At 50.5% G+C, this 71,184-nt stretch overlaps 1 protein-coding gene and 1 pseudogene across 1 annotated transcript; both read right to left on the bottom strand.

Annotated features, from left to right (window-relative positions):
* The window catches only part of LOC135882898 (flavin-containing monooxygenase 2-like), a 3,835-nt pseudogene extending 1,820 nt beyond the window's left edge, over positions 1–2,015 (bottom strand).
* A 26,477-nt stretch (positions 2,016–28,492) lies between these two features.
* On the bottom strand, positions 28,493–44,410 carry LOC135882895 (dimethylaniline monooxygenase [N-oxide-forming] 2-like). Its single transcript, XM_065409929.1, has 8 exons — positions 44,279–44,410; positions 39,866–40,054; positions 37,328–37,490; positions 35,485–35,627; positions 34,506–34,705; positions 32,293–32,648; positions 30,941–31,013; positions 28,493–28,841 (listed from the first exon to the last, which is right to left on the bottom strand). The coding sequence occupies exons 1-8, from the start codon at positions 44,408–44,410 to the stop codon at positions 28,493–28,495; spliced, it is 1,605 nt and encodes a 534-aa protein (XP_065266001.1).
* Positions 44,411–71,184: the final 26,774 nt, after the last annotated feature.

Below are 71,184 nucleotides of genomic sequence, written 5' to 3'. Positions count from 1 at the left end.
TCTGCAGTACAGAGGCAAAGCGAGACAAGAGGACGTCCTGCTATCCAATGGGAGTTGGACGGAACAGGTCAAGAAACAGGCCGATTCCCGGCAACCGCTTTTCTCTGAAGAGAGAGCAGGGTAAACGGCATCCAGCTATTGCCAGGGTCATGAATTCCAAACACAGAAGTCATCTGCAGGCATTCTTTAGTGCACTAGGCTGCTTGATGGTTGGGTGAAGAGGGCATCCTGAAGGAAGCAGTTTGCAGAAAGACTACCCGGGTTTGCTGGAAAAATCCTGCTGGGTACACAGGCTGTAGTGAAGGAGCTTTACTAAAGTGAAGCCTAAAGGATGATGATGTCAATCAGCATCCCTACTCTTACATTGCACTTGTCAGCCAGTAGATCTCAAAAGAGGCCAGGATCATCACCCCCCATTTTACAGATGGGGAAACTGAGGCACAGACTTGCTGAAGGTCACCCAGCAGGTCAATGGCAGAGCGGGGAATAGAACCTAACTCTTCTGAGGCTTAGGCCAGTGCTCTAGCCATCAGACAACAGTGCTTTGCAGAATGTACCCCCATTACGTGGGAAGCAACAGGCCCCCTTCCGGATATTTAGTTATGATTTTTTCCCACTCTCTGCCTTGTAATTTCCGATTCAGAAGGCCAAGTTACAGAGAGAGCACTGTACTTGGAGAGAGAGGTCTTCCACCTTCAGATTCACCTCTGCACGGCTCCACCAAAATATCCTTTGGCCAAAGATTAGGTTATAGGAAACTGAACAGGAACATATTGCAGAAATGGTCTGATACTCTGCACAGTCCATTATCTAGCCCTTCCCCAGTTGCACAGTGGGCCTGCTGGCCAGGCTAGTGGAAAATAGCTGTCTTGGGGCACCAAGCCATAGTTTCCATGGTTAAACCATTGATTCATCTTCTCATTCATCCAGCTGAACAGGGGGAAAGGGAGAGTATTCCTGATGACATCAGTCAGGTGGGTATTGTACATTGTCTCTATGGGGCATCCATGCTCAGAAATGTGGCTCATCACCCCTGAGCCCCTTGTGGTGCTGAGAAACACCTGAAAGCCAAGCCAGAATTCAGCTTCCAACAGTGAGTGTAATTCTCTCACCCAGATTCAGTGTGAAATTAAACCAAAGGAAGCAAACCTCTGTCATCTCCAAACACTCCTCTTGGAGGACAATGCTGCTCTTCGGATCTTTGATGATGCTGTTTGGAGACTTATGGATGAGACTGGCAAAGGAAGACACCACCTACTGGGCTGGCAACATCTGGTCTGAGCTCATGCTCTGCTTCCACCTGTTGCTGTCTCTGTTCAAAAGCTGCCCTCTGGTTATACTTTGATTGTATTCTTGGGTTTCAATTTTTAGAGTGAATTTGGAGTCCCCGGAGGGTTCTGGGATTGACAGCCCTGAAGACAGGCACAGCACAGGAAGAGCCTGTCCAAGTTTAACCCTCCCTGCTCTGCCACGGTATCTCAATCCTGAATGGAAGGGGAAGGGAAGACAGGAGACAACTGGATAACTGATTTTCTATGCCCATTTGGCTACGTTTCCACAGATTGCTACTACAGGGGGACATCTCTGGTGGTGGTTTATAGGATTCAGACATCTGAGAATTAAAATATGGACTGAGACCACCTGCTATGTCATATAGGTCTGCTGGCTGTTTGACGATGGCAACTCCTGATCCCGAATCTGGGCTGCAGTCAGAAAAACTATGGGAAAGACCCTGTTGGGTCATTAGTCCAAGCCTCAATAAAAGCTCTCCCAGTATAATGACGTTTTGGTGCTTGGTTTGGCAATAGATGAATGCATCAGAATATAAACGTTGCCTCTCTCCAGTAATTCATAAGCAATTTCAGGAATCGTACCTGCTCAGCTCTCTGACTTAGCTGTACAGCGATATCTGCTCCAGAGTTCCCCTGTCCAACCACAAGGACTTTCTTCCCCAGAAATCCTTCTGGGTTCTTGTATCCCTGGCTGTGAAGGTAGGTGCCTTTCAACTCGTTCATACCTGCAAGGAAAGTGGCAATCTCAGTTGGCTCACTTAATGAATTAGTGGCGATGCCTGGGCAGCACAAGAGAGCAAGTCATTGTCGCTGCATGAGAAACGGGCACTCTGGAAGGGAACAAAGTAAGCTCAGGAGGAATGGCAACACGTAGACATGCTGGGCTAACAGATGGAATACTGAGGCATTGTCATTCAGAGATCAATGGCCGAGTGACAATTTGGCCAGACTTTGGTGTCAAGCCCTGGTGAATCTAGGCATTCTGTAGCTACACAACCCGAGCTGTACAATATTAGCAGGTGCAAAGTATGCGCATGATACACGTTGTTAGTCAGTGGACTGGCAGTGAACTACTGCAGTGATGACAAGAGCTGGTGCTGGTTTGCAAGAAGTTTTGGCATTTCAAAAGGCTGCCCAGCATGCTGGGAAGCCAGCGGGGCTGGGAATAGGGAAGCATTGGAGTCTGGCACCAGAGGGGTCCATATGGTGGGACTACGCCAGAGCTGCTCACCCCAAGTGCAGCTCCATGGCAGTGAATCTGGAAGCCCTGACACTGACCCTTGGATTTCCAGGCTCAGAGCCCTGGTTAGAGTCAGGGCTTCTAGGCCCCTTGTTGTGAAGTTGGGAGCCCAGAAGTCCTGAGAGCCCAGGCTTGAGTCAGGTTTCCTAGGGCTTCCAAGACTGCCAGGCTCCACAGCCAGGGGTCGCCTGCCCTGGGGCAGTCTTCAGGGCAGGGCCCCCAGCAGCCTGCTAGGTGAGCTGGCAGGGACATGGACTAGGATTGCTCTCCTACACAAAAAGAATTGGAGTACTTGAGGCACCTTAGAGACTAACAAATTTATCTGAGCATAAGCTTTCGTGAGCTACAGCCCACTTCATCAGATGCATAGGATGGAACATATAGTAAGAAGATATTGTGACAGACCCAGACCAGTGGGGTACAGGAGTCTGGTAGAGGGCAAATATACTGGTCACTGGATGAGTAGTTTTCTGTTCCCTGAGTGACCAGAGAAGGGGCTGCACTAGAGTAATCAGGAACCTGCTAGAACCAGTTAAGGCAGGCAGGCTAATTAGGACACCTGGAGCCAATTAAGAAGAAGCTGCTAGAATCAATTAAGGCAGGCTAATCAAGGCACCTGGGTTTTAAAAGGAGATCACTTCAGTTTGTGGCGTGAATGTGAGGAGCTGGGAGCAAGAGGCGCAAGGAGCTGAGAGTGAGAGGGTGTGCTGCTGGAGGACTGAGGAGACCAAGCGTTATCAGACACCAGGAGGAAGGTCCTGTGGTGAGAATAAAGAAGGTGTTTGGAGGAGGCCATGGGGAAGTAGCCCAGGGAGTTGTAGCTGTCATGCAGATGTTACAGGAGGCACTATAGACAGCTGCAGTCCACAGGGCCCTGGGCTGGAACCCGGAGTAGAGGGCGGGCCCGGGTTCCCCCCAAACCTCCCAATTGACCTGGACTGTGGGTTCTTCCAGAGGGGAAGGTCTCTGGGCTGTTCCCCAACCCACATGGTGAATCTCTGTGGCAAGAAAATCCGCCAATAAGCGCAGGACCCACCAAGATAGAGGAGGAACTTTGTCACAATATATATACATACAGAGAACATGAAAAGGTGGAAGTTGCCATACCAACTCTAAGAAGCTAATTAATTAAGATGAGCTATTATCAGCAGGAGAAAAAAAACTTTTGTAGTGATAATCAAGATGGCCCATTCCAGACAGTTGACAAGAAGGTGTGAGGATTTCCCCATGTCAAGTATCCTCACACCTTCTTGTCAATCCTCACACCTTCTTCCCCATGTCAAGTATCCTCACACCAACTGTCTGGAATGGGCCATCTTGATTATCACTACATGATGTCCAGTGCAAACCACAACAGCATCAAAAGTGGCCAGCGCCTGCTTCCCAACAGTCTCAGTGACAACTTCCCATGGTCCAGTGGCAGAGAAATCCCGGCATTTTCTTACACTGGGGACCACAAAACCACAAAAAAAACCAAAAACAAAAACCACCCAAAAGAAAATTATGGATTAATCATATCTTTAAAACCAGAGGCCTAGATCTCTCATCTCTTAACCTTGAAGTGCTGTACATTCTTTAGGAGGTTCAAGTTAAAATAATCAGAACGCACACTGCTTTGCTCTTCTAAAGCCTCTTTTATCCAAGGAGGCCAGAGTACTTTACAACAATTAGTTAAGCCTGAAAAAGTTAAGCCTGTAAAATAGTATGACCATAATTTCACAGATGGGGAAACGGAGGTACAGAGCAATTGCAGCCCAGCCATTTAGAAACCCATGAATATTCTTCTGCAGATGAATTGCAATTGCAAAATATCTGATGCATGTGCAAGATGGGAATCTGCATTTATGTAAATTTTTGCATGTCATCCTGACTTGCATGCATGAACCAGGTGTTTTGTATATACAAACTTTAAATAAAAATGTTGGCCCAAGTAACTTGATCAATATTAGCCATTGGCAGACCGAGGGGTTCTGACGCTGCAGTGGCCTTGATTTTGTAGTCTGACTTGTTGACATAATGTTTTAACGTGCTGCATTTTCACAGCTACGTCCTGTGGTGCTGTAGCTAGAAACAGGTGAAATGTTTGGGGTAAAATGCCAGCCAGCCCAAACATAATCCAGGACTCAACCCAAACTGCACCTTAATTCAAGGCTTCATTGTCACAGGACGCCACATTTCTTAGTTGCAACCAGGTCTGAAGTGCCTCAATATTATGAGAAAAAGATTGTGCCTGCAGGATTTGTAACCCAGACTGGACCACAAACTTATCCTGTGCATGTAGGGGGGCAGAATGAAAACAACTGGGGCAAAACCTGAAGCCACAGTTTCTCAGTTAGCAGTGGCTGAACTGTAGGCATGGTGCAGAGGATGCCTTCAGAAGGTTTCTTCTTATTTTATCTTTGGATAAGGCATTACTAGTATGAGCTGGTATTTATAGACTCCTAGACTTTAAGGTCAGAAGCGACCATTATGATCATCTAGTCTGACCTCCTGCACAACACAGGCCACAGAATCTCACCCACCCACTCCTGTAACAAACCCCTAACCTATGTCTGAGTTACTGAAGTCCTCAAATCGTGGTTTAAAGACCTCAAGGTGCAGAGAATCCTCCAGCAAGTGACCCGTGCCCCACGCTGCAGAGGAAGGCGGAAAACCTCCAGGGCCTCTGCCAATCTGCCCTGGAGGAAAATTCCTTCCCGACCCCAAATATGGCAATCAGTTAAACCCTGAGCACGTGGGCAAGACTCACCAGCCAGCACCCAGGAAAGAATTCTCTGTAGTAACTCAGATTCCACCCCATCTAACATCCCATCACAGAGCACTGGGCATATTTACCTGCTAATAATCAAAGATCAATTAATTGCCAAAATTAGTCTATCCCATCATACCATCCCCTCCATAAACTTATCAAGTTTATCTTGAAGCTAGATATGTCTTTTACCCCCACTACTCCCCTTGGAAGGCTGTTCCAGAACTTCACTCCTCTAATGGTTAGAAATCTTCGTCTAATTTCAAGTCTAAACTTCCTAATGTCCAGTTTATATCCATTTGTTCTTGTGTCCACATTGGTACTAAGCTTAAATAATTCCTCTCCCTCCCTGATATTTATCCCTCTGATGTATTTATAAAGAGCAATCATATCTCCCCTCAGCCTTCTTTTGGTTAGGCTAAACAAGCCAAGCTCTTCGAGTCTCCTTTCATAAGACAGGTTTACCATTCCTCGGATCATCCTTGTAGCCCTTCTCTGTATTTCCTGGGCTGTAGCCTATAGGATTAACCTGCTTGCTTGCATATATATCTTTTCTTATAGTTTAAGTATTTGATTTATTGTAATAGGTTTATATTAAAGTAAGTTCGGCTGTAATGCAAGGGACCTACAGGCCATATCCTGTATGTTGAGCTAAGGCAAAGTTGGCTTACATATGTCTGAGACCTTTCACCCAGAGAGCAAGTCAACACCCACACATATGTCTGAGACCGTTCACCTAGATAGATAGATAATGGAAGAATGGCATAGGGAGTTTCCAAGTCTGTACCCACAGACTTCACAGGTACACCACAAGGAAAGAACCAAAATAACCGAAGAACAAAAATAACATGTGTGTATGATCTAATGTCATTAATATGTATGTACCTGTCATTAATACGTACAAACATACTATCCTATGGAGTAAGTGTACCTTAACATTTTTGTGGGTGAGGAATGAAGTTTGGGCATAGGAGGGAGGATTTCAGGCACTTGTGCCCTATAAAAGAGGTGACTCAGCTTTTTTGGCAAGGTATCTATCTACGACGACTACTTCTATTAGTAGGCAGTACTTGTTTTTATCAAACTTTCTAAGTTCCAAGGGGACTACCTAAGCTTGGTTTCCCTAAGCTTTTGTTCTTAGTTTTGTTTATGAGGTTTTAATTTTAAGTTTAAGTTAGTTAAGTAAACTCTAAGTTAGCTCTGTTAGCTCTTAGCACTAGCTTCTTCTAAGCATTGCACCTCTCACTCAAAAATTGAGGAACCTGAACCACGAGAGGCGAGGCTGGTCCTGTGTCTCTTACCACCAGGTTATCAAGGAAGGGTGTGAATATATTAACCAAAGCTTTGTAGCATATAATAACATAATACCACATGTATCTGTTGAATAGCAGTAATACAATTGTAACTTTGTAACTTAGATTATTTTACCATTTAATTACTACTTCATTTATCTTAATAAAAAGTCTTTAAGGCTATATCTGTCTGACAGCTTCCTGTCATACCCCCGAGGGTCCTTTGTAAATTCTGTGGAGCCTGATTCGGGGTAAGAACCTTATTATCTTCTAATCAGACAAATTGGCGAGCCTAAAACCCATATTATCCAAATTAATATTATTAACCTTATAAATCAGGCAACAGGGCTGATGGGGAATAGTATGAGTGGAATGGACCCCTTAGGATAACAATGAGATTTGCACTTGTTCCCTGCTAACAGCATAAGCCAAGGGCTCCATACACAAAGACACTTAGCTACCTAATTTAGGGTTGCCAACTTTCTGATTGCAGAAAACTGAATACCATTGCCCCGCCCCCTGTCCTGCCCCTTCTCAAAGGCCCTGCCCCCTCTCATTCCATCCCCCCTCCCTCCATCGCTTGCTCTCCCCCACCCTCATGTGTGAGGGAGCGGGGGCTCCAGCTTGGGGTGTGGACTCGGGGGTGTGGCCAGGGATGAGGTGTTTGGGGTGCAGGAGGGGACTATGGGCTGGGGCCAAGGGGTTCAGATGGGGGGGCTCGGGGCTGGGGCTGGGGCAGGGGGCTAGGGTGCTGGAGGGGTGAAGGCTCCGCCTGGGGGTGCGGGCTCTGGGGTGGGGCCAGAGATGAGGGGTTTGGGGTGTGCGAGGGGGCTGAGGCAGGGGGTTGGGGTGCGGGAGGGGGTGCAGGCTCTGGGAGGGAGTTTGGGTGTGGGAGGGGGCTCCAACCTGGGGCAGGGGGTTGTGGCGTGGGAGGGGGTGAGGGCTCCAGGAGGTGCTTACCTCAGGCGGCTCCCAGAAGCGGCAGCATGTTCCCGCTCCAGCTCCTAGGCGGAGGCGCAGCCAGGCAGCTCTGCGTGCTGCTCCATTCACAGGTATTGCCCCTGCAGTTCCCATTGTTCGCAGTTCCCTTCCCAGCCAATGAGAGCTGGGAGCTGGTGCTCGGGGCAGGGGCAGTGTGCAGAGCTCCCTGGCTGCCGCTGAGCCTAGGAGCCGGAGTGGGGACATGCTGCTGATTCCAGGAGCCGCACGGAGCCACAGCAGGCAGGGAGCCTGCCTTAGCTCTGCTGCGCCACCTGACAGACTTTTAGCAGCTCGGTCAGCGGTTCTGACCGGAGCTGCCAGGGTCTCTTTTTGACCAAGTGTTCTGGTTGAAAACCAGACACCTGGCAACCCTAACCTAACTGCCTCTTCAAGCACCTCTGTGCAACCTTCAGGTGCCACTGACATTCTCAAAACCCTGCTCAGATGCGGCCTACAATGCAACTGGGCATGTGCAAAGCCACCTATGAGGTGCTCAGAGCCTTTGCTTCTGCCTAAACCCCAGTGGGATTCTCATACTGGGCTTTTCCCCCACTTATCTCCCCAACAGGAGCAGCCTGGTAGGTGTTATCAGAGTATGACTAACCTCGGTGCATGCAAGCCCCCCCCCCCTCCCCCAATAGCCCATGGTTAAGGCAGTCATCTGGGACATGGGAGACTTAAATATTTATTAGAGCAGGGACATGAACTTGACCCTTCCACAACCCAGGTGGGTGCCCTGGCCTCCAGGCTAGAGGGTCAATCTCTTGCTGATAGCTCAGTGGTTTGAGCATTGGCCTGCTAAACCCAGGGTTGAGAGTTCAATCCTTGAGGGGGCCACTTAGGGATCTGGGGCAAAATCAGTACTTGGTCTTGCTAGTGAAGGCAGGGGGCTGGACTCGATGACCTTTCAAGGTCCCTTCCAGTTCTAGGAGATAGGATAATTTATTTCTATAAAGTGGATCAGCTCCAACAACTGAGATTGTGAGAGCACTCCCAGCCCCGAACACCCTATAGATTGATGGCCAGGGCATTCACGTGGAGCGCTGGGTTCAATCCCTGCTCCAAAATCGGGCAGAGCAGGGATTTGAATCTTGGTCTCCTGCATACAGGTGAGTGCCCTGACCACTGGGTTAGGAGCTATAATAGGGGCTAACTCCAGGAGGGGGTTCCCACCTGAGAACCCCAGCTGCAAATAGGCACCTCTCTCTGGCCCATCAGTCAGGGGCTGAAGGCGCAGATCAGTGGTAGCTAGCCATCTAAATACCTTTGTGAGTCTGGGCCCTAAACCCAACCCCTTTCCTCTGCATTTCACTCCTGGCTAGCTAAGGTGTCTGCCCAGCTTCGGCGGATCCCTTTCTCAGCTGTCTAACTCTCCATGTGCATTGCAGGGGAAGCCTGGGTGCCTGACTCATAGACTTTAAGGTCAGAAGGGACCACTATGATCATCTAGTCTGACCTCCCGCATGATGCAGGCCACAAAAGCTGACCCTCCCACTCCTGGAATAATTCTCTCCCTTGACTCAGCTGTTGAAGTCCCCAAATCGTGATTTAAAGACTTCAAGTCGCAGAGAATCCTCCAGCAAGCGACCCCTGCCCCATGCTGCGGAGGAAGGCGAAAAACCTCCAGGGCCTCTGCCAATCTACCCTGGAGGAAAATTCCTTCCCGACCCCAAATATGGCGATCAGCAGAACCCCGAGCATGCGGGCAAGATTCTCCAGCCAGACCCGCATTGACCATTGATACTAATTACCAGCGATGGCACGTTATTGACCTATTGACTAAAATCACGTTATCCCATCAAACCATCCCCTACATAAACTTATCAAGCTTAATCTTAAAGCCAGAGAGGTCTTTCGCCCCCACTGTTTCCCTCGGAAGGCTGTTCCAGAACTTCACCCCTCTGACGGTTAGAAACCGTCGTCTAATTTCAAGCCTAAACTTCCCAACGGCCAGTTTATATCCATTTGTTCTCATGTCCACATTAGTACTGAGCTGAAATAATTCCTCTCCCTCCCTGGTATTTATCCCTCTGATATATTTAAAGAGAGCAATCATATCCCCCCTCAGCCTTCTTTTGGTTAGGGTAAACAAACCGAGCTCCTCGAGTCTCCTTTCATACGACAGGTTTTCCATTCCTCGGATCATCCTAGTGGCCCTTCTCTGTACCCGTTCCAGTTTGAGTTCATCCTTTTTAAACATGGGAGACCAGAACTGCACATAGTACTCCAAATGAGGTCTCACCAGTGCCTTGTATAACGGAACCAGCACCTCCTTATCCCTACTAGATATACCTCGCCTAATGCATCCCAAGACCGCATTAGCTTTTTTCACGGCTATGTCACATTGCCGACTCATATCATCCTGCGATCAACCAGGACTCCGAGGTCCTTCTCCTCCTCCGTTACTTCCAACCAATGCGTCCCCAGCTTATAACTAAAATTCTTGTTAGTCATCCCTAAATGCATCACCTTACACTTCTCACTATTAAATTTCATCCTATTACTATTACTCCAGTTTACAAGGTCATCCAACTCTCCCTGCAGGATATCCCGATCCTTCTCCGAATTGGCAATACCTCCCAACTTTGTGTCATCCGCAAACTTTATCAGCCCACTTCTACATTCGGTTCCGAGGTCAGTAATAAATAGATTAAATAAAATCGGACCCAAAACCGAACCTTGAGGAACTCCACTGCTAACCTCCCTCCAACCTGACAGTTCACCTTTCAGTACGACCCGCTGCAGTCTCCCCTTTAACCAGTTCTTTATCCACCTCTGGATTTTCATATCGATCCCCATCTTTTCCAATTTAACCAATAATTCCTCATGCGGTACCGTATCAAACGCTTTACTGAAATCGAGGTATATTAGATCCACCGCATTTCCTTTATCTAAAAAATCTGTTACTTTCTCAAAGAAGGAGATCAGGTTGGTTTGGCACGATCTGCCTTTCGTAAAACCATGTTGTAATTTGTCCCAATTGCCATTGACCTCAAGGTCCTTAACTACTTTCTCCTTCAAAATTTTTTCCAAGACCTTGCATATTACAGATGTTAAACTAACAGGCCTGTAGTTACCCGGGTCACTTTTTCCCCCCTTCTTGAAAATAGGAACCACATTAGCTATTCTCCAGTCCAACGGTACCACCCCCGAGTTTACAGATTCATTAAAAATTATCGCTAACGGGCTTGCAATTTCTCGCGCCAGTTCCTTTAATATTCTCGGATGAAGATCATCCGGTCCGCCCGATTTAGTCCCGTTAAGCTGTTCGAGTTTGGCTTCTACCTCGGATACGGTAATGTCAACCCCCCCCCTCTATTCCCATCCGTCACGCTGCCACTATTCCTAAATCCTTCATTAGCCTCATTAAAGACGATGCAAAATATTCGTTTAGATATTGTGCCATGCCTAGATTATCCTTAATCTCCACTCCATCTACAGTCTTCAATGGTCCCACTTCTTCTTTCTTTGTTTTCTTCCTATTTATATGGCTATAAAACCTCTTACTATTGGTTTTAATTCCCCTCGCAAGGTCCAACTCTACATGGCTTTTGGCCTGTCTCACTCCATCTCTACATGCTCTGACCTCCATCAGGTAGGTTTCTTTGCTGATCCCTCCCCTCTTCCACTCCTTGTACGCTTTCTGTTTTTTCTTAATCACCCCTCTGAGACGCTCGCTCATCCAGCTCGGTCTAAATCTCCTGCCTACGAACCGTTTTCCCTTTCTCGGGATACAGGCCTCCGACAGCTCCTGCAACTTCAACTTGAAATAATCCCAGGCGCCATCCGCCTTTAGATCCATAAATATGTTAGTCCAATCCACTTCCCTAACTAGTCGCCTTAATTTATTAAAGTTAGCCCTTTTAAAATCGTAAACCCTAGTCTCCGATTTAATTCTGTTAATCCTTCCATTTAGTTTAAACCGAATAGCTCATGATCACTCGAGCCAAGGTTTTCCCCTACAACCATTTCCTCAACAAGGTCCTCACTACTCACCAAAACCAAATCTAAAATGGCATCCCCCCTCGTTGGTTCAGCAACTACTTGATGAAGGAATTCATCAGCTAGCATGTCTAGGAAAATCTGAGCCCTATTATTGTTACTAGCATTTGTTCCCCAATCTATATCCGTGAAGTTAAAGTCTCCCATGATTACACAGTTCCTATTAGTATTTACTTCCCTAAAAACATTAAATAGTTCTCTGTCCATATCCAGGGTAGATCCCGGCGGTCTATAGCACACCCCAAGCACTATCCCAGGGGAGGCTCTAGTAGTTTTTTTACCCAATGTGAGTATTGCCCAGACAGACTCTGTCTTATTCATTCCATCACTTATTATTTCTTTACAGTTTACCTCATTATTGACATACAATGCTACTCCCCCACCTTTATCTTTGTTCCGGTCGTTCCTAAACAGCACATACCCTTCCATACCTGTACTCCAGTCATGACTACCGTTCCACCACGTTTCGGTTATTCCTACGATATCTGGTTTCATTTCTCGGACCAGGAGCTCCAATTCCTCCATTTTGTTACCTAGGCTTCTCGCATTGGTGTATAAACATCTTAATTTATGCCGTTTAGCCTCTCTCGCATTAGTTATCCAATTTGGCATGGACACCGTACTGCCAGTATGACCTATTAGTCTAGTATCCACCCCCCCCCCTCCTCCTTATGTCCAATCTCTTCCCCCTGGCTATATCTGTTCTTATCTCGTCACCCTCCTTCTCAATGCTGTAATCTGGCGTGGAGATTAACTGGACATCTCCCAACCGTCTCCCCCAAATTCCTAGTTTAAAGCTCTTTTGATAAGATGAGCCAGCCTCCCTCCCAGAAGTCTATTTCCTTCCCTACTTAGGTGAAGTCCATCCCGTGAGAACAGTTGTCTGTCCCCGAAAGCCTCCCAGTGGCCATACATCCCAAAGCCCTCCTTATAGCACCACTCCCGTAGCCAACTATTTATCATCACAATCCTGTCAGCCCTTTGCTGCCCTTCTCTAGGAACAGGCAGAATCCCACTGAAGATGATCTGAGCCTCGATCTCCTTAAGCGTCTTCCCCAGCCTGGCATAATCTCCCTTGATTCTCTCCAGCGAGAACCTAGCCGTGTCATTCGTTCCTACGTGAAGGATGATCAAGGGGTTCTTACCTGCTCCTTTTAGGATCCTTTTCAACCGCAGGTCCACATCCCGTATCTTAGTGCCCAGTAGACAGCACACCCTTCTGTTCTCTGGGTCCGCCCTGGTCACAGGTCTGTCTAACCTCAGTAAGGAGTCCCCAATCACATAAACCTGCCTTTGCCTGGTGACAGTGCGATCTACTAATCTATCCCCTGTTCCCTCTAGTCGCAACCCCTGTCCATTCCTATTTTCCCTTATAATCCCCCTTATGCCATCCTGTATCCTCCCGGGGCCCAGATTTGGTGCTGTCTCCATCAACTCCTTTTCAGGAACATAACTACAACATTAAGTGAGGAGTTACTGTACTGTAGTGCAATCTCTTTATCATGAAAGTTGAACGTACAAATGTAGAATTATGTACAAAAAAATAACTGCATTCAAAAATAAAACAATATAAAACTTTAAAGCCTACAAATCCACTCAACCCTACTTCAGCCAATCGCTCAGACAAACAAGTTTGGCTAAAATTTGCAGGAGATAATGCTGCCCGCTTTTTGTTTACATCACCTGAAAGTGAGAACAGGTGTTCGCATGGCACTTGTGTAGCCGGCGTTGCAATGTATTTACGTGTCAGATATGCTAAACATTCGTATGCCCCTTCATGCTTTGGCCACCATTCCAGAGGACATGCTTCCATGCTGATGACACTCATTAAAAAAATAATGTGTTAATTAAATTTGTGACTGAACTCCTTGGGGGAGAATTGTATGTCCCCTGCTCTGTTGTACCCGCATTCTGCCATATATTTCATGTTATAGTAGACTTCAATGATGACCCAGCACACTTTGTTCATTTTAAGAACACTTTCACGGCAGATTTCACAAAATGCAAAGACGGTACCAATGTGAAATTTCTAAAGATAGCTACAGCACTTGACCCAAGGTTTAAGAATCTGAAGTTCCTTCCAAAATCTGAGAGGGATGAGATGTGGAGCATGCTTTCAGATATCTTAAAAGAGCAACACTACGATGCGGAAACTACAGAACCCAAACCACCAAAAAAGAAAATCAACCTTCTGCTGGTAGCATCTGACTCGGATGATGAAAATGAACATGTGTCAGTCTGCACTGCTTTGGAACTTTATCGAGCAGAACCTGTTATCAGCATGAACGTATGTCCTCTGGAATGGTGGTCAAAGCATGAAGGGACATATGAATCTTTAGTGCATCTGGCACGTAAATATCTTGCGACGCTGGCTGCAACAGTGCTATGCAAACGCTTGCTCTGACTTTCAGGTGACATTGTGAACAAGAAGCAGGCAGCATTATCTCCTGCAAATGTAAACAAATTTGTTTATCTGAGCGATTGGCTGAAGTAGGACTGAGTGGACTTGTAGGCTCTAAAGTTTTACATTGTTTTATTTTTGAATGCAGTTTGTTTTTGTACATAATTCTACATTTGTAAGTTTAACTTTCATGATAAAGAGTTTGCACTACAGTACTTGTATTAGGTGAATTGAAAAATATGATTTCTTGTTTTTTACAGTGCAAATATTTGTAATAAAAATAAATATATAGTGAACACTGTACACTTTGTATTGTGTTACAATTGAAATCAGTATATTTGAAAATGTAGAAAATATCCAAAAATATTTAAATAAATGGTATTCTATTATTGTTTAACAGCGCCATTAATTGAGATTAATTTTTTTAATTGCGTGATTAATCATGATTATTTTTTTTAATCGCTTGACAGTCCCAACATAAACTAACTATTTCCCTGTCACACTGTTTAAATCTGTAAACAGACTTAATCTGTATAGTAAATGAACCAATGAATTCACACTGCTGTGGCCCTTTTGGGTAATGCTGATCACTAATTTGGCTCTGTACCTCTGAGGTCTGAGCATCACTGGTTTAGCTAGTTTCCACCTCTCTTATTCACTATAAACATATTCACAACAGTTAGTTGTTTCAGCAATTACTGCTGACCAAGTCCAAAGAAATTACTTGTTCAGGCATGTCTTGACTTGGGCCTGTTCATGTCAGCTGAGCCCACTTGGGAAACCTGGCTTCTACCCCTGGCTCTGCCACTGAGCCTCTTGTGTGATCTTGGGCAAGTTCCTGCGCTGGTCTGTGCCTCGGTTTCCCCATGTGTAAAATGGAGACGGTTCTCACCCGCCTTTGCAGCCCACTTTGAGATGCAGGATTGAAAAGTCCTATGTAAGAGCTTAGTATTATGGACTGTTGAATGTTCATCTGAAATGATGTCTGAAGTGTGCTATTCAGTGAGACTCTATTGCAGGGTCTGGGGAGCCTGCACAGGGACCATAGGAGCCCTGTGTGCCAAGGAGCACTGCCCTGTAGGAACTTGCTGCATAGCCCCAGGATCTGGAATGGAGGCACAAAAGGATTCGGGGTGAGACTCATGCGGCTCCCTGTGGAAGAGCAGCAGGGGATAGTGCAGCATCAGGGCTGCAGTAGCAACCTGTAGGTAGTTCCACTGTTGCTATTCCTCCTGGGAAGGAGTTATCTACTTCTCCCCAAACCAGTTACTCTGCTTAATCCTGTAGCCACCTCTTGCAGCCCAGGGGAGCATCTATAAACGGTAGTGTTTAACATGCTGCACCATATCACAGTCAGTGCAATCTGCGCAACATGCACAGGTGTCTGAAGGGTTAAAGGAAACCTGTTCTACTCATTCTGTGTCAAAACCACTGTTGGACAGACTAACCATGCATGGCTCTTCCCCTTAGGCCACAAGCTCCCCATTCCACGTGAAGGCAGCCAGTGTGAAATGCACACCCAAAGAGAAATGTGTGGCAAAATGAAAAAGCTAGGAGAACGCAGCAATAATGGCCCAAGCAAAGGGAAGCAGGTCATTCGATGCTCATGTTTATAGATGCTGCTGGTTTAAACTAGCTGCAGTGATTAAAATCAGACCCCCACCCCACCCCAGAGGCTTATCTTTGCAGCTGGGGTGCTTTCCAAGCACTAGAGGGCATGATTTGCCAGTAGGGTGACCAAAGGGCAAGTGTGAAAAATCGGGGTGGGGTGGGGGGTAATAGGAGCCTATATAAGAAAAAAAACCCCAAAATCGGGACTGTCCCTATAAAATCGGGACATCTGGTCACCCTATTTGCCAGTCATTTGCAATAGTTATACAGCAGGGTAACCCCACTGGGCCGGAATCCTCAGTTGGTATAAATCAGCATAACTCTTGATTTCAATGGCACTAAACTAAGTAATACCTGCCCGCGATCTGGGTTAACGACTCTAGTAGAGATACTATGGATTTACCCTAGTGTGGAGAAGAGAATCAGACCTATGATCTACAAAACCATTCCACTCCACATGATCCAGGCTCTGCTCCCCAGTGATTCCGTGCACTGATCACCCTGCATGATCCCCCGTGGGGCAGGTGGCCACGGCCAAGAGGGTTGCAATTATCAGAGCTGGCGTGAGTGGACTGACCTCCTTTAAGTGCTGCCAGGATGGTAGGCCACCTGCTCGAAGAATACACCCCTAGCTCGAAGTACAGATGTTAGTAACTAGGAACCATGTCTATAAACTGTGCAGTGTGTGACGTGGACTGGAATTGTGGTGTCACCCGGTACCTAACCCCCTGCGTCTGGGCCTAGCCAGTGTGGGCAAAGAGCTGTTACATGCCTACTAAAGTAAGGAATGTGGAGGTGGAGTCAAATGACGTTTTTTTTTTGGAGTCCAGAGAACTGGATGAAGTGTTCTCCCAAAACTGGATGAGACGTTCTGGATAAGCTGAGTGGAAAGGTCTCAGAGGGAATCCCAACAAGTACCAGGCTAGTGCCCTACCCACTAGATGGTGCTGCCTTAAAGAAGGCGGAACTGGTAATAAACAGAGTTCTTCACAATCCATGGGCTGATTTTAGCAATGAAGTCTAGTCAATTTCACTTCTTCCTGGGATAATTATTATTATTAATCATGTATATTACGGTAGTGCCTATGGCCACCTATTGTGCTAGATGCTGTACAAACACAGAAGATCATGTGGGCCCTGCCCTGAAGTGCTTACAGTCTAAACCAGTCCTTTACATTGCTTTCCCCCATTTTGTATGAGAGCCTCTCTCAGTTACACAGAGAGAAAATCATTTATAGAAAAGTTGGGAGGGTGGGGGAAAATTAGTAGGGAGATCGAGGGCACGGTCACTATCTGAACTTACTTTTAACTCATTTAAAAAAGAAATTGGGTAGATTTTAAGCTGACCACTTGCTTTTCATTACAGGAGCAGGAAAAAAAATGAAATGTTTTATATCTCTCTGGTACTTCCTAGGCAGAACTGGTTACAAATAGCATTCCTCATACTGGCCAGCCTGTTTATTATTAAAGGGCTAAACAGAGGTCCTCAGAATAACTTTTTCCACCTGGAGCAAGGCTCCTTTTCAGCAGCAGAGAGAGGAACATTTGCTATCTTGGGGGAGAGCAAGCACCTAGCAGCCACTGAACCCCAGGAGCAGAACTGAGCACGGAATGTGCCTCAGGCAAGGTTGCCTTTCCAGGGAGAGTTGAAACCCCTGAAAAGCTGGTTAGTGCTCTGATTGACATCTCCCTGTCAGGCGCTGCATGGAACTGTTCTCCATATGTGCTGCGTGGCCTTTGATCAGGGTTTGATGTGTATTCTTGTGGCACAGAGCTGCAAATAGCTATAACTGGTTGGGGAGGGTGGTGAGAGAAAGAGAGGAGGTTCAGCCATAGGGGATATTTTTGAATATACTGTTTATTTTTGAATGGATACAGAGGAAAGGATACACCCACATTATGACCAATGAAGGGACTCCATTCACCAGTAGGAGTCAGCAACATCATTGCAAAGGCCAAAGGGCCTGGCATCCTTGCAGATTAAGTGCGATCGGGGATTGAGCTCTGGCTTAAGGTGGTCTAGCTGTATATTCAGTTTATGTCCATCACTGGCAGTCTTATCGCACCACTGAAGCTTTTGATGCCCACATGATACAGAATGCTGCTACGCAGCCAGCAATATATAGGCTTGCGTCTCTTGGAAATGCCTCACATTCCTTGTTCCTCGGAGCTCATTCTCCATGTCAGGGAACGGAAAAAAATATTGACCTCTTATCTCTCATCACTTGAGGTAGGGAGTGGAGATTGATTGCACCGCTTCGCTCTTATCAGAGGAGGGGGAAGTTTCCATTCCAAGCGTAGGTGGAGTTCTTCAGGTTTCCTCTGTGGGAGGGAAAAGGGAGAGGACTCAGTGCTGAAGGGGCAAAATGAGAAAAGGGCAGAGCAATGAACTAGTGAGAGAGTCCAACCAAACGGCAAGGCGATATCCAGCTGCCAGCCTCTCCTGTGTAAAGCTGCGATGGATACCATGGGAGGGATTGTCCCCCCTGCAGCTCCTGTGTGCAACTACAGCATTATACAAGCACCATTAACAGCCCGACTAATTGCCCTAGTGCAGCTGGAAAGCACTGGTCAGGGTGTTGTGCACCCCTCTCTGTGCCCAATCCACCAAGGCAGCGAGCCCCAGCCACAGAGCCAGGCTTCTGAGCTCAAGCTGTAGGGATCAATGCTTGTAGCTCCAGAGGTCCCTGGTGCAGTCCTGGCTGATGGGCATTGCACAGGGCCTGGACTGGGTTGCCTATGATGGCCTGTCACAGGGTGCACCACTCACCACTTGTGTGGCGCCTCCTCCTGGTCACTCTGGAGATTAGCTCTTGAGGTGGACGCCCCTTCCAGCAGTTACACCCAGTCAGTTTCTCCTCTGCAGCCCCTTTCTCGTTCTCAGGAGCCGCAGCTGTCCTCTTCATGACTCAGCCCTCCAGCCAGCTCACTATTGTGGTTTCCCCTTCTGGGATACAGTCCTTCAATTCTCCGTCATTCCCACGGAGAACAGGCAGCCTTCCCGTTCACTGCCCTGCTGGTCTATGCCACGCCCTCAGTGGCTGGCAGGGGAACTGGGCTCCACCCACTACTCCAGGGTCCAGTCCAGTGACCCTTAACCCAGCAGTTCTGGGATTTACTCTCACAGCCCTCACTGCTCCTTCTCTGCGGTACTGGGTTTACAATGACACCAAGGCGCTGGGCCCACACTGGGAAAGGGCCCATTATGGACCCCTCTAACCCGTCCACATGGCCGGGTCTGCCCCTCACCTGGGGAAGTCCAGGCCTTGCTGTGTGAGCAGCTCCCAGCCAGCAGGTCCCTCTTGCCTGTAGGGGGCTTGCCACCCAGAAGCCAGGCTCCACCATGTGGGCTGGGCAGGGCTGCTGGCCACGGGCATGGCCGGGTGGGCTCTCAGGGGGTCACATCCAAGGGGTCTGCCCTGCTTCCCAGCGTGGCTGTCTCCAAGCAGTCTCTGCTGCCTGCCATCTGTGGGTCTCTGCCCACCTCCCCGGGCCAAACCTCCAGGGACCAGTGCAGAGGCCAGATTGGTCTCAGCCAGCGGGGGGTGGGGCAGCCTGGGAAGCTTAGCCAGGCCCCGCTAGGCAAGTGGGTCCTGAGGGAGCCTGGCCCAGGCAGGCCCCGCTCCTGCTCTGGCCTGGCTGACTGCGCCGCTCCCGAGGAGCCGGAGTGATCCCAGTCCCACCTCCTAGTGGGGCCAGTGAGTGTGGCTGAGGGGCAGGATGCAGGGGAGGTCTCTCTGGTGGTCTGGGGGTGGGTGCTGGGCAGTGAGGGATGGGGAAAGCTGGGGGGTGGGGGAGGTTTGTGCGTTTTGGGGCACTGGGCATAGGGGGGGTCTGTGTGGTGTGCTGTGTAGTTGTAGTGATGGGGCTGTGGGGGGGCAATGGGAGACCTGTGGCGGGGGGGAAGGGGCACGCTGACATCGCAGAGCCAGGCTACCTCATCCCAGCAGCAGCCCCCAGCTGTTGCCAGCTACCTGGCTTGATTGGCCCTGCCTGTCCCTGCCCAGCTAAGCCTGCTTGCAATCAATTCCCTGCTCCCTGGCTCTCCCTCCAGGTGCAGCCTGTGGAGTTAATAGGCCTAGCTGGCCACCCCTTCGAGTCCTGTGTGAGCTGACTCCCCACCACACAGCCCTATACTGGGCTCCATGAAAGTCCCAGCACAGGGGGCACGTTTGGGCTGCTGGGCATGCTGTTCTGACCATGCTAGCTTGGGACTCCTCCACCCTCAGGCTGCCCAGTCTGTGCTGTCTCCAGGAAGCAGAACACAAAAACTCAGCCTGTGTGTTCCTGCCAGCAGTTGAATGTCTAGATCTTTTTTGTATGCAGGCTGTCATTAGAAAAAGACCTGAGACCATAGGGACTATGATATGGGATCTTCCAGCTTGGGGTGACTGAGGAGAGAGACACTACACCGGGCGATGGGTCAGGGTGATCTTCCAGTGCAGGAGAAGCCTTGGCGAAAGACTGGGGCTAAAGAGGGATGAGCCATTACACAGTGGCCAAGATGGAGAAAAGGTCAGAAAGAGGGAAAACAGTACAAACTTCCAGAAATTGAAGTACATGTAGAAGAGGAGTAGATCCAAAGCTGCACTGAAATCAATGGAGGTATTTTCACTGCATTCAAGGGACACTGCATTTTGAACAGACTATTATGGAAAAATTGGGACATAATGTTGCTAACTCTTGCAATTTTGTTGCAGTTAACACAACACAAGAACCAAGGGGTCACCCAATGAAATTAATAGGCAGCAGGTTTAAACTAAATATAAGGAAGAACTTCTTCACACAATGCACAATCAACCTGTGGAACTCATTGCCAGGGGACATTGTGAAGGCCAAAAGTAAAAGTGGGTTCAAAAGAGAATTAGATAAGTTCATGTAGATCCAACAATGGCTGTTAACCAAGATGGTCAGAGATGCAACCCTATAGTCCCTAAATCTCTGACTGCCAAGGGATGGATCACCCGATAAGTTGCCCTGTTCTGTTCATTCCTTCTGAAGCATCTGGCACCGGCCACAGTAGGAAGACAGGACACTAGGCTAGATGGACCATTGGCCTGACCAGTATGGCCGTTCTTATGTTCTCAACAATTTAGGGGGTGTTTTTTTCTCCCACCAACTTGTGAATTTTCCTTTATTTAAAATGGCCACCATCTCCTATTACCATCAGTGGGGCTGCTGCGAGCAAGATGGCTGCCATTTCCCTATGAATGCAGATGTGGAAATGAGGCTGCCTCTCAGAAAGATGGCCTTACCATGAGGCGAACTGAGGAGCCGCCTCAGGTGCCAGACTGTGGGGGGGGCACCACTAGGACCCAGAGTGTAGAAAATTGTGGCTGCTGCTGGTGCATATGTATTCTTTCTGCTCTAGATGCACAGAGATGGTGGAGTGCTGTGTTGGAGAAAGGAGGGCACAAGAGACATAACAGGCAGGCAAGAGAAAAGGTGAGAGGGAATAACAGAAAGCAGCAGGAGCTGCAGAGAGAGAGAAGAGGCGGAGCCTCTTATGTACCTCTCTAGCACCCCCAGGAGCCTGGACTGATTAACACCAGCTTCTCAGAGAGCTTCCTGTTTCCTGCTGCTTCCCTGAACCCACTTGATGAGAACAGGCAGTCAACTGAAGTAGTAGGAGCCCCTTAAGAAGCTGATATCTTCCCTCATTCAGGCCCTGCTACCAGCCTGCTTATTTGTCCCCTTCAACTGAGTGTTGAGAGCCCCAATAGCTGGCACAGAACAGCAGTCATGAGTGAAAGCAGAAAATACCCTTCTGGGGCAGCATTCAGAAAAAGAAAGAAAGCAAAGGAAGCTTTTCTATCTAAGCAGGAAGGAGCTCTCCTGAGATACATAGACACTGTGATACAGCATGGCCAGAGGGCAGCAGGAGAGGGTTAGAAGGGAGCCTTATTCCCTGTAGAGGGAAGAAAGTTTGCTATAGATGAATTAGAGCACCTGAAGTCAGTCACCTGATAAAAGCCCCCTGCTTCAATCAGACAGGGGAAGGAGTTGTAGCAGAGAGGATTGGTGTTGGCACAGAGAACAGTTTGGAGGGAAGCAGAGGAAAGTTTGGAGAAGTGCTGCGGTGGGCTAAGAAGACCAAGACCCTAGGTAAAGGGGCACCTGGCTTGTGCAGAGGGAGGGCAGGAAGCCCCCCCACAAGCTGAAGGGCAGGAGAGGGAAGTAGCTCAGGGGAAGGAACTGCTAGTTCAAGTGGTTTACCACTATCCCTAGGGCCCCTGGGCTGGGACCCGGAGTAGAGGGCGGGCCCGGGTCCCTCCCTCTCCACTCCCCTCCTCTAGGACACTAGTGGGGCAGTTAATATTCCAGTTCAGGGGCAAGAAATGGCACCCTGACCCCCCCCGCCCCCCAAGAAGAGAAAGTGTGAGACCCATCATAGTAGTGCCGGCAATTTGCCACAACACAAATGTTCACGGTGAGCCTTCTGGGCCCAGTGAGGATGTGAGTGGTGAGGAGTTGCCTGATCTTCCAGTTAGGCAGAGTGCAGGTGACCTGTCAGCTACTGCAGCATCCATATCTCCATCTCAGATGGATGTAACCATGCACATTCCTGAAGAAAATTGTAGATCAGAGAAGAGTGTGGTGGAGGCGCAAGAAACAGCTGCTGTTGAGTTTAGTTCCTTAAGTCTAGGTCAGGGGTCGGCAACCTCTGGCATGCAGCTCGCCAGGGTAAGCACCCTGGCGGGCCGGGCCAGTTTGTTTACCTACCGCATCCACAGATTCGTCCGATCGTGGCTCCCATTGGCCGCGGTTCACTGCCTCCAGGCCAATGGGGGCTGCGGGAAGCCGCGGCCAGCACACCCCTCAGCCCGCGCCGCACTGCACACTGAAGCTATTTTCCCACCCATTCAAGAATACAAGAGTCACCGAAGAAGAAGACATTTTGATTATGAGGCACGGGATAATCCCATAAGGGACCCCAAACAACAATTCAAAGTTGAATTCTTTAACCGGGTGCTAGATTGTGCAATACAGTCAGTTGAATAACGTTTCATGAAGCTCAAGGAACACAGCAGTATATTTGGGATGTTGTATGATATTCCAAAACTCCTCACTATACCTGAAGAAGACCTACACCAGCAATGCAGGGCACTAGAGACAGTGTTGACACATGATGACATGCACAATACTGATGCGAGTGATTTAGGTGATGAACTGAAAGCCCTTTCAAGATACATTTCAGCAGGATCAACTCCAAAGGCTGTTCTGGAATATATGTGCACAAATAGGATGACCACTCTCTTTCCAAATGCTTTTGTTGCTCTACACATACTTCTAACACTTCCTGTAACAGTTGCCAGTGGAGAACGCAGCTTCTCCAAGCTGAAGTTAATAAAAACACATCTACGCTCCACAATGACACAGGAGAGGCTAGGTGGACTTTCAACCATCTCAATAGAGCATGAGCTGGCCCAGACTGTGGACCTTCAGGAAGCAGTTCAAATCTTTGCAACCAAGAAGGCACGGAAAGCACCACTTTGATTATTCAAACAGATAAAAATGGCAGTGTTTACTATGCAGACAAGAAAAGTTACATTTGCTGTTCAGGCATTTGAAAGTTAAGTGTTACTTAAAATTTTTGAACAAGGCATTTTAAGTTGTTAGTTCTCCTTTATTGGGGTAGGTAGCAGAGCAGTACCATGAGAGGAGTAGAACAGGAAGAAGGCAGAATTGAGACCTTTCAAAGTTTTGGCCCGAGCGAGGGGGCATAGGGGTGTCATTTGAGCTCCCCACCTCAGGTGCCAAAATGTTGTGGGCTGGCCCTGGAAGCAGCGGCATGTCCCCCCTCTGGCTCCTACATGTAGGGGCAGCCAGGGGGCTTCGCACACTGCCCCGCCCCAACTGCTGGCTCCGCAGCTCCCATTGGCTGGGAACTGTGGCCAATGGGAGCTGCAGGGGCGGGGCCTGTGGACGGATCAGTGCGCAGAGCTGCCTGGCCATGCCTACGCATAGGAGCTGGGGGTGGGGGGGAGGGACATGTCAATGATTCTGGGAGCTGCTTGAGGTAAGTGCTACCTGGAGTCTGCACCCCTGACCTCCTCCCATGCCCCAACCCCTGCCCAAGCTCTGATCCCCCTCCTGCCCTCAGAACCCCTCAATCCCAGCCCGGAGCACCCTCCTGCACCCCAAATCCCTCATCCCCACACCCCCACCTTGGAGCCCCCTTCCACACCCTGAACCCCTCATTTCTGGCCCCACCCTGGAATCCACAACCCCAGCCCAGAGCCCATACCGCCTCCCATACCCTAACCCCCTGCCTCAGCCTGGAGCCCCCTCCCATAATCTAAACCCCTCAGCTCCACCCCCCAGCCCAAAGCTTCCTCCTGCCCCTGAAACCCCTCATCCCTGGCCCCACCCCATAGCCTGCACCCCCATCTGGAGCCCTCACACACTCCCACACCCCAACTCCTAGCCTGGAGCCCCCTCCCGCACCCTGATCTCATTTCTGGCCCCACCCCAGAGCCCCACATGGGGGTGGACGGCTTCCCCCTAAAGTTTCAAAAAGCAAAAGGCAAATCAAAACCTCGCGCAAGTTTATTGTTTTAGAAAATCTCATGATTTTAAAGCCCATCTCACGATTTTGAGCATCGGATTCACAGTTTTTGAGCATGTGGGGCTGGCAATCCTGCAGACAGGAAGAATCCAAACCTGAGGCTAACAACAAGCAAGGATAAGAAGGGAATGTTCCAAAGAAGGAGGAAGAGGCAGAGAGATCACTGGAGGTGGAGAAGTGGCCTGTTCAGAACAGTGTGTGTAAAAGCTGGAAAGGGAAACTGTGTCAGGAAAACCATAGGAAAAGAGCTTATGTTAATGACACTCAGCACAGTATTTACTCAGGGAGACTTGACACATCCTTCTATTTCAAAACATCAACCAACCAACCAACCAAAAAAAAAAAAAAAAAAAAAAAGGTAAATTAAATTAATAAAACCTAACCCACACCATAAACCCCTGCCCTAAGCAGATTTTTTTACCCAAGGGACTCCATGAAATCCACCAGGGACTTCCTTACTCTTATCAATTTTACATGGAAGGCACTATGGTGATAGACAGGTAGAGAGACAGAGATGCTGAAAGGAAGGTTATAATATTCCCCCCCAAATTTAATAGCAAATATTTCATGCAATCCTTATAACAAAGAACAACATGCTAGGTGGCCACAGGAATTCATTTTATTGCTTGTTATATAGTACATCAATAGAGACCTGGCCGCTCGCAACAGGTCAGGTATACCACCTGATGGGCATTGGTATTAGCAGGAACAGTGTGTTAGAGAAGCAAGTTTTTGTTCCTAGAGTAAAGCTACCTTGATAAGAAGGCAGTATGTGTTTCCCTTCCACACCCTTCCCAAGTCTGTGCTTATTATTAATGCAATTATTAGTATCATGTGATCCTATAATGAAACCTTCTACTTTACTGCATAGCTTCAAGTGGCAGAGTGAAAGGCCTGGTCTACCCACAAACTGGAAATGGCTTAATTAAACCAGTTTAGTGAAACTATTGCAATCCCCTTAGTGAACTTTAAGGGTGCCCCTTAGTGAACTTTTAGGTTAGCTTCAGCCTGTTAGCTTTTTCCTAATTCATTTAAACTGAACTGAACTAAGTCACTCTTAAAAGAGGTTCCATACAGAAGCTAGCTCCAGTTTTATTAAGTCAGTTTAAATTCACACCTTTAGTTAAATGTAGTGTAACTTGCAGGGGGGCTGGAACAATTTATATAGTGGGGGGAGCTGAGACCCATTGAACCAAACTGTAAACCCTGGATATAATGGAAACCATTCAAGCCAGAGCGTGCAGCAGCACCCCTAGTTCCAGCAGCTATGGTAATTTGCTGCGTGGATAAGGGCAAAGTTACTGTAGAAACTGTAGTTCTTAACTTCCTGAATTTGGCGGTTTTAAAATCTCAAATGTAGCACTAAGAGTTTTTACACTGAATTCCCTCAAACACTAAGGAAAAAAGATACACCATCAAATACTTTCCCATTTCATAGGCTTCAGTCCCTTTCCACCAGGGCCCAGAAGACGATGTGTAAAAGTTATGCAAGCACCATAGAAATTATATACCTATAATATGTTGCACTTATGATGGTCTCAAAAACGTTTCCCTCCCTCTCCTAATCTAACAACTTTTCCAACACCTGTCTCCCTCCTTTCATATATCATAAAAATAGCATAAAAAGCTACTGTCAAAGCCAATGAGCATTATAATCTAGAAGGTGGCTCTAAGCATATAATCATGAATAGCAGCTGTTTGGAAATCAGAATTTTGTTAGCACTGTGAAAGTGTTATTGGCAGTACCATGAATATTACAAAAATGCACATATATCAACCATTAGGTGTAGGCATCAGTCAATTTAAAAATTTGAGTATTTCGTTAAGACAATCAAAACAATTGGGCCCCTTGATAAGCACTAACCACACATCCCTTTACACTGGGCCGGTGCAAGGAAGTTTCACGCCCTAGGCAAAACTTCCACCTTGCGCCCCCCCCTCACCCAGCTAACCCCGCCCCCCCGTGGCAGCTAACCCAGCCCCCCACCTGGGGAGCCTGCCCCCCCCGCCCGGGGAGCCCCACCCCTGCAGCAGCTATCCCCCCTCCATGGCAGCTAACCCCGCCCGGGGAGACCCCCCCCCTCCACGGAAGCTAACCCCGCCCGGGGAGCCCCCCCCGCGGCAGCTAACCCCGCCCGGGGAGCCCACCCCAGCTCACCTTGGCTCCGCCTCCTCTGCTGAGCACGCCGGCACCACTCTAATTCTCCTCCCCTCCCAGGCTTGCGGCGCCAATTGGAGGAGACTTAGAGCAGGGGCTGTGTGCTCAGCGGAGGAGGCAGAGTGGAGGTGATCTGGGGCGGGGAAGTATCAGGGGGTAGCCATGTTAGTCTGTATCTACAAAAACAATAAGGAGTCTGGTGGCACCTTAAAGACTAAGATTTATTTGGGCATAAGCTTTCGTGGGTAAAAACCTCACATCTTCGGATGCATAGGTTCCCCTGTGCGCCCCCCCCCGTTACTGCGGGCGGCCCTCCCCACGCCCCCCCCTCGCCCCAGCTCACCTCCACTCCACCTCCTCGCCTGAGCGGGCTTTTAGGCGCCCCCAACCACTAGGCGGCCGCCTAGTTTGCCTAAATGGTTGCACCGGCCCTGTCTTTACACTTAAAACGAAGTGCTTTCAATTACTAGAGTCTCTCAAGATGCATCTTGAACTCACATGAACTTGTGTTTTATGTTCCTGTAATTAACAAAAAAAAAAAAAAAAAAAAAGACCAAACTGACATTTCTCAAGCTTGCCAAAAATATGTTTTCAGACTGAGTTGGGAGTTTGCCAAGTTTGAGCCTGAAAACAATTCATTATGAGCAACCAAAGATAGAAATTTGTACTGAAAAAACCTCCCATCTCAGTCTTGACTATAGAATCAGTAATGCAACACTAACAAAAATACAGCTTTTGCCATGGCTTTGGGCCAGATACTGTTTATCTCAACTGAGAATCTGGCCTTTTATTAACAGGCTAGTTGATGAGTGACTCAAGCTGTTGTATTTTTTCTCAGGAAACAAGAAGCAAGTTACCCAGCAGGCCAAGTAACTGGCAACATTGTGCACAAATCATGGAAAGGCCGGAATAGATTACAAGAGTTATCCCACCCATCATGCATTTGGCAGGTTTGCTACCCTGTAATTCCCACGAATGGTTTGTCTAAGTGTTGGAGAGCTGCAGTGATGAGAGCGGCCCGGTATGTTGGTCAATGAGGTGTCTTATGACAGACAAAGCTAATGGGGGTTGAAGTGGAAGTTGAGCTTCAGTTGGGTCTCTGAACTCCCAAGACGTCAGCCCTGGATTGTGAGGCCTTTGAGAAGTTAGCTTGTGCAGGAAGGGAGTTTTATCCTTGACTTCGGTGGGAAGAGAGTTAGGCCAAAGCTGAGTGCTTCTGAAAACTCCACCCAGCCTCTTTCAGTACTGGGGTGGACTGAGATTTCTTGACTGGGTTGATTGAAGTTGGCTGGGGTTGATTGAGGCTCCACTTCAGGTCCAACTCTAGGTCTAAACTAAATGTACAGTTAGAAACTTTAGAGGGTAGGCCTCACTTTCTTGCATTGCAGGGAGAAGGACACAGCACACTTTACAGATATTGATAGGGCCTGGTCTGTAATTGCTGGCTTGCAAAAACTGGTCTGTGTTTCTGCCCCTACTGTCATTCCAGATCTTGCTTTCAAATATGAAATGGGGAGGTTTGGAGTAACAGAAACAGTCTCTCACACTAAGGCCTAGTCTACTCCCAGCTTTTGTACCAGTATAACTATGTTGGGTAAGGGAGCAACTGTTTACTAAAATAGTTATACCAGTACAACCCCCAGTGTGGAGGCAGTTATAACAGTATAGATTATTCCCCTTCCCATATATAGGAAGCAGCAATAGTGGCATAAAAGGTGCCTTATTCCATTAAAGTCATGTCAACGCTGAGGGTTGTACTGGTATAATGATATCAGTACAGTCAAAGTGGTACAACTTTTGTGTATAGACAAGCCCTCGGCATTTAAACAGAGCCCAAATCAACAGATCAAAGTGAAGCTGCCTAAGGGATTTAGTAACACAACCTCATGTTAATTGAAATGGGAGCTGCGGGAGCAGAGTTTAGGCCCAGAAGGGACCACCCAACCATCTAGTCTGACCTAAACCCATAGCTTTGCTAGAGAGCTCCAATCAAATGGGCTGATTTTAAAAAGTGATGATGAGCACCCACAATGTTCGTTAGTGCCAGTCAGCAACTGCAGATGCTCAGCACCTCTCTGGATCAGACCCATGGACTGGTATATGGCAAGGAGGTTGTTATTTTTTAAGGGAAAGACTTCTATAGAGGGCAGAGCATCACATCACATTGCTGAGACCTGACATAGGACAGAGCTCAGGACTACTGGAGACTAACAAAAATTGCAGCGAAGAGAGCAACGAGACCAAAGATTTTAAGCAAATATGAAACCAGGGAGTTGTTTGAAGAGTCGTGCACCACTCGCGTTCTTGTGGGTTTGATGATCCGTGCCTTTTGGGTCAGGATGGCATTTCTGGCTCCATCCCACTTCCCAGGGCCGGTCAAGCGGAACTGGAAGGGGCTGCAGGGGCCAAAGTAAATCATCAGGGCCAGTTTGGGATCCTTCAGAAGCAGCGGAAGAATTCTGGGTCTCGCATCTGAGCCCTCGGCGAGCTCATCCAGATATTCAATGTGATCGGTTTGCAATGTCTGGCTGCGGCTGGTACCAAACCTTAGGAGAGAGCAAAGAAAGAGATGCCCCACAACTGTCATAACTGTTCAGTGATCCATGTACATTGAATCTGATGCTCCCGATTCACACAGTGCTAAAGGGATGTCATGTAGAGAACTGGCAAATACCACGCTAACCTATTGCTAAAAAGAGAGAAAGGAGAAAGACAGGGAAGCGGACAAGTTACGGGAAGATTGAGAAATAATGGGATTCAGAGCCACAAGAAGCACTCCAGATAGACTTGTGGATAGCTGCAGCTCTCTGATGTAGCATCCAGTTAGAGCAAAGCTAGCTCGAGTGAAGCTGTGGCAGCATGGGCAGCTGCTCGGGGCAGCCCCCCCTGCCCATGACCCTGGGTACATATTTAAGCTGCCATGATTACATTGCTATTATTAACCAAGATCAGAGCTACCTCTGGTATGTCTACATGTGCTGCAATCCCATCTCCACATTGCAATCCAGACATACCCTAAAACTGGCTGAATTATAGTTGCCTCCATGCCAAAAAACTGTAGACCCAAATTTGCAGAGAACAAGGCACATTTACCGAACATTGGCATCAGCAGGTTACGTACTATTTGTGAAGAACCCGGCATGTTTGCATTACAAATAATATCGTCCTACCTAGTGCATTTCTCATACCTTAGACAATCTTAATCCCTTTCAACTGCAGTTGAGTCCCCATTATGGGCCCACAGGGACAGATTTTCAGAACTGTGTGCATATAAACCACCTACATGTAACAGGCCATTAAGAATGGTGCTGTTCTGGCTGGAGTGGTGTACACATTTTTGCAAGCAAACCCTAAGGATCACAGCCTCATAGTAGTCAGAGATGGAAAAGAGCTGTTCTACTCAGACCATCTTCTTACACTCCCCAAAACTCTATAATATGTAATCTAAGGCCAGACGGGACCACCAATCTGCTAGTCTGACCTCCTGTATATCTCAGGGCACTAACACCACCCACCACCCAACAACCAAAATTTGACCACAGTATTACAGCCCACAGGTGACTACCGGTGATTTCAGGTTAACATTAGAAAAATGGAAACCTTTTCAATTCAAAAGACACCCTGTGAAATATTTTGGGCTGGAATGAGCAGAACTTTATGTGAAGAATTATTGCTATGCATTCAGTGCTTGGACATGACAGCAATGGACACTACAGAGAAACTTTCAACTCCAATTTTTGCAACTTGCTGAGCCCTTAACTCTTGGCACCTCAACTATTAGACGCACAGATTAACATTTCCAGAGGACCAGCATGTGGTATAAGCTTCATATTTTTGCAGGATAAGGAAGCTAGTGAGCCTGGCCATCTTCTACTGTAGCTGCCTTCTCAATGAGGTCTCTCTCTGATCAACAAAATAAACTATGTGAAAGACCCTTGGGGAAATTCGTATAGACTCTCTGATGAGGATTTGTAATTGACCAAAAGGGCATGTGGTTTAAGGCTGATGAATATAATATCTAACACCCACCAATCTGAAGGAGGATAAAACCCACTGCCACTCTTACACGGGAGTGAAAAGGGAGATGGCAGACACACCACAGGGAGGCTGGATCTAAAGACAGTGGAGGCGGAGTTCTTCTGGAAAGTGGTCTGAAAGGTGTCCTGGTTTCCTTTCAGTGCAAGCATGAGAATGGCATTTCATTGCCACAAAATAGCAGAAGGCATCCTTGGCTAGTTTGGGGTTATGTTCATCACTGGCTACTAGGAATACTCAAGAGACTACACTGATATATGCGGTTGACGTGGTTCCATAATCCTTTTCCTGGGGGCAGTGGAATTGTGCAAGCGTGGTTAAAGTATTCAGTCTGGAGGGAATACACACACAGGTCTGGCAGCCAGAAAAGAAACGAGGGGAACCCAAATACTCAAGGCATTTGGAATATCTGCCAGTGAGCTAGGCATTGAGCAGATGGAGTATATTTTAAACACATGAAGACATGAATGCCAGCCAAAGCTTCTAGAAGACTTTGCACTGTATTTTCTCAGAAGCATGAGAGGAAGGAGAAATACAATTTCCTCTATATGTATAAACTGCTCCCATGATGAGTGGAGAATAGTAATATTAATTAGGTGGTGTTTCATACCACTTGATCCTCTTCTCTTTCCTCTTGACAATGTCAGTCATCATGGTGTTCTCGGAGGGCAGCTCAGTCAGCCCTAGAAAATTAAAGTGGCTAATAAGTAACAAGAATTACAGAGGGACCCAAGCTTCGAAGTTCAGAGCTGGATTTGGGAAGCTTCCTGCCCTGATCTGTTACATCAAGTAGTTTGCACGTTCCACTACAAATGCTTAAAAGTGTTGCTTTGTCGAGGCCTCTGCAGCAAAGGGGACTGAATTCTCCATCGTGCTGCTCTAGTTTTGCCATGGGGACTGTGACAAGACAAATTCATTTAATCTGCCCTTGTGGCACCTGGCTCCAATTCAGCCTTGGGTCTCTGAGACCCATCATCCAAGTTACTTAAGCTCCTAACTTCCACTGACTTCAGTGGAATACCTTGGCAGATCTGGGCCTCAGTGCTTTCACAAACACTCATTAAACCTTACAACAGAGCACTTCTGTTAGACAGGGACATATTGTTACATATAAGTAGCAAATCCTAGCTTATGGCTGGCTGAAATCAATCATGTGGCAAGACAGTACATTTTTCTAGTTGATCTCCTTAGTGAGGAGTTTGGTTTAAACTATTAAACTCTCAGAAGGGGAAGAAAAGCTTTTTTCTTCTCCTTTAATTCCACCTTTCCTTTACAATGTTAGTTTAAAAGGATAATACCTAAATTACAATACACCGCCAGCAGCTTTTGTTTCTGTAGCACCATCAATGCTCATGATGCTTTACAGAGAAGTTCTTGCAAGTATACAGAGAGCTGCTCAATGAGACAGAATTATAATGACACTGCAGTTCCCTGCTTTCAGATCTCCAGCAGTAAGCTACATTAGAGATTAATACATGTTAAAGCTGATGGGACCATTGTGATCATGTTGTTAGACCTCCTGCGTCACACAGGCCAGGGAGTTTCACCCTGTTATTCCTGTATCCAGCCCATAACTTGTGGTTGAGCTAGATTAGAGCAGTTAATTACCCTCACCGTTAAAAGAAAAATCAGAAGTGGTCTGTGCAGACTGAGCATGCTAACGAGGGATGTTAAGGAGTCAGTCCCATGAATGGGAGTCAACAAATGTGAAACTTTTGAATTTAGAACCTGCATTGGCGTCCTTTGCCATTCTCTCCCTGTCCTGTATTCTCATGTATCATTCTTATCTAAATCAAACATGTAAGCACCTTGCAGCAGGGATGATAAGCCAAATTGAACCCTGATGCAAAGGGCACTAGTATTGATTTCAATGGCAGTTGTGCCCACTTAAGGCTAAATCTGGTCACACGTTTGGCGTGTTGGCAATTATTAAGCGTGTATCACAACATGCCTGTCCATTACCTTTAAAGACTCTTGTAGCCCAGCGAGCCTGCAGCTCTGCATTTGGCATGATGGGCCCAAGCGGCTGTATGAGGCCAATGACAGCCAGCGTTGGCTTCTCCAGCGTAGGAGGGAAGACATGTTTGTACAGCGCGACCTCGTTGTTTTCCACTTTGATGACTGACTGCTCCAGGAAGGGGAACGAGAAGCTATAGCCAGTGGCGAAGATGACAACATCCACGTTCTCCTCCATAGTCCCATCTTCAAAGATGGCAGCGGTTTCGGTGAACTCCTTCACAATGGGCTTCACCACCACGCTGCCACAGAGGATGCGGCTTGGAAGGTCATCATTGAACACTGGCTCTTTCATCAGGGCTCTGGAAGGAAACAAGATGGTGGAGGTGTCTGGTTTGTTGAGGCCATGCAAACATTTTTTGGGGGGGGGATAGGGCTGCAAGTGGCCCCATCCCTGAATGTTTGTTTAAATCACTTGGTGGTGGCAGCAATACCGTACAAGGACAAGGGAAGGAATTTGTGCCTTGGGGAGGTTTTAACCTAAGCTGGTAGAATATAAGTTTGGGGTACAGATGTGGGGACCCACATGAAAGACCCCCTAGAGTTCAGAGTGGGGAGGGAACCTTGACAGCAGCAATGGTGATATACTTGGAAGTTAAGGTCAAAAGTTTCAAGCATCCACAAATTTGATGCATCCTCAGCCTGATTTCCAGGGGTGCTGAGCACCCACAGCTCCGACTGAAATAAGTTAACAGGTGCTGCAGGTCAGAAAGCGAGGCCTAAGGTGGCCCAGACTGGCTACCCAAAAACTGAGGTGATCCAAGGGAGACATTTTTGACCATTTCCTCCTGCACCAGAAGGAGATTAGTTCCACATACACTTCTACCCCGATATAACGCAGTCCTCGGGAGCCAAAAAATCTTACCGCGTTATAGGTGAAACCACGTTATATCGAACTTGCTTTGGCCTCGAGCATTTCCATTATTAATAGTCAGCAAACATGCCTGGCCCTGCCCCCTATCCGACCCCCACCTACTTCCCGGCCCCTGACTGACCCCTCATAACCCCCAACCCCCCCGCTCCTTGTCCCCTGACTACCCCCTCCAGAGACCCACTCCCCTAACCACCCCTCCCAAGACCCACCCCCTATCTAAGCCCCCCTGCTCCTTGTCCCCTGACCACCCCCTCCAGAGACCCCCCCCGTCCCTAATCACCCTCACGACTCCCACGCCCTATCCAACGCCCCCGTTCCTTGTCACCTGACCGCCCCACCCCCAGAAGCTCTGAACCATTCAACCCCCCCTGCTCCCTGTCCCCTGACTGCCCCCTGAGACCCTCTGCCCCTTATCCAACCCCTTGGCCCTGGCCCGGCACCCTTAACACGTCGCTCAGAGCAGCGTGTCGGAGCCAGACATGCTGACGCGCTGATCCACCGGAGCGCGCAGCCCCGCCCCCCAGAGCGCTGCTTTACCACATTATATCCAAATTCTCGTTATATTGGGGTATCTAAGCCTTTGAGTGTCTAAAGACTTGAATCAACTGTTTTATAAAATCTAAATAAATATTTGCTCTTTCCTGGCAGGACTTGGGTTCCCAAGAGCATTTTCCACATAGTTTTGGAACAGAGCTGAGCACTTGCCAAGGAACCACCCTCCTCCACCACCTCCAACTCCTCTCCGGACATTTATTTTCCTGGAGAATGTACATGTTTTGACCTTGGACCCTTTCCTGGCATTTTAAGCAGAGATAGGCCCAACCCTTCACATGTGAATCCAGATTTCAAACAATCCCAGTGTTTTGGGGGGTTAAGATTGGAGGGTTAGTTTGGTCTACTGCAGGATTAAAAAAGAATTACACGTGTGTGTGGATAACGAGAACATCCAAAAGTATAAACCCTCATGCTTCAAGGCATAATCTGACCACTAAGTGATGGTGGTTAGGAAGAAACTTTCCCATGATTGTCCATAATTGCCCACTACAGAATTTCTTGCACCTTCCCCTGAAGCATATGGTCCTGGCTATGTCAGAGACAGACTGGGGTAGAGGGACCTCAGGTCTGATCTAGTCTGGCCAGTCCTATATTCAGTAAGAGTTTAGCCTGAGTAAGGAGTGAGTGAAGCATGACTGAGGACAGAGTATGGCCTCATAATAATTACATGATTCAGATTCCTTTCCCTCTCCACCTACCCATAGATCAGCTGCACGTTAAAAGTGCATACCTGTTCTGAGGCACCAAGCCATAGTTTTCATGGTTAAACCATTGGTTCATCTTCTGTTCATACACCCGTTTCAAAAGGGGCCAAGGCAGGACACTTCTGATCAGATTGCTAAATCGGGTGTGAAATACAGTGTCCCAAGGGTAGCCGTCATCGTAGACACGGCTCATTACCCATGAGCCTCCTCTGGTGCTGATGAACACCTACAGGGCAATACAGAATTCCACTTTAAGCAGTGACAGTCTTCCGCAGCACGTGCATTGTCTGCATTGCAAATCTCAGCCTAGGTTTATCTCCAGACATTGAACATCTTCTCCTGCTTGAGGCTACCGAGGTCAAAACAATAGAGAAACAATGTCTCAGAACAGAGTCAGGGGGCTGGGAAAAAACACCCACTTGAGATTACTTTACATTGCTGTGGAGGCTGATTCTAGATGTACCAATCTCAAAGGAAGGGTGATCTTGTGTAACTCAGGAGAGCTGGGTTTGGCTCCAACCTCCCTTTGTGACCTTGGGGAAATTGCTTAACTTCTCCTTGCCTCAGTGTTCCACCTGTACAATGGGGATAACACCACTTCTTTTCTCCCACCCTTTGTCTGTCTTGTCTTTCTAAATTGTAGGCTGGTCTGAGTGCAGGACCTTTTGCTGTGTGTATGTACTGGGCCTAGCACAATGGAACTTTGTTTGCAGGTGGGGCCACTAGGCCCTACAGAAATACGTAGAATAAACAGTCAAAATAATAGCAACCAATCATTAGAGGCTTTTTTTCCTGCTCCAGAGAAGCAAAGATTTGGGCTTTAATGCCTGGAATGCTGCGTATTCTAGGTGATCGCTGCTCTTAACAAGTCTCTGGGCCACAGTATACTGATGTGGCATGTAAGTAAATTAAACGCCACATCAGTATATGTTATGGATAGAGTATATGGATGCCTTCCACTGCCCTCACCCCAAATCACAAGGGTAGCAGGCTAAGTCACACTACCCGTTTGGCTCTCTGACAGAGCTCCACGGCAATATCCGATGCAGAGTTCCCCATTCCAATCACCACGACCGTCTTCCCCTGAAATCCTTCAGGGCTCTTGTACTCCCGGCTGTGGAAATATTGGCCCTTGAACTTTTCGATACCTACGAGGAGAGAAGGAAGGATTGGAATCTCAGTGCAGAGATGGGTTTTAAACTGCTAACGCTCAGGTATGTGATTGAACCTAGGTCCTGGGTGGGCGGGGCTAACCCGCTTGTGCCGCCATGGCTTCACCGCTAGTGTTACTCAGTCTAGCTTTGATCTAGCTGGGGTACACATGCTGCAATCACACCTCCCGATTGCAGTGTAGACACCCTCAGCGCCAGATTTGGGGCATCTTAAAATTCTGGGGCATTTGGCTGCAGGTTTTGTGGGGATGTCAATTGGTTTGGCCTCTTATGAATATAAAATTCAGATCCAAGTTTGTATTTCAACCCTCCTGCCTCCTCCCAGAGTTTAGAGACATTGAGCTATAGGGTGTTTGGCTTGAGAAGACGTCTAGGTATGCTTTACTAGAAACAAAAATGAGACGTTTCAGTGGAGAGCAGTACCTTTCATTCGTGGACATGTTGGGTGTAGCCCTCAGGCCCTCTTCCACCTGCTGTGTACTGCTCATGCAGTGAACAGGATAAATGTTGATCGAAAGGGCTGGAGATCCCCCCCGCTGCACACCGTTCTTTGGAGGTGTGGGAGGGATGTGCTGGGGCAGGGCAGAGCACTGGGTGCAGGTGGCATAACATGGCAGCTCTGAAGCTGCTTTAAGTTACCCCAGGGGCTGTTATGTTCCTCATCTGGTCCAGAACTGGGGGAATGGAAAGGTGGCCCCCCACTCCTTAGCTGCACTGAGTATACACTCATTGCTGTAGAGGTTTGAGCCCTTTGTCTGCAAGCATTTCTCACTGTCAGAGTTAATTGGGTGGGGATGCCAGCTGGCCTGTGTCAAGTGTTAAAAACAGAGCAAATATTTGAATGTGCCTGGTATGTTCGACTAATCCACTCAAAGGCCTAGCTGCGTGTTTGTGCCAAACTTTGTGTTTGTGCCTGATGTATGTTTGTGCCAAACTTTGATCGTGCCAACAATTTTGCTTCACTACCAGGAAAAACCATTCCGCTAAAGTAGAAACTGAACCAAAATTTGTCCAAAACCAACTGACCCCAAACATTACTTTTACTGGAAGAACTGAAAATATTGGAGAGAGTGAGAATTTAAACATTGTGACTGAGATTTTTCAGGGCAAAAAGAAGTGAAGGAAGAAGAAAGCTAGCAGAGAAAAGAAGAATCAGTATGTAAAATATGGCAGTGGAGGTACTATTATATATATAAAATACACAGCAATATAGGAGAGACAACAGAATCAAACAGATAGCAGCTTCTTGATTTGAACCCTGCATTGTTCATGGCCAGGTATTTGTTGAATGTATAGAATTTCGCAATGCTCTTGCTTTAAATTAGTCTTGTTGTATCAGGAAAGCAAACAGCTGGGCCCTATCTAGCACACATTGAAGTGAATGGAAAGATATCCATTGGCTTCAGAGGATGTGGGATCCAGGCCCATCTGCTTGCTGAAGTAATGATTTGGATAATCCAATAACTGTAGTGCTTCCAAGGGACTAAAGCCTCAAGAGAGACAAGAAGAAATAATCAGATCCGGAGGAACCATTAAACTGGTCATGCAGCAAGCCATAGGCTCTCACTCCAATACAGGAATATAAACAATTGTCCCTAGTTGTTCCTGGTTTTGTACCTTGTTAACCTGGACCCCAAATACACCCTGTAGGAGGGCTTTGCAAACACAGCTCTTACCAGGAAAAGACTGCACTGGGATAAAGGATTCTATATGGTGACCCATGCACACCATAACGGCATCAAACATGGTGGATTCTTGCTTTCCATCACTCTCGGTGACAACAATCCACTGGCTGGTGGTAGAGAAATCCTGGCATTTTCTTACACTGATGACTGTGGTCTGAAAGTAAACCCGAGAAAATACATCAGTGCTTTGGCCCCAGCACCATGTGTTAGAGGTGATCTATTGTGACTCTCATACTCAGAAGAGCTCAGAAACTAGGAGTGAACTGGGCTCCACATTCAGGTTTGACTTAAAGCAGGAATGTCAACCATGTAATTTACAGGCCAGAAATGGGTACATTTAATCCAGCCTGCTTGACAGATCCAGACTTTCCAGAATGCAAGCTTTCATTTAACTAACAAGGAAGATTGTAGCCCTTACGGCTGCAAACATAACCTTCCAGCTATGAATGGAACATAGTAATGCCATAGCCTGAAACAACTCAGAGACGAGTGAATTGATCCAGTTCACCTTAACTGGGAATTAACTCTTATGCCTTATGGTGACATTTTGGCTGTGTCTACACTAGGGTTTCATGCCAAAAGTTTCCCCCCATTGCTCCCACTCCACTGGTGGTAGCAATGATGGCAACGCTAGACTGATCAGGTTCTTGTTGCTGCCATCTTTTATTACCTGTTGCCTAGCACTACTCAGAGCAGGTCTGGGTGACAGAGTGGTAAAAATGTTGTTAACACTAGTAGAGTTGAACTGCTGGTAGCAATAGTGAAAAATTCTGGCTAAAAGCCTGGTGTAGACAAGAGCTGAAAGGGGAAAGTTTTCAGATAGCTTAGGTTGCAACTGTGCATCTTGTTTGCACACACAATTACTACACCTGTGCATGCAAAATGGCCAACTGCATGTGCAAACACCAAAACAAAGTTCAGACTGCTTACTTGACATGGCAAAGAAAATAAATCTTTCTTGGGGTTGTTTTATCACTTAACAGCCCTAATTATGAGATGTATGGATGGATGATATTTAAGAAGTTATGTATCTGAACCAAAAACCCTAACCCCCCCACCCAAAACCCCCCCACACTCAATGTGTGGTGGACATCCTGTTTACAGGTAAAGACAATGGATTGGAAGTGTATTGCACCCTGGCTCTTTCATTGAGGAGATGAACTATCAGCGTGTTGTCTTATGAAAGGAGGGTTACAGCCCACCTGGCTGGAAAACACTGCAAAAACTTTGGGGGAGCTCAATTGCATTAAATTAAACTTACACTTGATTTCCCTATGAACCTGTCTAAGTGCTGGGTGTGAGGGGGAGCAGTGATCTGAGATGGGATTGGTAAACTGGGGTACACTGCTTCTTTGGGAGCAGCACAGCAGTGAATTCTGTGAGCATGCAGTGGACTAGGGGCTGGACACTCCAGAGAGATGCTCAGAAGTTGGAGTACACCTATCGCTAACCTGCAGGGAGGAGAGCACAGACCTAGAGGGATTGCTTGTGTTGCCCATGGAGTCAAGGAGCTGATGCCCAGCTGGTATGGGGCTTGCTCATGCGAAGGGCAGACAGTAGCAAGGTGCCTCATAGCCCTGGGTACCCCGGGGAGCATCACAGACCTAATTAATTGTGCAATTTTTGCCCTTGTAATAGAATGAGTTGGATTCACCTGGTTTAAAGCAATTTAAGAAACCCAAAGAAAAATGATGCTTTGGTCTCTTTATCCTATCCACTAGCCTGATCTCTTCACACTGTTCCTTGTCCTGACATCCTGTGCTTTTTGTGGGGTAGAAACAGGGGTTGGGACTGAATCCATGAGAAAAAGGCCAGAATCCTTCAAGTGTCCCCTCTTACTATCGAGGGCCTGGTCAGAATTTTGGCCAATCATCTACCCTGTTGAATCTGAATCCGCTTAGCATCTAATCCATGCCCCTGCTGCCCTTTCCCCTGTCGCCACATTGTCCCTTTTCAATCACCCTGTGACAGTCTCATCTCTCTTCCATAATATTGGGCTCTGCCAACCTTCCCCAGGTCCTCCACCCAGCAGAGAGTTAACCTGAAGAAGAGTATTATCAGAAAGCAATCTGTTCCCCAGTAGCCAGATCAGCTGTAGTTCTAGAGACATAAGGTGCTGGAGATAATATCGTTTACTGGACCAATTTCTGTTGGTGAGACACACAAGCTTTTGAGTTTATGCAGAGCTCTTCTTCAATGGAAGCTCGAAAGCATGTCTCTCTCACCAGCTGAAGTTGGTCCACTAGAAATATTATCTCCCCCACTTTATTTTGCATATATCCTGGGACCAACATGGCTACAACAACAATGCATATAGCTGTAGTTCTACACACACATGCAGAATCGGTAGGTTACGTTATGTAACAAGCCATTCTGAAGTTGTGCTCGCTCTCATGCGGACTTTACTTTTGTTCTCTCTTATTTTGCTGTTTTCCTTAACCTAAAAGACAAGTTATACAGCCTGTAAGTAGCTGGCTTTTGTGTATAGGAAATAAATAAGTAGCAGGACCCTATTTTAATAGGACATACCTTGAACCTGATGTATTTCAGAAGATCAAAGTGCTTTGCGTACAGTTTCAAATATTCCAGGAATCTGGTGTTGTGCAGGAAGTTTGGAAAGTGTTCAGGCATCGGAAAGTCACTGAAGCACGACATCTCCTTGGAGGAATTGGTGAATACAGATTGGTAGATACTGGCTCTGCCTTCCTCTACTTTTTCCTAGAAAACATCAGACAAACAAATGTGTATTTTAAAATGTTACTAGATAGTGCAAATCTGCAGTTTTCCATGTTGCTGTGTGATGCTCAATGACTCTGAAGGTTTGTGATAGCCCGATGCAGTGTGTGGGCTCTCAATTCTGTCTAAGCTTCCCACTGCAGAGCCAAAGTAATCTCTCTTGTCACAAGTTTTTCTTTGTAGCAAATGTTCTCCTTTGTGAGGATGGTCTTGTAGTTAAGAGTCTGTGCTGGAACTCAGGAGATGTGAATTGCAGACGCACTATGACACCTTGTGGAAGTCACTTAGGTCCAGATCCAATGGAAGTTAGGAGCCTAAATACCTTTGAGGATCTCTCTGGGCCTCTGTTTCCCCATCTGTAAAATGGGGATAATGCCATTGCCTTTCTCCTGTGCTTTGTCTATTGAGATTTTTAAGTTCTTTGAGGATGTCTCACTTGGTGTATGTACAGTACTAACACAATGGGACCTTGTTGGGGCATCTAGATGCTGCTGTGATACAAATAATAAACAACAGTACACATGAATGGCTGCTGTTGTAGCAACTCTTATGACTTGTGAGTGGTCTTTGCATGCTTGGTTCATGGTGTTACTGAAGTTTGAACAGGTCATTATTTCATGGCCATCTAAGATCATTTACAGTCCACTCCCATGTTGCAAGACTTCTGCAAGACTCATTTGTGTCCTAAGGGCTTCTTCATCCTTTGGCAGACATACAGGAAAAGTATTACTTGCTTCAGCTCATCAGCACAGAATTGCATGCTTGCCCTAGTGTCCATAGACTATTTACACTGGCACCATAATTCAGCTACATTTTTAACTGGGGGAATGGCAGTATGAGCTGTAATTTACCATTCACGGTTGCTGTCTAATGAGGTTATTCTTCTAGGACAAAATTTCATCCCTGGCATTACATGGTAGAGACCTCCTGTCAAACACAGCACAGTGTACATATGATTTATATTTTAAAAAATTCCATCAAAACACTCCACAGCATGCACAATTCTCTCCTTTGGGAGAGAGTGAGAGAAAGAATGAACCATACGTGACAGAGCTTAGTCATGTCACTTAACACATGACTGGAAGGTGCTCAGGTATTTTGGTAATGAAGGTGGTAAGAACCTCTATAGAATGTCCATCAAGGCTGCATTTGATCCTTTCTATGAAGTATAAAATTAAACTCTATACTTACAAACACACATTTGGCATGATTTTGTCTTTTCTTGCTGGGGTGTTAGAGGAATTGCTGTGCATGTACAGTGCTTGCAGTGTGGCTTCTAGCCACCACCAGTGCTGGGGCAATTTTTTCTTGGCAGGTGATTATTTAAACTTTGCCCAACACAGATCCCATTTGTTTACACACAGTCACTGAGACCCAGCTGAGAATTAACAGGTTATTGAGTTCCAGAAGCCGTAGGCTTGCCAGTTTTGGTTAGACATATTCCTGGAGGTTTTATCACATGACATTATTTTTTAATTAAAAAATAATGTTTAATTTCTAGAGACTCCAGGACAATCCTGGAGGATTGGCAACCCCACCAGCAAGTCCAGATACATTGCAGCTGGATCACTCTGCTTACTTGACATGGCAAAGAAAATAAATCTTTCTTGGGTTGAAAAGAGGGGAGACTGCAACCAAGGTTCCTCTTTGTGTCAACTGGCAGAGGGCTCAGGGGTGCAAAAGGATTATAGGGATCCCCAAACTTGTCACGCTGTGTGCTGCCCTCCGCCATGGTTGGGAGCTGGGGCCAGGAGCGGGGCCACGGCTCCCGAGGGGGTGCACAGACAGAGGGAAGGGGGGGCCAAGGCTGGGGCTGGAGCCGTGGCGGGGAGCCAGGGGCCATGGTCGGGGGGGGGGGGGGCTGAGGGCCAGCTGGGGGCTGGGCTGGGGCAGGGGCCAGGAGTGGAGCCATGGCTGGGCTGCAGTCAGTCAGGGGCTGAGGCTGGCGGAGGGACTGGGAGCGGAGCCATGACTGGGCCTGGTCAGGGCTGGCAGCGGGGGTGGCTGCCGAGTGCTGAACTGCGGCCGGGCCAGGAGTCAGGGGCTGGGTGATGCTCCCTCCCCACCCGCCCTGTGGCAGCTGGCCTGTGCCCCGCTGTGCCCCCTGAATGTTCCTCCACCGCCTTAGGGGGGTGCACCCCACAGTTTAGGGACCACTGCCATAGAGTGTCATGTAATATCTCTACTGAAAGCCTGTTTCACACTGGTCACCATACCCACTGGGAGATGTATGTAACACTGTTGCTAGGCAGAAGCACATTGTAAAGTAAAACACAAGCCAAACAAGAAAACTTACCATCTCCCCCAAACGTTTAGGTATTCTTTAGACATCACAAAAACACAGAAAAATGGCACATACTTTTATTTGTCTTTGCCTTGACTACATACTGTTCTCTCAACCTTTCCCCCCCCACAAAGGTTTCACTAGGGGGTAAACAAGCCACATTAGCATAATTAACTCACGGTGGGGAGATAAACAGTTATTCGGCCAGCTCTGAAAGTGAACATAAAAACAGCCTTCAGTAATTCGTTCTCCATTCAGTTATGTTTAAAGGACAGAGGGAAATAAATGAACTCTCAGACAAATTTTAGTACAGGCCACATTTAGTTGTTGAATGCAGGTGAAATGCAATGGAGATACACCGGCTTACCCCAGGTCTGAATATAACACAATGTCATCTTGATCTCAGGGAAATACAGCATGAGCCAGTACATTTACTTTTAGAATTGTTTGATTGAATGTAAAATGTGCATTCATGTACTGTTACATTTAACATATGTGAACACACAAAATGTGGGAAAATGCAAGAGCTAAGGCGACCAAAAAGGAAGAAATATTGAACTTGGGTCCTTCATCTGTTGTTTTATGAAAAATGAACAAGACCGAAAAGGGTTTGATGGGGGGGGGAAGAGGAGTTCTGCTCCAGTGGGTTTTTTTACACTCTTGTCTAGTCTGAAAGACTCCTGGCAACTGGAGAGTTACTAACATTACAACACAAATAGGCAAGAGAGGAAAAACTGGGCAACTGAGAGGAAAATGGATTAAAAGTTCACTTAGTCAGAGTGTTTAAATCTTCGCTTTGTTTGTTTTGGCTAACACCTATTTATCTCCAGTGTTTACTGGACACTTGGAAGGAAGAATGTCTTTGTTAAACATTGAAAACCTCTTTCCATTAGAGGTCACAATGTACATCTCCAGCAAATGAACATAATTAAACTTTCTCCACCCCCTGAGAGTCCTCCTGCAAAACCAGGGGAGAGCAAACTTGTCCTACCTAATATTTATACAGTAAAATCAAACAAAACAAAATCACCTTTACAAATAACAGCCCATTGCCCCCAGACTTTCAAGCCTGCCATAAGCATCAAAAAGCAGCAAAAAAGAGGAGACATGCTTGTCACAAAATCCCTCTGCTAGTCACTTTCCAGGCTCCAGGGGCAAGTTCAGGAGCCAGGCTGCGATCAGTTGCTCCTGTCACAGAGGAGAACGGGGCTGAGCAGGGGGCAGCACAGAGAAGGAGTTAAAGAGCCTTGAAGTCTCAGTGATTTTCCCAGTGGTATGTCATAGATCACGTGTCACGTAACTATGGTTGCCAGCCATCCAGGATTGTCCCGGAGTCTCCAGGAATTAAAGATTAATCTTTAATTCATGATTATGTCATGTGAGGACACCTCCAGGAATATGTCCAACCAAAACTGGCAACCCTACCTATAACGTGGCTGTAACCATGACCACCCCCCATCACAGCTGTGCAGCCCTGCCCTGTGCCATTAGCGATAAGCAGGCAGAGTTGTAGGAAAGAGATCTGTATTATGCATGCTGAGAGGCCAGGAGTATGAACTGAGGCTCCAGGATGTGTGTGCAAGCAGCCTGGACCTGGCTTGCATTCCTGAATTCACGCCGAACTAGGTTCCTCCTGAAGTGTGACCCTCTTTCTCTAGTTCCACTGATCATACGACATGTCCCAGTGCCACTGGCATGGAACAGCTTCTGTGAGCTCCCAGACACCAGAAGGAATGTGCTACTGGGCTACTCCCCCACCCCCCTTCAGGATTTTTCCACCCACTGTTTCCCTTCTTTGCTTCCCTCTGTGCCTGACAGCAGAGGGGATCTTAGCCCCTTTAGGAAGGGCAGAACAGAGGAAGGTCCAGTTTACAAAAACAGCCAACGTGCCAACTCCACAGGCAATGAACCCCCCCACTTACTTTGAACCTCCAGAGCCCCCCGATGTCGTTGCTTCTCTCGAAGCAGGTGGGCTGCAGTCCCTCATCCAGGCAGCACTTGATGGAGGTCAGTCCACTCACGCCAGAGCCGATCACAGCAACCCTCTTGGCCATGGTGTGCTGGTGTTTGGGAGGATCACGCAGTCTGGTCAGTGCAAGGAATTACCAGGCAATGGGGTCCTCGTGGCTTCAGCAAAATGGTTTAGGAATTCAAGTCAGTGGGTCCTCGACTCTGCTCTGTGGGAGGAGGATGGAATGGAGTCTTGAATGTTCAGGTGAGTTCTGAGTATTGCCAGTGTTGCTGTGAACTTCCCAGCAGTGCCTTGCTCCTCAGTTGCCCCTTATAGTCCTTTCTGATTACCCAAATGGGATAAAGGGAGCCATCTGGTGGGGTGGGGAAGATGCTGAGAATGAACTAAGCTTTGTGGAGGGAGTACGTTAAATGTCGGGGACTCCAGAGCACAAGCTCAGTGGAAGGAGAGGGGCATAAGAGAAGGAGGCTCTGACTATGCTGGGGAGGTGGCCGTGAAGGGGTATGAGGTTAGGGCATGGTTAGAGGGACAGGATGAAGAGAATGGATGATTTGGGAACTTGGAGACATTTGGGGGACAGGAGATAACGTATGGGAGCTGCAGGATAGGCACAGGGGATCTATAATAACTATACTGTGCACTCCCAGAGCGCTCTCCACCCTCAGGGTGCATCACAAACATGAGTAACTGAACCCCCACAAGAATAGTGTAAGGCTAGAAATGGAGAAACTGAGGCATAGGCGGGCCAAATGAGTGGCCCAAGCTCAGAGCTCTGTGGCAGCACTGAGAGTGGGGCCCAGGTCTCCAGCTTCCTAGCCCTGTTCACGAGTGAGGGAATGTGACGTTGTGCAGTCTATATGGTTTTATAAAAACATAAGAAGTGAATATAATGTAACTGGAATATGCTTCATGCAAAAGGTCTCTATAAGCTTTGTAATGCTACCTTACCAATCTACTGAGTGTGATCATCCTATTTGTATAAATGTACCACTCTTGTATTTGAAACTAGAAATATGAAATAGAACTCTGAGGGCCTATTGTAATTATGCAAAGTGTGGGCCATTAATAGTGGTTTGGAATCTTGATGACTCCCATTAACCAGGACCATTGTCTGCAGATGGCTGTGTTTACCTGTTAGTCTTCCTGTATGTGTGTGTACTGGCAAGTGGGCAATGAAGTCTTGCAGTGACATGTGATCATGTCACCTGAACTGGAATCCATCTTTAACCTGGTGCTTTTCCAGTGAGGGGGGGTGGAAACCCAGAGGGACAAAGGGTTCATGCCTTATGCAAAAGATATATAAAGGGGTGGAACAGAACAAAGAGGGGGAGGAGCCATCATGAAGAATCCGCTAGCTGTCACCTGAGCTGGAACAAGAGCTGTACCGGGGAAAGAATTGTGCCCAGGCCTGGAAGGTGTCCAGTCTGAGAAAAAGCTTACTGAAGCATCTCTGAGGGTGAGATTATCTGTATTCAGTTTGATTAGACATAGATTTGTGCATTTTATTTTATTTTGTTTGGTGACTTACTTTGTTCTGTCTGTTACTACTTGGAACCACTTAAATCCTATTTTCTGTATTTAATAAAATCACTTTTTTCCTTAATTAACTCAGAGTATGTATTAATACCTGGGGGAGCAAACAGTGGTGCATATCTATCAGTGTTATAGAGGGTGAACAATTTATGAGTTTGCCCTGCATAAGCTTTATGCAGGGTAAAACGGATTTATTTGGGTTTAGACCCCATTGGGAGTTGGGCATCTGAGTGCTAAAGACAAGCACACTTTTGTGAGCTGTTTTCAGGTAAACTTGCAGCTTTGGGATAAGTGATTCAGATGCTGGGTCTGTGTTGAAGCAGATGGGAGTGTCTGGCTCAGCAAGACAGGGTGCTGGAGTCGTGAGCTGGCAGGGAAAACAGAAGCAGGGGTAGTCTTGTTACGTCAGGTGGCAGCTGTCAAGGGGGTTACTGTAATCCAACCCATCACAGGGAGTTTGGGGAGAAGGGTAGGGAGAAGGAAGGGAATTGAGAGCAGGATGCAGGGATGAGCGAGAGGCGAGGTTAAGGCTGGATTTAAGGAGGAATTGGGAGGAAGACTGAAGGAGCGGTAGGGAAGGTGCGCAGGAGGTCAAGGAGACTTCAGGAAAGGGAGGGAAACAGGGAACAAACGGAGGGTGAAAGAGGAGAGAAGACACGATGTGGGAGGGAAAATGAGAAAGTGAAGCGTGAGGACCAATCAGAATAGCTGTTTGAAAAGAAAGGAGAGCAGGAAAGAGATCAATGCAAGGGAAAAAACGCAGGATTCTACAGTAAACTGTGATCCAGGGAAAAGATAGTGAAACGAGTGTAAGATCCAGCATACAAGGAAAGAAAGGGGCATGAAGGGAATGAAAAAATGAAGAGACGGAGGAGTGAAACCAGGGGTGTCATTTGATTTCTATATTTTGGGGGCCAGCTCCAGCCAGGCCAACGGGGCCAGGTGTGGGGGGAAAATTCCACACCTGCCCAAGGCTTGTAGTTTGGGGGGCAGCACCCCTCCTGCCCTTCCTCCCCCAAACTACACCCTTTGCTGTGAAACCAGGAAAGACATGGGGCGGTAAAAATAAATGGATTTGGAGAAAGATTGCAAAAAACATACAAACACTGTTTGAGCTATACTAGGTGTGTATTCCCCCCCAATCCCCTATTCATGATCCCACCTGACTGCTCCCATCCCATTGACTTGCCCCTTTATCCCCAAATGCAACCACCATTATGTGCCCCAAAACACAACTTTCATAGGTCTACCTGCTGTAACTACAAAAACAACAAGGAGTCTGGTGGCACCTTAAAGACTAACAGATGTATTTGGGCATAAGCTTTCGTGGGTAAAAACCTCACTTCTTCAGATGCATCACCCTGCTGTAACTAGAGTCCCTCTCTGCCTTGGGTTAGAGAACTAGAGGCAGCAGCTCAGAAGGTAATTGTAGTTTATAGCTAATCCCCTCCCCCCCATTTCTCCTCCTCCTATTTTGTCTTTCCATTTCTTACCTGTTTTCCCTTCCCCTATGGAGCAGGCAAGCTGTCTCTTCACAGGCTGCTGGGTAGGAAGATTAACACACCCTAACAGAGCAAGGGGCTTTATACTTGGGAGGAGTTAACCTTTCCCTTTCACAGTGTTTATCTCACTGCTCAGACATGTGCCCTGTGGGCTCCTGGTAGAGAGGACCGAAACAGTCACTGGGAGTTTGGGCTCCGGAGAATCTGTCTTGTGAAGCCTGAATCAAAAAGCAAACCAGAAGCCTGGAGGTAGGGGAAATGAGAGCATAGTTTGTCTACACTGGGAAATTGACTGGAATAATTTTTCCCCATGTACACAAACCCTTAGAGCCCATTGGCAAGGTACTCTCATGACTCCTCTCAGCTCTGGGACCCTCACGGCTAAGTTTTTATTAATTTTGATCTATTGAATTTAATTATAAATGTAATAAAAAAAAAAAAGAGAACATTGGACTGGGAATCCACCAAGGATCGTGTGTTGCCAACTCTTGTGAGTCTCCCAATAGTTGATGCTTGACTTAAAGCTCCAGCTCCTGGAATCAAAGTGATTACGTGAGAAATCTCATTTTTCTGTTTGTTTAAAAGCAAGTTTCTTGCTCTCAGGGTTGCAGAGAAGCTGGAAAATGTGACCCAAATGTGCCCTCACGGCTCGAAAAAGCAAAAGGCGAATACAAAGTACAAAAAGATTGTCTCATTTTTGGTCTTTTGGGGTTGGCAATACTGAAATGAGAGTGAGCTCAGCTGGCACGGGTGGTTTGGACTCCAATTGACAGGTTCATTGTAGGTGTCTGGTAGTGACAATTAAGCAACTCTAAGCAGTGAAAGAAATATATAGTTAAGCCTCCCCTCTGCTCCCAACAACCAAACTTCAGATCCACTGCACTTGAGCTCAAGTTACAATGTTTGGATCCATATTCAAATTTCCCTAGTGTGTAGCAGTATTCATAACCATCCCTGCACCCAGGGCCGGCTTTAGCAAGAGCGGGGCCCGATTCCTGGGGGCGGGGCTTGCTGCAAGCCCCGCCCCCAGGAATCGAGCCACGCTCCGGCCGGGGTTGCCGGGCTTGGGTCCGACCCGGAGCCGGACCGCGCCGCGGGGACCGGGCCGGGGCCGAGCCCGAGCCGGACCCGGGCCGCGGGGACCGGGCCGGGGCAGAGCCCGAGCCGGACCCGGGCCGCGCCGGGCCTGCGTGCTCGGCGGGAACAGGCGGCGCCTCCCCGGAGCCCTTCTCGCGCCCCCACCACCCCAGCTTACCTTGTGCTGCTGCCGGCCCGCCCCTGCTCCTTTTCAGACTTCCCGCGAATCTCTGATTCGCGGGAAGCAGGGGAGGGGGCGGAGCGTTCAGGGGAGGGGAGGAGGGGGAAGTGAGCTGGGGGCAGGGTGGAGAGCTGCAGCGTGGGGCCCTCTTGGCACGGGGCCCAAGTCAGCCGAATCGGCCTAAAGCCGGCCCTGCCTGCACCCAACACACTGTATTACAGCCTGGATCACCTAAGTTGTACCTATATTGCATAACATATACTCCCCCACATTCCTTACATACCAGCATACACAAACCCTCCTAGCTTTTGAGGCAGTGATCTGCTGCGGCTTGTATGTAAGGCTAGAATCCAGGAAGCTCCTGAATGCTAATCTCTGCTCTGCCACAGATGTGCTGTGATGCCTTGGATATGTTATATGACCATTGTCTCCTCTGAGAAGTGCTGAAAACACTGATCTACCTCACAGGGGTGTTGAGAGGTGTAAGAGGAGCAGACTCACCCCTGCAGCACCTCCTGCTGGTCATCCAGGGAATTAGCTCCCCAGCCTCTGGAGCGCCCTCTGCAGGCCAGTGATCCGCCTTGTCCTCTGCACTGGCCCCCGTGTCCCTCCCAGGACCCCGGTGCCCCTTGCTCTGGGTGCTGCCCCCTAGCAATACCCACACAGATCTAGGTCTCCCCTCCCTGGGGAACCCCCACCCACTATCCCCACCTTGCCTCAGCACCAGGCCACTGCCAGTCACCATCTAGCCCCCACGCCCTGGGGCAGACTGCAGTATAGGCCACTCATCACTGGCAAGGGGGGTTTGGACCTGCTGCCTTGGCCTAGTCCTGGGCTGCCCTCTGCAACCCCCAGTGCCCCTTGGCCTATTACCAGGCCACAGCCTGGGGCTATCCAGGCTGGAGCTCCCCAGCCTTTCCCCAGCCCTGCTCCACTCAGGTACCCTGTCTCAAGCACCCAGGCCCTTCTCTCTCTGAACACAGAGAGAGACTCTTGAGTGCCTGGCTCCCTGCCTCTTATATAGGGCCAGCTGGGGCCTGATTGGGGCGTGGCCCAGCTGTGGCTACTTCCCCAATCAGCCCAGTAGCTTTTCCCTTTGCCCCAGCCCTCTGCCAGGGCTGTTTTAAACCCCTCAGGCAGGAGTGGGGTAACCACCCCGCTACAAGAGGCTTCATAACCAGGGAGAGGAGGTTGGCCGATGGCGGTTCCTGTGACTGTGGGGCCTGTTTCCGATCCTCTGTCCGTTCACATATCCGGGCAGAGTTCCTCTGGGCGGTGTCCACTGGCTCCCTTGACACCTTTGAGGAGCAGTGGGCGCTGTCCGGGGTTCTCTGCTCGGTGTCCCCATTTGGTACCCTGATTTTGAACCTTTAACCGTCACCTCACTCCCTGTTTTTTTATTAGTTGTCCCATGCAATTATTTGGTTCCTGGGTCCAGTGGTCTCTCCCGCTAGGCTGGGGAAGGGGCCTTTAGAAGTGGGCGGGTGAGCCCGCCCACCTCCCGGTTAACCAATACCGACTGTGGGGCCTGTTTCCGATCCTCTGTCCGTTCACATATCCGGGCAGAGTTCCTCTGGGCGGTGTCCACTGGCTCCCTTGACACCTTTGAGGAGCAGTGGGCGCTGTCCGGGGTTCTCTGCTCGGTGTCCCCGTCAGGTTCCCTTCTTTTGACCCTTTAATCGCACTCCTGTCCCTGTTTTTACGTTAGTTGTCCCCCGTAATCATTTGGGTTTTAGGTCCTGTGGGTCCTCCCCTTAGGCTGGGGGGAGGATCCTTTAGCAGTGGGCGGGCTTTGCCCACTTCCCGGAACCCAATAGGTACAAGAGGCTTCATTAGTTAATATTGTCAGGTGCTCTGGAGTGGCTCATGAGTGGGTACCAACCTCAGGGCAGACTGTTACAAATCAGACCTCATCCCCCGCTCATTCCATCCCCTCCCCCTCTGTCGCTTGATCTCCTCACCCTCACTCACTCACTCATTTTCACCAGTCTAGCTCAGGGGGTTGGGATGCAAGAGGGAGTGAGGGTCTGGCTAGGGGTGTGGGCTCTGGGGCGGGGCCAGGGATGAGGGATTTGGGGTGCAGGAGGGGGCTCCAGGCTGGGGCTGAGGGGTTCGGAGTACGGGAGGGGGCTCTAGGCTGGGGCAGGGGTGCTGGGTCGGGGTGGGGGGAGTGAAGGCTTTGACTGGGGGTGAGGGCTCTGGGATGGGGCTGGGAATGAAGGGTTTGGGGTGCAGGAGGGTGCTCCAGGCTGGGATCAAGGGGTTCGCAGGGCAGGAGGGGGATCAGGGGTGGGGCTGGGGCAGAGGGTTGGGTCCTGGGAGGGGGTTGGGGTGCAGGCTCTGGGTGGCGCTTACCTCAAGCAGCTCCCGGAAGCAGCCAACATGTCCCCCCTCCGGCTCCTACTTGGAGGCGCAGTCAGGCAGCACTGCGCGCTGCCCTGTCTGCAGGCGTTGCCCCCACAGTTCCCATTGGTCACAGTTTCCAGACAATGGGAGTTGTGGGGGCAGTGCTTGGGGTGAGGGCAGTGTGTGGAGCCCCTGGTTGCCCCTATACATAGGAGCCGGAGAGGGGACATGCTAGTTGCTTCCCAGGAGCTGCGCGGCGCTGACCGGAGCCTCCAGGATCCCTTTTTGACCGGGTGTTCCAGTCAAAAAACGGACACCTGGTCACCCTAAGCCAGTGGTGGCCAACCTGTGGCTCTGGAGCCACATGCGGCTCTTCAGAAGTTAATATGCGGCTCCTTGTATAGGCAGCGACTCCGGGGCTGGAGCTACAGGCGCCAACTTTCCAATGTGCCGGGGGTGCTCACTGCTCAACCCCTGGCTCTGCCACAGGCCCTGCCTCCACTCCACCCCTTCCCACCCCCTCCCTTAAGCCTGCCATGCCCTTGCTCCTCCCCCTCCCTCCCAGAGCCTCCTGCACGCCACGAAACAGCTGATCAGGAGGTGCAGGGAGGGAGGGGGAGGCGCTGATCGGCGAAGCTGCCCGTGGGCAGGAGGTGCTGGGAGCGGGGTGGGGGAGCTGATGGGGGGCTGCTGACATATTACTGTGCCTCTTTGGCAATGTACATTGGTAAATTCTGGCTCCTTCTCAGCCTCAGGTTGGCCACCCCTGCCTAAGCTATGCATTTGTCAGTGTTCAATGAGGCCTAGGGGCCTTGGCATGAGCTGGCATCTGGTCTGCCAGTGTCACAAGTGTCTGAACAGCACTCTGCTAATATAATGCTCTGTATAAGTGCACAGTTATTTTAGTTTCCTAGCTGTAGGTGGAACTGCCCTTTACACATTGCAATGCACCATTAGGGACATGTACTCCCTCACTATAAGCCAATTCCTAGGAAGCACAAGGACATCAGTATAATTCCACCTTCCAAGGGAAGTCATTCACATCACAGGTTTTTAAAGTTGACAGTTTTTATGAGGAGAAGCGATCACTTTTTTATTACTTTCCTCTGTGACATCACTAGTGTGCCTGGCAACATGTAGACCAATAGAAAGATACTGTTCTTATCTCCAGGAGTGGGAAGAGCGCCCAACGAATCACTGGGGCAAGAATCTCTGGGGCGGGAATGGGGGGGGCATGTTAGGGAGAAAAACACTTAGCAACAGGAGACATGCAGACCTAGAAAATGTTGGGATTTTAACAATCAATTCCTGTTCTCTTTCCTACAAGAACAAGCACAGGAGTGGGGCGGGTCTGGGGTGCAAGGCTGTGGAAGGAAAATTGAGGCAATGTGGGGGAGGAGGCAGCAGGGCCCGGGTGCGATGGGGAGGGCCCAGGGAGGCAGCAGGGGCCAGGGCAATGGGGAGGATGGGCGGGAGACTGGGGGAGGCAGTGGGGACCAAGAGTGCCAAAATACAAGTTCGCCCAGGGCACCATTTCCCCTAAGGCTAGCCCTGAGCAAGCATAGTATCGTAGGACTGGAAGGGACCTTGAGAAGTCCAGTCCCCTGGACTTATGATAGGACTAAGTATTATCATTCTAGACCATCCCTAACAGGTGTTTGTCTAACCTGCTCTTAAAAATCTCCAATGATGGAGATTCCACAACCTCCCTATGAAATTTATTCCAGTGTTTAACCACCCTGACAGTTAGGAGCAACAGAGGGTCCTGTGGCACCTTTAAGGGTATGTCTACACTACAAGAGTAGTTCGATTTCACTTAAATCGAATATGTGGAATCGATATTACAAAGTCGAACGTGTGTGTCCACACTAAGGACAGTAATTCGACTTTGTGCGTCCACACTAACGGGGCAAGCGTCGACATTGGAAGCGGTGCACTGTGGGCAGCTATCCCACAGTTCCCGCAGTCCCCGCTGCCCATTGGAATTCTGGGTCGAGCCCCAAATGCCTTCTGGGTAAAAAAAAGTGTCGAGGGTGCTTTTGGGTACCTGTCGTCATCCGTCCGTCACTCCCGCCCTCCCTCCCTCCCTGAAAGCGCCGGCGGGAAATCAGTTCGCGCACTTTTCTGATCAGTGACAGCGCGGACGCCACAGCAGTGCGAGCATGGATCCCGCTGCGACCATCGCTGCAGTTGTGGCCGTTCTCAACGCCTCGCAGCTTCTCATCCACCTTTACCAGAGGCAGATGCAGAGAAATCAGGAGAGGAGGCTACGGCACCACCGTGAGGGCCTGAAGTCGGAGAGTAGCTCAGAGCTCTCAGAAACCACGAGACCCTGCGCCCAGGACATCACGGTGGCAATGGGTCTTGTGGATATTGTGGAACGGCGATTCTGGGCCCTGCAAACAAGCACGGACTGGTGGGACCGCATAGTGCTGCAGGTCTGGGATGAATCCCAGTGGCTGCGAAACTTTCGCATGCGGAAGGGGACTTTCCTCGAACTTTGCGAGTTGCTGTCCCCTGCCCTGAAGCGCCAGGACACCCGGATGCGAGCAGCCCTGACTGTCCAGAAGCGAGTGGCCATAGCCCTCTGGAAGCTTGCAACGCCAGACAGCTACCGGTCAGTCGCGAACCACTTTGGTGTGGGCAAGTCTACCGTGGGGGTTGTTGTCATGCAAGTAGCCAAGGCAATCGTCAAGGTACTGCTATCAAAGGTAGTGACCCTGGGAAACGTGGAGCTCATCATAGATGGCTTTGCCGCGATGGGATTCCCAAACTGCGGTGGGGCTATAGATGGGACTCACATCCCTATCCTGGGACCGGACCACCAGGCCAGCCAGTACATTAACAGAAAGGGCTACTTTTCAATGGTGCTGCAAGCACTGGTGGACCACAGGGGACGTTTTACAAACATCAACGTCGGATGGCCGGGCAAGGTTCATGACGCTCGCGTGTTCAGGAACTCTGGTCTGTTTAGACGGCTGCAGGAAGGTCTTTACTTCCCGGAGCACAAAATAAGTCTTGGGGATGTGGAGATGCCTACAGTGATCCTCGGGGACCCTGCATACCTGCTAATGCCCTGGCTCATGAAGCCCTATACTGGCGCCCTGGACTCAGAAAAAGAACTTTTCAACTACCCTTTGAGCAGGTGCAGAATGGTGGTGGAGTGTGCCTTTGGCCGTCTCAAGGGGAGATGGAGAAGCTTACTCACTCGCTGTGATCTCAGCGAAACCAATATCCCCATTGTGATAGCTGCTTGCTGTGTGCTCCACAATCTGTGTGAGAGCAAGGGGGAGACCTTTATGGTGGGGTGGGAGGTTGAGGCAAATAGCCTGGCTGCTGATTATGCCCAGCCAGACAGCCGGGCGATTAGAAGATCCCAGCGGGACGCGCTGTGCATCAGGGAGGCTTTGAAAGCTAGGTTCCTGACTGAGCAGGGTATCCAGTGACTGTTTAGTTTGTGGACACAGATGCTGAACCTGCCCCCGTTTCTTTACCCAGTTACTGTTGACTATCCTTCCAAGTTACATACCCCCTTCACCACCTTCCCAACAAATAAAATCTGTTCCGTTTTGTTAATGAACAACGTTGTCTTTATTACTGTTTTCGCGGGAATGTTTTAAACCGGGGACGCAGACTGGCGGGGGGTGGGTTTAATGTTCTGATGCAAATGATGCTTCTAAACTCCGAACATGAAAACCACCTCCCAGACTGACCAGGGTAACTGGTGACTGCACTGTGTATGTGTCCTGATGCTGGACCTGCCCCCGCCTCTGTAGCCTGCTAAAGGTGACTGTCCTGTCCAATTACCAAACCCCTTCCCCCCCTTCAGACAGAATCTCCTCTAAAAGAAAATCTTGGAAACAGTACTTAACAGAAACAAATATTTTATTATGAACCGCACATGAAAAGGGGGGGGGGGGAAACTTGGACGGGGGCTTGTGTGAGATGGGCAGGAAAGGACTTTTCAAACTTTGGGGAACGAGAGCCTTCTAGTGCTACAGCAGTCTGCAGGGGTTGACTGAAAGTTTTAACGGCCCTTGCTGCCCCTCCTTCTTTGGACTTTGGGTGAGGGGGGTGTGGGACTTTGTGGCGGGGGAGGGCGGTTAAAGATAGACTGCAGCGAGGCTCTGTCCTCCTGCCTCCGGTCTTGCAGAACATCCACAAGGCGCCGGAGCGTGTCCGTTTGCTCCCTCATTAGTCCAAGCAGGGTTTGAATAGCCTGCTGGTCTTCCTGACGCCACCTCTCCTCCCGTTCCATGACTGCTCGGTGCATTTCTGACAAGTTCTCCCTCCACTGTGTCTGCTGGGCTGCCTGGGCTCGTGAGCAGTCCATTAGTTCATAGAACATGTCCTCACGCGTCTTCTTCTTCCTCCTCCTAATCTGCGCTAGCCTCTGGGAGTGTGATGCCAGGCTGGGTTGGGAGACAGTCGCAGATGTGTCTGTGGGAATGGGAAAAAGGGAGTGAATTCCTGAGACAGATAAATGAAGTTGTGTACAAAGAACCTAGTCTTTCTCTGTGAACAAGACCATGCACTGCACCTCTCACATGCGCACTCAGGATAAGGTCGAATTTTCGGCCCTCGCCTTCAGTGCCTGGGGTCTTGCAGTGGTCTTGCAGTTATCTGAGAAGCGTGGCCGGACACCTGAACTTCTGTAGCGTGCAATCATGGTAAGCCGTAGACTTCTGGCTGCTTAACACTGTACTAGTAGCACTGGCCTCCTTTCACATTGAAAGCAATGCCAGTCTCTGCTGCCAGCAATCAGGACAGCATGAACTATGCCCCTGTCCCACCCCCTCGCGGCTGTCCCAGGGAAAGATCCCTGTATGCTGCCCCTCTCCCTCCACCACGTGGCTGTAAAGCAGTCCCAATACTAACATTCCCCTCCCTAATTCAAAGCAGGGCGTCATGAGCGACATCACCCTGCTGAGGATCTCGGAGTCCCAGAGGGAAAGGATGCTTCGAGAAAGCCTTCAGAAACCAGGGCCGTTTGCCGCCATGCTCTGCAGGGCAATGATACCAGAGTACCTGATGGTGTCGTGGCACGGTAACGTGTCCTACCACGGAGGGCCCAATAAGATCGCCCTACCCAGGAACCTGATGAACAGGCTGGAAATGTACCTTCATGAGACCTACGAGGAGTTCTCCTATGAGGATTTCGCCTCTATCCCCGGCCATATTGACCGGATTTTCGCGTAGGTGCACTGGGACTAAAGAGTGGAGCGTCTTGGGCAGCATAATCATGACTTACCGGACATTGTAAAAAAATTTTTAAATACTTGGGACTAAATTGTGAAGAGCCTAAGGCAGACAAATCATGAAAAACCCTTTGTTACTATTGTAAATATTCCACTTTTTTTGCAGATAATTGTTTACATGTTTAAGCACTTTAGGAAAAAGCCATTGTTAATATTATAAATATTTCAGTTCTTGTAAAAATAAATGTTTAGATATTTGAAGCACTTACTGCTTGATCCTTCCCCTGATTCGGTGTCCGGGGTAAGGGATGGGGACGGTTGGTAGGGGATCTCGGTAAGGGTGATGAAGAGCTCCTGGCTGTCGGGGAAATCAGCGGTGCCAGCGCTGTCGACTGCCTCGTCCTCCTCATCTCCTTCTTCATCTTCCCCGTCCGCTAACATGTCCGACGAGGAACCTGCCGCGGACAATATCCCATCCTCAGAGTCCACGGTCAGTGGTGGGGTAGTGGTGGCGGCCGCACCTAGGATGGAATGCAGTGCCTCGTAGAAACGGGATGTGTGGGGCTGGGATCCGGAGCGTCCGTTTGCCTCTTTGGTTTTTTGGTAGCCTTGTCTCAGCTCCTTGATTTTCACGCGGCACTGCGTTGCATCCCGGCTGTATCCTCTCTCTGCCATGGCTTTAGAGATCTTCTCGTAGATCTTTGCATTCCGTCTTTTGGAGCGCAGCTCTGAAAGCACGGACTCATCACCCCACACCGCGATGAGATCCAAGACTTCCCGATCAGTCCATGCTGGGGCCCTCCTTCTATTAGATTGCACGGCCATCTCTGCTGGAGAGCTCTGCATCGTTGCCACTGCTGCTGAGCTCGCCACGCTGTCCAAACAGGGAATGAGATTCAAACTGCCCAGACAGGAAAAGGAATTCAAGTTTTCCCGGGGCTTTTTCTGTGTGGCTGATCAGAGCATCCGAGCTCGGACTGCTGTCCAGAGCGTCAACAGAGTGGTGCACTGTGGGATAGCTCCCGGAGCTATTACCGTCGATTTCCATCCACACCTAGCCTAATTCGATATGGCCATTTCGAATTTAGCGCTACTCCTCTCGTTTTGGAGGAGTACAGAAGTCGAATTTAAGAGAGCTCTATGTCGAACTAAATAGCTTCGTGGTGTGGACGGGTGCAGAGTTAATTCGATGTAACGGCGCTAAATTCGACATAAAAGCCTAGTGTAGACCAGGCCTAAGACTAACAGCGCTGCTTCTGTTAGTCTTAAAGGTGCCACAGGACCCTCTGTTGCTTTTTACAGATTCAGACTAACACGGCTACCCCTCTGATACCTGACAGTTAGGAAGTTTTTCCTAGTGTCCAACCTAAACCACCCTTGCTGCAATTTAACCCCATTGCTTCTTGTCCTATCCTAAGAGGTAAAGAAGAACAATTCTTCTCTCTCCTCCTTGTAACAACCTTTTAGGTACTTGAAAACTGTTATGTGCCCTCTCAGTCTTTTCCTTTCCAGACTAAACATGCCCATTTTTTTCAATCTTCCCTCATGGGTCACGTTTTCTAGATCTTTAATCATTTTTGTTGCTCTTCTCTGGACTTTCTCCAATTTGTCCACATCTGTCCCGAAATGTGGCACCCAGAACTGGACACAACACTCCAGTTGAGGCCTAATCAGCACGGAGTAGAGTGGAAGAATTACTTCTCGTGTCTTGCTTACAACACTCCTGCTAATACATCCTAGAATTATGTTTGCCTTTTTTTTTTTGCAACAGCGTTACACTGTTGACTCATATTTAGCTTGTGGTCCACTCTGACCCCCAGATCCCTTTCCGAAGTACTCCTTCCCATTTTGTATGTGTGCAACTGATCGTTCCTTCCTAAGTGGAGTACTTTGCATTTGTCCTTATTGAATTTCATCCTATTTACTTCAGACCATTTCTCCAGTTTGTCCAGATCATTTTGAATTTTAATCCTATCCTCAAAAGCACTTGCAACACCTCCCAGCTTGGTATCGTCCGCAAACTTTACAAGTGTACTCTCTATGCCATTATCTAAATCATTGATGAAGACATTGAACAGAACCGGACCCAAAACTGATCCCTGCGGGACCTCACTCATTATGCCCTTCCAGCATGACTTTGAACCACTGATAACTACACTCTGGGAATGGTTTTCCAACCAGTTTTGCACCCACCTTATAGTAGCTCCATCTAGGTTGCATTTCCCTAGTTTGTTTATAAGAAGGTCATGCGAGACAGTGCTTCCCCCCATCCACAAGGCTTGTTACCCTGTCAAAGAAAGCTATCAGGTTGGTTTGACACAATTTGTTCTTGACAAATCCATGCTGACTGTTACTTATCACCTTATAATCATCTAGATGTTTGCAAATTGATTGCTTAATTATTTGCTCCATTATCTTTCTGGGTACAGAAGTTGAACTGACTGGTCTGTAATTCCCTGGACCTTATTTCCCTTTTTATAGATTGGCACTATATTTGCCCTTTTCCAGTCTTCTGGAATCTCTCCCGTCTTCCGTGACTTTTAAAGATAATCGCTAATGGCTCAGATATCTCCTCAGTCAGCATGACACAGAGCATCTTAGTTGACATATCAGGATCAAACCAGGATCTCCAAAGCTAAAAGCCTGAGCTTTTACAGCTTGAGCTAAAGAGACAGCCCCTCAAGTTGGGAGCTGTAACAATTCATGTCCTCTGTAGATCAGCACAGAGGGGGATCTGTAACACACACGCTCACCAGTGAGTAACCTGAATATTATATTTGGCTAAGCGAGTGCAGCCCAGATTTTAATATACCTGGGTTAATGTCCAGAGTAATGAAGATCCAGTATAAGCCTGATTTCACTGGCTGTCAAAAAATCTCTACATTCGCTTTTCTCTTATTATTTTTAATCTCCATAAATTTTTTATCACTACCAAGGGCTTCTGTTATTGACTTTACTGCTCTCCTGGTTTCTGCCACCATTTCTGCCAGACTTCTAGAATTTAGTGCTACCTGGGCACGACTGGTTTCATCTCTATCCCCAGCATCCCACCCCAAAACAGCTTCAGATACACACTGAATAGGAGCGTTGGGGAGATGAAACCCCCACCGGGCCTTCCATCAAGGAAGGTGAAACATTGCCTAAAAGAGTGGACCTACTGCAGAGTGATTCCATCCTCCCACTAGATCCCTTAGACAGGTCACTGCACATCATGACCAAGGACTAGTGAAAGAACTAAGGAAACGAGTATGGGCAGAGGATCTGTCCATTGCCAGAGGGAGATCATTGGCCAGAGAAATTGGTATAGTTCCTAGACAGCTCCTAGGCCTAAATCCAGACTGGTAAGGATCCCAGAAATGAGAAGAACTGGAGGTAGTGTTGAAGTTGGTTCCCTCCATTCTTCTCTATAACCGTCCTCAGGATGGGAGGGTCTGAGGCAGAGGGAGACATGATGAGAACGTTAGTGAGAACTGAGGGTCTCTTGAGCAGTATGAAAACAGATGAGTCAGGTGTGAGAACAGAGGGGTGTCCTAGTTGGAGAGCGAACATAGTAGTGAGGGCTTCACCCTTGGGAGGTGAGTGACTAAAGGGATGGAAGGGTGAGGGAGATGTGGGTGAGTTTTAAGAGAATGGCTGGGTGATGTGGTTATCTGGTGCATGAGAGAAACAGATGTGAATTACACGTATGTGCGAGAGAGAAAGAGACCAGTCAGATAACAGTCTCATTAACTACATAGTCCTGATCCATCTTCCGAACACTGTCCAGCCTGTGCTCTGAATAAATAGTGTGTGATCATCTAACTGAAAACAGTGTCATAATGCAAATGCTCAAGGGAGTTGGGTTCAAGTTGCCCAGCCAACCCAAATTCTGCCATTTCCCGAATTCTGAGTGCTTGACTTTGCAAACGTAATGTTCCTTTAATGTAGTCTCTCTGTGTGTAAGTTCCTAGGTTAGAGCAAGCTGAAAAAATGGCAATTCCATGATGCAGGATGGATGAAGTGTCCCTTGCTTGGGTACCATTATGCTATGGCCTGCTGCAGAAGAAGTGCACCTGACTCAGTTTCCCCTCCAGTGGTTCCCAGAAACTCCACGAACAGGCTCTCTTGCCTAAATAATACCCCTCCTTGGGGACACTATTACAAAAACATAGCGCAAGTAGTCCATAATGAAAGTCCCAGACCTCAGTGCATTTATCACCCCCAGTTCACGCAGTCCTTAAAATCCCAAGACATACAGTCCTGTACCTATTGGGTTCCGGGAAGTGGGCGGGCGAAGCCCCCCCACTGCTAAAGGATCCCCCCCCCAGCCTAAGGGGAGGACCCACAGGACCTAAAACCCAAACGATTATGGGGGACAACTAATGTAAAAACAGGGACAGGAGTGCGATTAAAGGGTCAAAAGGAGGGAACCTGACGGGGACACCGAGCAGAGAACCCCGGACAGCGCCCACTGCTCCTCAAAGGTGTCAAGGGAGCCAGTGGACGCCGCCCAGAGGAACTCTGCCCGGATACGTGAACGGACAGAGGATCGGAAACAGGCCCCACAGTCACAGGAACCTCCATCGGCCAACCTCCTCTCCCTGGTTTTATAGATGGCCTGTTTAGCCAGGGCCAAGAGGAAGTTGACCAGGAGGTCCCGCGACTTTGTGGGGCCACGGATAGGGAGTGCATAAATGAGAAGGTGAGGGGAAAAGTGTAACCAAAAACGCAACATAATGTCGGTGAGGAGCCGGTGTAGGGGCTGCAACCTGGCACACTCTAAGTAAATGTGAGCCAGGGTCTCCCTCACGCCGCAGAAAGGACAGGTGTCAGGGACAGAGGTAAACCGCGCCAAGTACACGCCCGTGCTCATGGCCCCATGAAGGAGCCGCCAACTGACATCCCCGGCGGGCCTCGGGACCAGGGTGGAACAGAGGCTGGCCCACCGGGGCTTCTTACCCTCGACAGGTGGCAGGAGGTCCCGCCACTTCGTATCGGGGCGGGACACGAGGGTGAGGAAGTGAAGAATGTGGATCATGAGCGTATATAGATGTTTCCTTGGCGCGGTCAGGAAACGAACTGGCTGCAAGTTGTGCAGCCGGCTCACAGAGAAGGGGCGGGGAGGCCGGTTGGGTCCACGGGGCGGGGGCCCGATAAAAAGGTCCGGAGGACCAGGGGTGGAGGGTGGGCGGGGCGTGCCCTTGCGCAGGACCTGGTCGAGGTAGACCGGAGCAGCGGGCGGCAAAGCGGCCCTCACCTCCTGAAGTACGCGCTGGGGAGTACAAGGCCTGGAGAGCCCCATGCGCTGAGCGAGCGTCAGGGGATCCAGCCAGACTCCCCGGTCGTAGTCCAGGAGGTCTCCGACTCTAGTGACTTCTGCCAAGACCAACCTCTGGCGCACCGCGGGGGACTCCGCCACCTGCACACGAAGCTGGGGGTTGTGTAGCAGGGGCTCCGCGAGGAGATCTGCCCCCCCGGTGGCCGCCACGGACCTGGTCGCTGAGAACAGCTTCCAGGTCCGGAGGAGGTCCTGGTAGAAGACCGGCAGCCCGGAGAGGTCTCGCGGAAGACCTCTCGGATCGAGATAAAAGAGCTGCCGGTCGTATCGGAGCCCTCGGAAGCGGCGCAGGAAGGCGTGCGCCAGTACACTCCACGCCGGACTACCTGCACCATAAAGGAGCCTCTGCAGGGCCTGGAGGCGGAAGACATGGACCTGAGTGCGGAGGCACTTCAGGCCCTGCCCTCCCTCCTCCGGGGCAGATGGAGGACCCCCACAGAGACCCAGTGCAGTCCTGGCCAAAAGAACTCCAGAATTGCCCTCCAGAGGTCGGCCAGGAAGCCCGGGGCCGGGACCAGGGTGTTGAGACGGTACCAGAGCATGGACAGGACTAGTTGATTGAGTACCAGTGCCCTCCCGCGAAGGGAGAGGCACCGGAGTAGTCCTGTCCATTTCCGGAGCCGCTCCGTCACCCTGCCCTGTAAACCGTGCCAGTTCTCCGGCGGAGATGGATGCGTGGCAGAAAGGTAAACGCCGAGATAGAGCAGCGGACCCGCGCTCCACCGGATGGCCTGAAGCGCGGGTGGGAGGGAGCTCACCTGCCACCCGGCCCCTACCACCAGGCCAGAGCTCTTGACCCAGTTGACCCGGGCGGAGGAGGCCGCCGAGTACACGGTCTGGCAAGCCTCCACCCGCACCAAGTCGGCCGGGTCCTGGACCACGAGGAGCACATCATCGGCGTACGCCGACAGGACCAGCCGCAGCTCCGGCTCCCGAAGCACCAACCCTGTCAACCTCCTGCGGAGGAGACAGAGGAAGGGCTCGATCGCCAGAGCGTAAAGCTGGCCCGAGAGGGGGCACCCCTGCCGCACTCCCCGCCCAAAGCTGACCGGCTCGGTCAGGGTCCAATTGAGCCTGACCAGACACTCTGCGGAAGCGTACAGCACCTGGAGAAAACCCACAAACTGGGGTCCGAAGCCTAACGCTTGCAGAGTGCCCAGGAGATACCCGTGGCCCACCCTGTCGAACGCCTTCTCCTGATCCAGGGACAGGAGGGCGAACGACAGACCATCCCTACACCCAAGTTCCAGAAGATCCCGGACCAGGTAGAGGTTATCAAAGATGCTACGGCCCGGGACGGTGTAGGTCTGGTCTGGGTGGATCACGTCCTCCAGCACGGACCCCAGCCGCAGCGAGATGGCCTTGGCTACAATTTTGTAGTCCGTGCTGAGGAGCGAGACGGGACGCCAATTTCGTAAGTCGCGGAGGTCCCCCTTCTTCGGCAGTAAGGCGAGCACGGCTCGCCTGCACGAAAGAGGGAGGACCCCGCTCAGCAAGGCCTCGGCCCAGACGGTGACTAGGTCCAGGCCGAGGACGTCCCAGAACACGCGGTAGAACTCCACGGTCAGCCCGTCCATGCCCGGAGATTTATTGGTGGGCATGCGGCGGAGGGCTTCCGAGAACTCGGCCAGAGAGAGAGAGGCAACTCTAGCCGGTCCCAGTCGCCCGCGCTGACCGTCGGGAGTCCGTCCCAGAGCACTCTGCAAGCGGTAGGGTTGGTCAGATCCGGGGAGAAAAGGTGTGCGTAGAAGGTCCTGGCCCTCTCGCACATCTCCACCGGATCCGTGAAGGGGGTGCCGTCCTCCGCCAGGAGGCAGGTGACGTGCCTCCTGGCCCCCCTCCTTTTCTCCAGGGCGTAGAAGAAGCGGGAGCCGCGATCCATCTCCCGAAGGAAGCGGATGCGGGATCGAACAAAAGCACCCCGGGCCCGATGATCGTCGAGGGCCCGGAGCTCCTCCCGCTTCTCCCGGCACGCTCCGCAAAGGGATGGATCCTCAGGGCTGGCGGCCAGACGCCTCTCTAGCTCTAAGACCTCCCGTTCCAACTGCTCTATCGCCGCATCCCTCCGTCGGCTGGCGCCCCGGGTGTAGTCGCGGCAGAAGAGCCGGGCGCGCACCTTCCCTAGGTCCCACCATCGCCGCGCCGAGGGAAAGGCACACCGCTGCCCTCGCCAGACCAGCCAGAACTCCCGGAAGGACGCCACGAAGCCCACATCCTCCAGCAAACTATTGTTAAAATGCCAATAGGCCGGCCCCCGGCCTCTCCGCACAGAGAGAGGCCGTCGCGGTGACTAGATGGTGATCCGAAAAAGGGGCCAGCCTGACGTCGGAGGAGTGGGCCCGTGAAAGATGGAAGCGTGACAAGTAAATGCGGTCCAACCTGGAGTGGCACGACCGATGGGCTCCCACCCGGACATAGGTGAACGTGGAGACATCGTCCGGGTGGTGGTAGCGCCAGACGTCCACCAGGGAGTGATGTTCCACAATCTCCCGGAGGAAGTCCGCGGCGGCCGGGCACTGCTCGGTCCCCGAGCGGTCCCGCTCCTCGAGGGTAGCATTGAAGTCCCCGCCCAGGACCAGGCACTCACGAGGATCCAAGGAGCCGAGGAAGGCGGACGCCTGCTGATAAAAAGGCAGCTGCTCCGGGCCCGATGTCGGGGCATAGACGTTGACAAGGTTGACCACAAGCCCCTCCATGCGGACCCGGAGGTGCAGCAGGCGGCCCGGCACAACCTCGGCAACGCCCAGCACCTCGGGTCGTAGGTCGGGGGAGAACAGGGTAGCCACTCCAGCCGTACGAACTGTGAGATGGCTAAAATAGACCCTGTCCCCCCACTCCAGCCGCCAGCTGTCCTCGGCGGCCGGATCCATGTGGGTCTCCTGCAGGAAAACCACAGAGTACCCCCCTTCCCGAAGGAAGGAGAGCACCTGGCACCTGCGGAGACCCACCCTACAGCCCCGGGTGTTCAATGTTGCAAAGGTAATTGGTGGCATGAGGAGGGCTGGGGGGGATCCTCGCCGGCAGGGACGCTCACGGCCCCCATTGGGCCGCGCAGCAAACCGTGACCCACCCCGAAGGTGAGCAAGGAGTCACGGAAGCTGCGGACCTGCTGGTAAGCCGCGGCGCCCTGCTTCCCGGTCCTTTTACCCTCCCCCATGAGGGCCCTCGCGGCCCGGAGGATCTGGTGGAAATCCCCCCATCGCTGGAGAGCGAGCGGCACCTTATTGCGGGAGCCACGGACGTCTTCTAAAAACTCCCGCAGCTCCTCTCGCAGCGTATGGGGGGGTGGGGTCACTGGCTTCTGGTCATCCCCCACTGGGGCCCCTGGCACGGCCCCGTGGCCCACCGAGACGGGCAGGCAAGGGGCGGACCCTCGACGTGGCGCCCGATGGACTGGCGCCACACGGCCCGCCTCAGACCCCAGCTCAATGGGGGGCGGCGGCGGAGGGAGGATAGCAGCCCCTAGTGGGTCGGGACTGGGGAACACAAAGGCCGCTCCCTGGGGGTTATCCTCCAGGAAAGAGAAGGAGACGTCCCCAGGGGCGGCAATAGCATCAAGGGAGGTGGAGGGGATAGGAATCGGGTCAGGAGTAAGGGCAGGGCTGGGGGCAGGAATAGGGTCGGGAAGAGGGACAGAGGTGGGATCCTGGGCCCCAGGAGCTGGACAGCAGGAAGGTGGCTCCTCGTGGTCGGGCTCAGGGGTCTGAGGGTTAGGGAGGGGGTCCCCAGGGATGCCGGGCTCAGGCTCTACGGCAGGTGGAACAGCCACGGCAGCAGGAGGTGAACAATCTTCAATGGGGCTCCCACCCAGGAAGGAACTCGGTTGCCCCTCGCCAACGAGGGATACCCCTGGTAACTCGTGTCCCAGCCGCGAGGCACCGGCCGGCCGCCGAGCCTGTTGAGGCGACCGTCAGCGGGGTGGCCCCCACAGCCGGGCAGGTCAAGGAGTCCAGGGGTTCTTCTAAGGCAGGAGCAGCGGTCAGGGGCACGGAAGATGGAGAAAGGGGGGCCGGGGTGAGGTCGGCCAGATCGAGGCCCGCTGGCAGAGGGTCGTCCTCCCGCTGGGTGACCGGGGTCAGACCCAGGGCCTCGATCTCCTCATAGATAGAGGGCAGCTCACCTCCCACCACCCCAGGGTCTTCCCCGCTAGCACCCGAGGCGACACTTTCCTCGGGCACCGCAGGGGGTACAGGTGGCAAGGGGGTAGGAGGGGCTTCAACGGGGGCCTCCGCAAGGAGGGACTGCGGAGGACGGATGGTGGGATCCTCCGGTGCTGCCACACCTTCCCCAGCCGGCAACGGTTGATGTAATGTACCCGCGGGCAAGGCGGAAGGCTCGGCAGCGGTGCCCCCCTTCCTGGTTTTCCGGGGGGCCTCCGCACCAGATGGCAGGAGCAGAGCTCGAGCCTTCCGCTTGCCCCGCTTTCCCTGTACTAGGGTCCAGCCCTCCATGGCATTATCCACGGGCTGGGTGACAGGGGTTGGGTCGGGGGGCAAAGATGACGGCTCGAGGACCTGAGGAGGTAACAACGGGGCAGCAGGAGGGGGGGCGGATTCTCCCTGGGGAGGGCCCTCTCCCGCGCCCGGCAAAACCCCCACCGCACCCTCCTCTACAGGCCCCGCCACAGTGCATGTAGCAGAGGTGGGGCTCTCCCGCTCGTCTGGGCATGGTGGGGGAGGTACCCCTAAGGCCCGAGCGGGAGCAGTGGTGGTCCGAGAAGGAGGAGGGTCTCTGGGTACCGGGCAACGGGGGGCGCCAGCAATGGTGGGGCTGGCGCCCTGCCGGGGCTCGGGGGTCCCGGACGCTCCTCCGTGCCGGGCCAAGGGGCAGTCCCTCCGGACGTGCCCTATCGCCTGGCAAAGGTAGCACCGGGCCTCCCCCGTGGAGTAGTGCACCCGGTGATGGGCCCCCTGATAGTGAACCAGGAAAGACCCCTCGAGCGCCTCTCTGCCACGCGCCGCCGGCGGCAGTTGGAGCTGCACGTGCCGGCGGAACGAGAGGACGTGACGGAGGGCGGGGTCTTTGCAGCCCAGCGAGAGAGGGCGGACGATGGAAATTGGTTTCCCCAGGGTAGAAAGGGCGGGCAGCAGGGCGACATTGGGGAGGAAAGGAGGAACGGAGGTGAGGACCAGACGGACACCCAGGTCCTCCAGCGGCTCCAGGGGGACGAACACCCCCCCCACCGCCAGGTCCTTCTCCACCGCCTCCTGGGCGGCGGCCACGGAGGCAAGGAAGAAAACAACCTTGCCATACATTTTGGAGGCCGCCACGATGGCCGTGGGCCCCACCACCCTCGCCAACGCCCGCACGTAGGTCTCCACGTGGGGCGAGGCGGGCACCAGGAGGCAACGGACGCCGTGCTTCCTAGTCAAGGTGGGAAAGGGGCCTAGGCCGCTACAGATGGAAGCCGAGGCGGTGGATGGACGAGACGGCGTACCGGCAGGCGGGGGGGCCGCCGCCACCTGGGCATATGCCCTGGGGGCCGGGGGAGGGGCACCCGCAGAGCTGGTGGAGGAAGCAGCGGGAAGGGACGCCGCGGCCGGTGGCGGGGCCGCGGCAGTGGGGGTAGCCCCTGCCATGGAGGGCCCAGTCTTCCTAGCGGGGCTCTTCCCCTTCTTTTTGACCTAGCCTTTCCTGCCGGCTGGGGCAGCTCCCCCAGAATTGGAGGGAGCGAGGGACGTGGCAGCAGCGGAGGTCACCCCATCGGCCGCCGATGCCGCAGCAGTGGCAGGTGGTTTGGCAGCGGCTAAAGGGGCAGGCGGGGGCTCGCCTGCCGTGTTCCCCTCCATAATGAGCAAGGTGGGAGGGGAAAACACACCGGAGAAGGGGGGCAGGTAAAGGGGGAGCAGGTCAGCCACTCCTCCCTGCTAGGCTGCAGGCAGGGAAGGAGGGCGCCGAAACGGGGAGGGATGGGGGGGTATCAAGGGCTTGGGGGGGGACAGTCACCAACACCGGCTCCTCTAGCTACACTAGGGGAGGGAAGGTCACAATAACAGTAGGGGGTGCAGTGATTAACCAAAATGTGATGGGGGGCACAAGCGCACGGGAGGGGGCATGGGCACACGAGGGGAGGGGTCAATCAGGGCAAGGGGGGCGCAAAGGAAGGGGAACAACTAGGCTGGGAATGGGGCAGAGGAACCAAGGGGCTAACCGCAGGGCTGGGGTGGGTCAACCGAACTAAACTGCAGAGGGAAAAGGGCGGGGCAGGCAAGCAAACTGAAGCTGGGGAGCGGCAAAAGGCTACAGAGGGCAGATGGGGTAGGCAGCAAGGGACAAAGCTGGGGGGCCTGTTGCGAAGGGGAAGGGGCCAGTCCAGGGGGGGTAGGTGCACCCACTAGCGCTTGCGTAAAGTCAATGTTCAGCTGCCTGCCGCTGCAGGCCCAAACGATGTCAATAGGGCGTGGCAGGCCAGGAGAGCAGCAGAGTCCCAGAGGCAGGAGCGGAGGCAGATGGTAAATGGGCCGTGGGGGTGGTGGAGGGGGCAACGGTGGTGGTGGGGGCTTGGGGGGGGACACAGATGGACCAGGCTCCACGCCACACCCCCTGTGTCCCCACTAACACAGTCTAGACCCCCACCACTAAAGCACAGTTCGAAAAGTACTCAGTCCTGAATGGCCCCCTCCACAGTGGTCTCCAGAGTCCCGTGCGTTCCCCCAACAGCCGATAGTCTATGTAATCCTCTTCTTCCACCTCCAGGCTCCAGCAGCTCCCCAAGACACACGCAGCAGCAGCAGCTCCAGCAACCCTGGCAGCCAAGCAGGAAGGACCCCCACAGGTGGTAGTGGTGATGGTGAAGGTGGGGTCCCAGCTTCTCCCTCCAGAGATGGTGGGGAGGGGGGACTGGCCAGCAAGGCCCCTCCACCCCACACTCAGTAGCAGTGGTAGCAGCAGCAGTCCAGGGAAGGAGCTCTAGCTAGCAGCAGCAACCCAGGGAATAAGGGGGAAGGAGCTCCAGCCAGCAGGGCAGCGGGAGAGGAGAAGGAGAAGGGAGCGTTCCAGCCAGCAGGGCAGCCACAGAGAACACTGAGCGCGTTCTGTAGAAGGGTGGACACCCGCTCCTGCCTGGAAGGGCTTAAAACAGCCCTGGCAGAGGGCTGGGGCAAAGGAAAAGCTACTAGGCTGATTGGGGAAGCAGCTGCAGCTGGGCCATGCCCTAATCAGCCCCCAGCTGGCCCTATATAAGAGGCTGGGAGCTAGGAGCTCAGCAGTCTCTCTGTGTTCAGAGAAAGATGTGCCTGGCTGCAGGGAGCGGAGCTCTAGCCTAGAAAAGCCCCAGGCTGCAGGCCTGATAGTGCCTGTTAGGTACTGGGTTGCAGGGGGCAACTCATGGATACCTAGAGGCAGGCAGCAGGTCCAAACCCCTTTGCCTGTGGTGAGTGGCTTATACATTGCAGTCTGCCCCAGTGAATGGGGGCTAGATAAGGACTGGCAGTAGTCAAGACTGAGGCAAAGTGGGGATAGTGGGTGGGGGTTCCCCTGGGAGGGGGAGACCCAGAGCTGTGAGGGGTTACTGCCAGGGGGCAGCACCTCAGACAACAGGGCACCAGGTCTGGGAGGGACGGGGGGCCAAGCGGTAGCAGGACACTGGCCTGCAGAGGGCGCTCCAATGATTGGAGAGCTAATTCCTGAGATGACCAGCAGGAGGCACTGCAGGGGTGAGTCTTGCATTGTTACAAGTCCCTTGATGCCAGTGTCCTCTGCCATACCTGTGCTTTTTGCCAGACTGCTCTTGTCCTTTTACCAGGAGAGGCACCCCAGCCCTTCCAGCTGGAGTGCAACCTTGCTCTTCCCAGCAGGAACCACAACAGCTGCTGTGCTAGGAAATCATCCCCACTTGGGAAGCATCCCTCACTCTCCCTGACCCTCAGCCCTCTCCAGCCCTGGCTTCCTCACTTGGGGTAGTCAGCTAACAACCCCCTTTTGCTGCTCTCCTGCCTTCCCCCAAGAACCTCCTTCAGAGACCTCCACCAGTCTCTGGCAGCTCTTACCTGCCCTTTTCCTGACATGCTCCTCCTGTCACTTCTGTGGCCCAGGTGCCTTCTTTTAAGCCTCCCTGGGGGTGAGGAGGCTGTCAGTCATCACAGGTCTCTTGCCTCTTCCTAAAGGGCCAATGTTAGCCTGTGACAGGGACCATGGTGAGTCCCACGTGGTTCATTGGCAGGGCTGGAACCCTGACAGTCCCTGCACTGACCTCAGCTGCCTGAGCTCAGAGTACCTGGTGGCAGCAGCATGTGGGCCAGCCACTAGAAGAGATGATGCACACATTGTGTCAGTGGATTTCACAGATATTTGCAGAAGGATGTTGAGGCTCAGGAATTCTGAGGTCTGAGCACACTCTAGGCCTTCTGCTCCTGATCCTTTCTGTCCCTGTCCTGGCCCTGGCCCCAGTCCCAGTCTCCTCCACCCAGCTCCTCATCCCTGTCCTGGTCTCTCCACCACTGCCTTCCCCTGGGCTCCCTGCTTGTCTCCATGTCCCAATGCACCTTTCTCAGCTCCTCATCCCAGTCCCAGATCAGTCCCCACAGTCAACAGTGTGCCCTTGTTGCCAAGAAGGCTAAAGGCATTTTGGGAGGTATAAGTAGGGGCATTGCCAGCAGATCGAGGGACGTGATCGTTCCCCTCTATTCAACATTGGTGAGGCCTCATCTGGAATACTGTGTCCAGTTTTGGGCCCCACACTACAAGGATGGGGAAAAATTGGGAAGAGTCCAGCAGAGGGCAACAAAAATGATTAGGGGGCTGGAATACATGACTTATGAGGAGAGGCTGAGGGAACTGGGATTGTTTAGTCTGCAGAAGAGAAGAATGAGGGGGGATTTGATAGCTGCTTTCAACTACCTGAAAGGGGGTTCCAAAGAGGATGGATCTAGACTGTTCTCAGTGGTACCTGATGACAGAACAAGGAGTAATGGTCTCAAGTTGCAGTGGGGGAGGTTTAGGTTGGATATTAGAAAAAACTTTTTTGTTAGGAGGGTGGTGAAGCACTGGAATGGGTTACCTAGGGAGGTGGTGGAATCTCCTTCCTTAGAGGTTTTTAAGGTCAGGCTTGACAAAGCCCTGGCTGGGATGATTTAGTTGGGAATTGGTCCTGCTTTGAGCAGGGGGTTGGACTAGATGACCTCCTGAGGTCCCTTCCAATCCTGATAATCTATGATTCACACTTGGCTCCACATCCCAGTCCTCCTCCCATGCCATTCTGTGTCCCAGTCTCCCCCATTCCCCAAGGCCTGCTTCCTCCACCCTCTGCTTCCTCCTCACTGCCTAGGTGCTGGCAGAGGAAACATGAAAGCACAGGAGACAGTCTCTCCCTACACTCTGTTCCAATGCCCAGTGCCACAGCAGCTGCTGGCAGCCAGGAGGAGCAATTGCAGGGAAATTCCTGCTCAGCCCCAGCAGCCCTGGGCCGGAGCATGCTCAATTGCTCTGTGGGGATGGTGCATGCGCAGTCCATCAGGCACATAGAACCTATGAGGGGCTGGAGCATGCTCTGGGCAGATGGAATCTTCAGAGGTTTAGCTGCCAAAATCTAACAAGTCTTGCTGACACAGATTTTTCAAAGGCTTATAACCTGGCCATGTTTGGGTGGCTTTTTATAGGAATGGCAAAAGGAACCTCCCTGACAGCCAGGTGACCCCCTGCCATATTTTAAGTCCTTATTCCAACACACCAGGGTATTAGATCTGCTCAACAAAATGGTTGTAA

This window comes from Emys orbicularis, chromosome 8 (genome assembly GCF_028017835.1).
Source record: "Emys orbicularis isolate rEmyOrb1 chromosome 8, rEmyOrb1.hap1, whole genome shotgun sequence".
Taxonomy (NCBI): Eukaryota; Metazoa; Chordata; order Testudines; family Emydidae; genus Emys; species Emys orbicularis.
The sequence above is the reverse complement of the archived record's forward strand: the minus strand, read 5'-3'. Positions and strand labels throughout refer to the sequence as shown.

What these genes read in the sequence shown, in the direction of transcription:
- LOC135882895 (XM_065409929.1), bottom strand. Translation starts at nt 44,410, where the DNA reads ATGGCCAAGAGGGTTGCTGTGATCGGCTCTGGCGTGAGTGGACTGACC. An exon ending in GGGGGCTCTGGAGGTTCAAA is followed by an intron (nt 40,055 to 44,278) that starts GTAAGTGGGGGG and finishes GATGTTTTCTAG; the next exon opens with GAAAAAGTAGAGGAAGGCAG. An exon ending in TGAAATACATCAGGTTCAAG is followed by an intron (nt 37,491 to 39,865) that starts GTATGTCCTATT and finishes GTTTACTTTCAG; the next exon opens with ACCACAGTCATCAGTGTAAG.